This window comes from Melopsittacus undulatus, chromosome 1 (genome assembly GCF_012275295.1).
Source record: "Melopsittacus undulatus isolate bMelUnd1 chromosome 1, bMelUnd1.mat.Z, whole genome shotgun sequence".
In the NCBI taxonomy this organism is placed as follows: Eukaryota; Metazoa; Chordata; class Aves; order Psittaciformes; family Psittaculidae; genus Melopsittacus; species Melopsittacus undulatus.
This window is the reverse complement of record NC_047527.1, coordinates 114,358,605-114,411,356: the sequence shown is the minus strand read 5'-3', so window position 1 is coordinate 114,411,356 and position 52,752 is coordinate 114,358,605. Positions and strand designations below refer to the sequence as shown.

The window sequence follows — 52,752 nt, the reverse complement described above, 5'->3', positions numbered from 1 at the left end:
TTAATGCTATAACTTCAATGGTTTGGGACCAAAAGTTGTCCTTTTCATATTTCCTACACCAAATTAGAGTAGCTGCCCAAGAAGGTATGTAACTCTGTTGGTTTGCTTTCCTGTGCTTCAGATCCATCCCACAAAGCCGTACTTAAGAACCAGAAGAATTAACCATATTGCTCTTTCAATTGTCATCACAGTGTCTGAGTATTGCAGAGATGAATGGGGCTGTTCCCACTTCTCAGAGACAATTTGTCAGGCTATCAGTGCTCTCATGGGCACCTCCGCGTGCCCCTTTGTCCAGTGAATATTTTTAAGGTTTTTCTCACAGCTGTAGCAACTGGAAGTGCTCCCTTCTGCTTTGCCACGGGAGCAGGAATGTTTGGGGTAGGGCTGCATCCCTGAGCCTGACCCAGGGACTCCCTCTCGCCCTCCTGGCAGTTGCTAGGCAGCCGGCGAGCTCTGTGCAGCAGAGCCAGCACACAACAGCCAGGCATTGCTAGGCAGCCTGAGAGCACAGGAATAATAACATTCAAAATTGCAGCTTTGAGAATGCACAAGATACAAGCAGCACAAAGATAAATAGTGTTACTGTACTTTGACATGACCTTTCTCCTGTAATGTATTTTCACTTGCAGGATTTGCCTTCTGTCTTTACCTCATTTTTCATAAACTCCTCTTCATCCCTCCTGCGTGCTTATCTTTGCTCCTCAGGAGTGCTCTAGTGTCAACAGTCCTTCCTTTTCTGTCACCTCCACTACCATTTTCTCGATCTGTCATCTCAGCTGTTCCCCTCCCATGTTATGCTGGATCCCCTCTTCCTTTTGCCTCTTTCATTTTGATCTTCAGTCTTTCATCTTTCTCAGCTCAGACTCTGGCCACCAGATTGCCTCCTGACTTTGCCTTTCCATTTTCACCGCATCAAAGAATTCCTCCCATATCTTCTGTTCCCAGCTCCTGATCTAGATCCCTTCTGCTGCCATCACTTCCAGCTGCCCATCACAAAGTAGGCTTATCTTCTTAATCCCTCAAACTACCACCAAGGCGGAGGAGGAATCCACCACCCTAAGAGCATGGGAAAAGTGGCAGATCCAGACCGCAGTAATGAAGCTATACATATGCAGGACCTCAAGAAAGCGCATTTCTTTCTTCCTAGACCTAAATTAGGTAACACAGGTATTGTGTGACATGACAAGATGGCTTGCTTCTTACACGAGTAGCAAGCAAAGCTAAACTATTTTGCCATTAAAATATTTTGAGGAAAGGCTTACTTTAAAGCAAGCAATTAAAGCAGGAGGTGGATTTCTGACAGTAATCCTTTTTATTTGCAAATGTTCTTTTTATTAGTGGCTTGGGGGGGGAGCCCACCCAATGAAAAAAAAATTCCATATTTTTAAAATATGAAAAAAATCAATCCCATTGCAAGGGGTAAGCACTGAGTGAAAGTCAGTATGTCGGATAAACCCATGTAGGTTTGGCTGACACATTAGAGGGCAGTTTGGAATTTCCTGATGAAACAGCTATTTGTTGTGGAATACCAATCCTTTGAAATGGAAGACTTTCTTTGATATGTATATGTGAAATGAAACTTCCCCAGGAAAGGTTTTTCACCCTGCATAGAGCTTCTGGTCAAAAGCATAGAAATACCTTGCCCTGCATAAAGTAGTATCTCCATAATTAGCTGTGAAAGGGAATATAGCAGATCCGAAGGCAAGTCTTCTGTGTCCTGGGAGGTAATAAGGCTTTCTGGACTGTGGTTACTACATACAGAACTAAAGTGTTTCTGGTGTTCCTTGGAGCATCTCTAATATCCAGGTTTTTCTGTTCTCCATCAGTTCCCAGTCTCCTATGATCCCGGATAATGAAGGGTTGACTGTAATAATTCCATCATCCTGTTTATATGCACCTCAAAATTGATTAGTCCATGCTAATGGCTATACCTAACTGCAATCTCTAGCCTGATTTATTTCCTATCTTCAGTACTAAGTTTCTGTACATTAATTAGAAAGCAGTAAATATCTATGTTCAGTTCTCAGTGTTTCAGAGATAGGACTTGATCTATCTCTATGGATGTTTTACTTTTTTGTCAATTTAAATTATTCATATATGTCCATTTTTATGCTAAATAAAAAGAAATAAAAGACTTATAAAAATATTCTTAGCATAACACAAAGCCTTAAAATAATGTAATATTATGAAGATAATTTAATTGCACAGTTGCAGTTTTTCATTGTGTTTGAAGAAGTGTGAACATGGATGGGAATTACTTTTATACATTTTCTATTCAAAAGATTGTTTTTTTTTCCTAGGCGCCACAGGTTTTTTGATACAGATTAAAATCATTCGTATTCTGTACTGGTTAATTGGTGTGCCTCTTTTGCATTTAAATATATACTTCATTGAATTGCAGCTTTCCCTCAAAAAGGAGAGAAGAAAAAATAATTAAATGATAACATCGTGCCACTACAGAAATAGTGCTATTTTCCCAATAAAAATAAATATTTGACAGCAATTCTGTAGTGATAGTGTTTCTCAGCACAATATTTGGATGCAAAATAAGGCACAGCATAATAGGTTGGGGGGGGTTTCAGCAAGTGAAAACACATTGCAGTTACTGGGTCTGTTCCAGCTCCCAGTGAAACAGTAAAGCTTCAACTGGAAGCTTTCAACTGAGTGGAGTAGTATTTGAAAAGGAGCATCTTCAATAGGCAAAAGGAATGGGACTGGATGCACTCAACCCTCGGATGTAGTTGTCTACTAGAAAGTAATTTTCACACTAAGATTACATTGACTTCCTCCTTGGTATTGTCCCAGTCAGAGCTCAAACACAGACTGTGCAGATAATGAGGGTAAAAGTCATTACATACAGACTGAGGCTATTCTCTGTTGGGAACATTTAAAAATAAATCAGGCTATTTAGTGCCATCCAAAGGAATTTAAAGGGTAAGCAGAGCTCTTCACAAGAAATAGGGGGTTTCTTTCCTGATACTTTTCATTACATAACAGGAACAATCTCTTGTGCCTATGAGATTGATTACATGTCTCGAACTTAGTTTAGATATTAATCACTCAACAACCACTTATTGTTTCCTGTAGCATAATGCAGAGAAAATTGGCCTTTAATTACCATTAATGAAAGTTACCTGCGGTGAAAGTGAATATATGCCACTGGAAAATCACTTGGTTCAGAGGGCAGCAGTTGCAAATATGAACAATCTTTATGATGCACAGGCACAATTAGAAGTGAATATGTAAATTACCAATGGGCAGCTTCCTGCTATGCTCAGCTACTTGGTGTCAACATTAGTTGTGAATGCTTCAATTTATTTGGTCATAACTATAACAATCCCATAGTATATTTCTGGCCAGTGTGTGTTTCCTAAAGGAACTTTTAAACAATGTCTTGTAATAAAGAAGAAGTTAAAAATGTTTCTAACCTTCTTTAAAATAATTCTGAGTTTGAAATGGGTTGATTATGCTTGCTATCACTTCTCTTTAAATGTCTGACCCTTCACTCTGTATCTGACATGTTTGTACTTCTCAAAGTTCCTTCACTGCATAAGGTGGAAGCTGTCTAGGTTTTTACATCAATTGGAAGATGTCTCATGACTTAGTGCTTATGCTCTAAGGGAAAAAAAAGATTTATTTAATACTGTTCTGACTGCAAAAGAGATCAAGATGCTATTTTACATGCAAGATATATTATACACAGTTCACTGTACTGTATGTGAAATTTATAGTTACATTTTCCCTTGTAATGCTTTGTTTTCAGTTGCTTATACCTTTGCCAGTCTTAATTTAGCTCTAGTAGCATGTATTTCTATTTCAGACTTTATTTTTCTCCTTCAGAGAATTTCTGAGATGGAAACAGGAAAAAATGCTTTTTTATCAAATCTGTTACAAATATTTCAGCCAAGAGGTTTAAAACCCCAGCAGCTCTACATTTTGAATGAGGACTTTCAAATTCAGCAGGAGGTTGTTTTAGGGCTGTACCTCCTGCTCTTCCTGAGAAAACCTCATGACATTGGGTTAATTCCTGAGTTTCTGAAAGCAATATATCTGCATACTCTCCATGAGTTTTTAAGAGTTAAGATACATCCACTGAGGAACTGGGCTATGTTGATGATGTTTCACTGTGTACTGCAAGGTCCAACAGATTTTCTCTGGGTTTTTTTTAAGGATATTGCTGTGATGTATAATGCTATGGAGAGATTGCATCCCCTGGCAAGTAGAATGTAACGATATGATGAATTCTGGGACATGAGATAGTTAAGGGGTTTGCAGTGGTCAGAAGACGGTGCATATACAGGTGTGAAAGAAGAGGAGAATAGGTTAAGAAGAATTATGATTGTTTAGGTATGTGGTGTAACACGATGGACTGATCATGGCATAGAACAGATAGGTTGCAGAGAGCACTGAAAACTAGAGACATTTCCCACACAGGACATAAGCTGGGGTTTAAGAATTTATTTTCTCTCAAAAAAACCACAGAAAACTGCAGACTATAGTCTGCAGTCATTGTCAGTTATTCCTGCTATGTAAGTTATTTGCTGTAGACCTGAAAATCAGATCCTGATGTTGGTACTGATGTTGACCATGCACTGGACTATTAGTAGGTTGAAACACTACTCTGTCCGGTTAATTAGCAAGTGCCACCCCCCTGTGATCTCACAGACAATGTGATACTTGGCTGGGTATCATCACACAGGCTAATAAAGGAGGCAGGTGTTTTTTATTCTAGGAATTTGTTGAAACAGGCTCTCTTCTGTAAACTCTTCTGGTTTCCAGCGGAAGAAAAATTGTTTTGTCAAAAAAAAAGCTGAATATCTTTGCTGAAATGGCTAATTTACATAATTTTTAATTATTCTTATTGTCTGGCCTGAAAGGGTCCTTATCTTATTTCAGATAAAAGAATTTAGTATTCAAATGTTTTCTTATTCTGCACAAGGAAAAGAGCAGCAAATCTAACAAATGGTACCTCATTCAAAGATACTATGTTTTCCTCACTGAAAAAGCCTCATTTCAGTTACCTCTTTAAGTGTTGTTTACAATAGCCTCATGCTATAATAGTCTATTAGAAGAATAGAATTGCTATAAAGCAATTTTCCATTACATTTCTGTGATGGGTATAAACTACATCAACCTCTAACACAAGCCTATAGCTGAAGTTATTCTGTTGCTGAAGTTCAGCTGAAAGCCAGGTGGTGTTGGTTAAAAGAGCAGTGAATCAATCACATCCCTGCTACCTTCCAGAATGGTCACCACTGGCAGTGGAACACCAGTAGTAGGCCCGGCTGGTAGCTAATAGTGGCCCATTTCCTGAGCACATGGTAGACACCCACATTTTCTGCATCAGAGTATCACTTCTTTTACTCCTTAAGCAATACTAGTAAGAGTTAGCAAATGACTATGAGAATATTGTGTGTATCAGTAGAAGATATCAATAGGAATGCCTACAAGATCACCCAGTCCATCTCTTGAATATGGCAAAATTGTCCTCTGTAATTTATAGCCCAGCTTCTTATGCTCTCTAATTTTAAATGTCCCTACTAAAAAGGGCCAGGAGCTTCCAGTACGTCAGCTGTCAGACTGTTCCACAGTCTGCTATGATACTGCACAACTTGCACAATGCTAAGGGTGATGCTGCCATGCGACTTTTCACAGATTTGCATACAAACGTACTTTTCAAAGGTTTAGTGAAGCCACAGGGGAATATATTTATTTATAAGTGCTCAGGAATCAGGTCACAGCAACAATCTAACAATTCATGTTTAATCCATTGCTAGGGCTTATTCACAAAATAGATTGTATAAATTAGGCTGTTCAATGCATAACCATTTCTGTGTGAAAGTTTTTAACCAAATAAAAGGAAGTATTTTGACTCAAGAACTAGATGATCTCTAAGGTCTATTCCAACCCAAACCATTCTATGATTCTATGGTTCCATGAAAAGAAAATAAGTAAAAAGGCTTACTCGTTGTGAAATAACGTTTTGCTATGCAGGGTAATACCAAAACAAATTCATGCCTTAATGTATATCAGAAATCTCACAATAGCAGGCTGAGTTTGTGTGTTTGCCCCTCTCTCCCCACCCCCCCAAAGCAGATCTCTCTTATCATTTGTCTTCTGAATTTGTATAGGAAAAACTCAAAATAGTGAAATAACATCTTTTGTGATCAGTTGGCATGTATTTATTTATTACAGCAATACACCAGTTGTTTTACACGATAGTGGTTAAAACTGCAAACTATTCAATATAACTCATATTTCTTAACCTTCTCTGTTGGTTAAAAGGAAGAGATTTATAAATTCAGGACACAAAGGCAATATATAAGTCTCTAATTCTATCTGGAGGATTGGTATGATTAGTATTTCTTCCTTCTCACTATTCCTGACATTTAAAAATCTGTTTTGATATTTGATTATATTACTCAATAATTAATCCTGGATAATTAAGCACATCTTCTCCTACCAATTAAAGTTATTTGGTTTTGCTCAACCATTTCTCAATATCACCCTTGTAGAAAGGAAAGGATAGAAATTTGTTTACCATAAAACATACTGCCATGTCTAGTATTGAGGGAGGGCCACATTACATGAATGGAACTATGTCACAGAGGGGTGAAAGAATTGATCCTATCTACCTACCTAATTTAGATGTTTAGGACACACCTGACTTCTGTGTGGGTGTGAATGGATGAACATATCTACCTCACAAATACTAAAGCACCAATAAAACAAAAAGTGTGTTCCAGCTGGAGAGAAATACCTGTTAATGTATTGCCAAAGTGCTTCAGCTCAGCTGTGGGAGCCTCGTTCTTGGCTACAGGACGGTGTTAATCAACCCCAGTGACAATACCAACTGTGCCATGATCATGGAGCATTGCTAAGTCATCTGCATCCATGCTAGAGGCTTGTGCTGGGATGGTTTTGTACCCATGGCTTGGCCAATCCCAAACAGCCCCACCAAGAAAAATTCATAGCAAGGACTTGGTCAACACGTTTAAACTGTTCAACTGAACCTGGTTTACTCTGTCTGAAGTGAGTAGAGGAGCATTTATGAGAGCGGTTCCAGAGGCAGATCAGAGGAGCAGCAGTTAGCAGTTGTGGATGTACAAGAGACGGTCACCCCTTCAGCTGTCTTGGAAGTAGGTGTTTGGGAATGTGTTCATGGAAGGAGTTTTAAAATTACTTAAATTAATAATTATTGGAGTAAAACTTGAAAATTAGTAATTTGTGTCTGTTTGTGTCAGCCTTTGATTGAAAGGGGAATTCAGTTTCAGTACAGGATAAGATGACATCCTTGTTCTAGTACCATTCTGCTTTTTGAATGGTGTCTGATCTGTGAGCTGATCTGATAAATGAAGACCTTATGTGCACACGTGGTATGCATTTTAAAAAGCTTCAGTGTGTTAACAAACTGTTCTGAATGTGGTGGGCCCCACGAAGAAGCACATAATTTGAGGCACATGAGAAGGAGATGCAGACTAGAGGAAGTAAAGCTGGTCTATTTGGAATAACTGAACAGGCACCACAGAGCTGCTTCCTAGGTGGGCATGAGTCTTTATTTACTTTTAATGCAATTGTTTTAAATGTGTTTTCTTAAGTAATTTCTAACTCGTTTTCAATAATATAAACCATCCAAATCCATTGATCTGGGGACTTATCCTGCTTCTTTGTACCACCAAATTTCCCATTTCGAGACATGTGAGACCACTTCATATTTTTAATATCTGAGGTCAAAAATATAATAGTTTTATCATTTTTTTGTGCATCTTTATTCTGTTACCATTGATTCCCTATATCATGTATGCCAGTGATTCTTTAATTAAATACACTACAGTGATACTTTAGTGATGCAGATGACAGCATCCAGCAAACATGAAACTTTCACAATGATGAGAAAATATCTATCTGTGAGTCTTACTGTGAATGTAAATCTGAGTCAGTAAATAAGGGTAATGGCAGGTGGCAGAAATAAGACACAAGGCCAGAATTCCTGACAGCCAAGGGCTCCATCTTGTAAATGCACACAGGAATTAATTTTACTATTGCGAAATCAGTGGGATGTTCAGGATGTTGAGCTTGAACAGACTTAGTGCTACTGCTATTTTGTCTTCAAAATATATGTATTTGGGCTGTGGTTACAATGTTTTTTATTCTCTTTATTGTGAATGTCTCTTGTACTGTCCTCTGAAGTTGCTTATGCAGAAAAAAGGGGCAACTGTGGTGGGAGTGGGGTTGGAAGGCTTCTGCACCCAAGAGAGCACCCCCTGTCATGTGAGCCACAGCACAACTCACCTAATCCAGGGAGAAACAGTCTCTTCCTTTCATCTGTTTACAACTAATATATTGTTTTTACCAACAGCTTATAATTTATTTATCAACATTGTATATCACATCACTACTTTATATGTTATGTATGTACAAATATATTTGTATATAGATGGTCATTGCATCGTTTCCTCTATTATAAAACAGAAATATGTTTGTGTACTTTCTCCAAAGATTTCAATATTTTTAGAAGTCTTGGAAAAAGGAAGTCAGTAAATAGTGCCATGTTACATTTATCATGACATAGAAGTTGAGACATTGTGATAGACAACCCTACTAATCAAAAGCTTTAGCTTTTAACACTTTTTTCTCCCAGAACTACCATGCAAAAGAGTGAGAATGCACACCCAAGTTAAGTGAAAACCAAACAACAACTCCTTCCTGCAAAGGTTAGAAACAGGATTGATCTGCTTATAATGCATGATTTGCTGGGGGAGCTGACATTTATCCCAAGGGTTCATACAAGTCAAAGGTAATCTGCAAAGAAATGTGTAGCTCCCTTTTTAAAAAACAAATCTTTAGAAACTTGGAGGCCTGAATTCCACCTGCAGGATCTCAAACAGACACTGAAACAGCAAAACACCAGGAGACTGAACAGATCGACTAAAAGACATCTCTAATCACAGTCTTTAAAGCCCAATTTTTTATTTACATTAAAATGAAAATCAAGGGAGATCTCGTTATCTGCAGGTTCTAAATTTAGATCTCCTTAAATCAGCATGTACAGATTAATCACACCCAAGAGTTTTAAATGAGCCAGCAAAGAGCATTATGGATGGTGAATATTCATTTCAGTCAGTTTTCGAATATTAGAGAAGTTCCAGGGCACTGAAAGAAACCAAAGGTCGCCCCAATCTTGAAAAAAAGATATATTGGTATTGTAGTCTTATCAACTTACTAGTGATCCCAAGTATATGACAGAATGACTGATAGGAGATGCCATTAAGAAAGAATTAAAGAAGGATAATTTAATTAATGCAAATCAATAGTAATGTATGGAGAAGTGTACATATATTGAAGATAACGTTATCCTGAATATATGAATATAACAATATCCTTTTCCATGAGAATATAGGTTTGATAGATAAACGTAACTGTTTTAGAAATGTTTTTATACTTCCATAAAATATCCATCTACATAGAATTTTCATTGAGAAACTACAATAAAATATTAAAAAGAAATTATTATTGTAATGGAAAATCATTATGGTGCAAATTAAATGAAAAAATGTCTCTCAGCCTTCAAATGTCATCATAAAGGCTGTACCAATCTTGACTCCTTGCTAACTTATTTTGAATAACCTACAAGAAAGCAATAAAATCACTGCTGATAAAATCCACAGAGTAGTGATTAGGAGAGTGACAAAAGAACAGACTGACATGATAGAATCATCTGATAAGCTATTTGCAAAAACAGCCTGAGTACAACCAACTACAATTTCATCACTCCGAACAAAAGCTTTGAGTACCCACTTAGAACATGGGTGTTCAGCTACAAGTAGGATATGAGAAGCCTGTGCTTTGAGGTCCTCACCTACCTCTACATCCAAGAATCAATTAATTCTGATCTTCCAGTAAGAATACTGCATCTGAAGAAGGTAGTACTTCAGTCCTCTATTGCCCCCGACATTAATACAAGTATTCCCATAGCATTGTACCTAGCAGTAGTATCTGTGATTCAAAAGAGATGTCAAAATATTGGAAAGATATGAGAATGAAAGAATTAATTCAGTGGAGTGAAAGCATCACTGAAACCAATTCTATATCAAGGAAATCAAGCGGTTGCTTGATTTCTATTTATAATGGTTTGTAGGATTGTTAGAGAACCCTTCACGAGGATAATAGTGAGCTCTGTAATCCAGCAGTTACAGAAAGATTAAAAACTGCTAATAAAAGCTAGGCAAACAAATAGAAGAAATAGGGCATATTTTGTATTAGTAGGGCAAAATGTAGTACTAAGTTGTTTTAAGCCATCTTTTTGACACTGCAGACCTGGGCTCTTTAATGGGTACATCTTTGGTTGAAGACTTACAATGTGTCCCAAAAGTGCCCTCTGCCCTCTGTTAGATTACTCAGTGTGACAAACAGACTCCAGGGTAACTGTTGTCACAGTGAGGTGGCTGCTTAGTTTACGGCTGCATTTGTCTGCAGCAAAGTGACTTGACCTTTAAACACCTCTGTTTAGGTGCATTCAAAGGCTTCTGTGGATTCAGTGGTCATTTTTATTTCATACAGCTTCAGTTGTGTTTCTTGGGTTGTTTGGGTTTTTTTTAGAAAAAAAAACAAGAGTCATTTACTTAGAAAACTACTCAGCAGGTTGATTTTTTTCCCCTATTTTTTGGAGAACAAGAACTGACAGATGTCTTTCCTCATTAACCTTTCCAGCAGCTTTGATATTAAGCTTCTTATGCTTAACACTGTTATATTAACCAGAACATTTTAGTGCAAATGTAAGTAAAAAACACACTTAAGACACTTAATTTCCTAATTTTTCATCCACACCATTTATTCATCCAATAATTTTCTGGTTAAGAAAGCCTAAGAATTACTTTTTCTGTTTTAACTGGCAAAACCCAGGAGGTTTTAGATCTTGGTACCCAGGAGGTATAGATCTTGAGGTGTGGTATGCTGCTGCAGTTCACCCCTGTCCCTCTGCTGAGTGAAACAAACAGGTCTTATTACCCAAAAACTCTGAAGCAAAGATGACTTCTTTATTTCAGTGGAGCAAAAATTACCTACTAGTATAAACTGAAACAGCTCCTTAATGTCAAATTTCTTCCTCAATAAAACTTCCCAGATAAACTTCCCTGGATAATGTCCAGTATCAGGCCTGACCTGAATATAAGAGCGAAAAAGCTGTGGTTTATAGCTGGAAAAAGTATCTGGCTGGCACTGGCTTCTAAGGAAGTCTGCTTTTTTTTACTAAGACTCATATATGAACAGAGCTGGGTGCTTCTGAGGAATGCAACAAAGTGGTGGTTGAGTGCTGAGACACCTAGTTAAACACAGTCTTAAATCCTTCTGAGAGCCTCTTTGTTGGAGGACGCACTCCCGCAAATCATCCCTAATTTGTTAGATTAGGTTGTTGAAACCCATTCACAGAGTTGTATTTTCTGCCTAAGTACCCAAAATGATAACCACAGGCCTGAAAATGCTCAAGTTCAGTTCTCTGTACCAGTTATATTCCAGGCTTTGCACAGTGGTAAACGTATGTCATGAAAACATTTCCACAAAGTCGTTTTTCAGATTTGCTAGAAAGAATAATATCCTTCCTTGCTAGAATTTTCGAAGAACACACATAAACTAAAGGTGGTTTGTATTTTTCCCTTACAGATATTGAAAAAAAAAATATCACAAGAGCTGTTTGGCTATAAATATGCCATTGCATAAGCACATTAATATGATACAGTCACACTATTTTGTTTGCTGTTCCCAAGAGGCGTATTACACAAGGAGAGGCTTCTCAAACTTTAGCAGCAGTAGCTGTAAAGAAGCACAAATATTGAAACAGAAATAATGTATCAGACATAGCTAGGCTTTGCAGAGTCAAATTCTACTCATTTGCATTATGAAAATGCATAACATCATAAATATCCCCAAATCAACCAAATAACTAAATTTGCATCACTGTAAAGGACAGCACACTTTGTCCTACAGGTACTGTATTTTTTACTGAAGGTAAAATAATAAGTATTTGTTATGGGCTATCTGCTGCTGTTGCTGTTTATAATAAGACAGTTGCTGCAAGACGAATACTTTGATACTTTTCAAAGCACAGTTCATGGCTGTGTAAGGGAACAACATTCTTTAAATGTTATTACAGAATATGTAAAATCTGAGCAATTCTCTTATAACTATCTGCTGGCTCTATCAGAATAATACCTTCAGGCAGGGAGGAAAATGAACTTCATTAAAAATTTCATAAAAGAAATGAATAGTAAGCTGGGCAGAAAACAGGGGCTCAAGACAATATGGAACTGCATTATGCTTTAGACCTACACAGATATAGACCTGTAAAAGGTTTTGACTTTATAAGTACTGTATAGTTCAATGCAATGTCAAGTGCTGCTAAGTGTCTTTGGAAGTAGGATCATATTCTGTTCTTCAAAGGGCATTTTATGAAACAGATCTACGCATAAACTTTTGTTACTGCACCTTCTTTTTTGAAATATGGGAGAAGTGGGGAGGCATGGGGGGAAACAAAAAATGAGGCTCAAAATATTGATTTCTGAAAGACCTGAGATTTCTGAATTGAATAGTTCAAAAGAGGTTTGAAACGGGATATATTACCTTTAACGCCTTTGACAACATGGAGCCTAACCCTTAGGCAAAGCAGCTGCCATTAATAATGGTTAAAAATAATTCCATTACTTAATCCCCAACTGTGAAATGAGTCGGTACTTCTAGACAAGTTATTAAGGGGTGCATCTGAACCTCAGAAGGAAACTTCCATCCCCCAAAGCATTCTTGTTCGTGTCAAACTAGTCCTTAGCCCAGAGGGCTTTCCCTGAAGAACAGGGATTCACCTACATAGGTGGGCAAACTTCAGCTGCTGGTTTTTGCCATATTCATGGTAGGTAAATAGTTCTCTTTCTCCAGAACTGTTGATTTTGATACAAATATCCTTCATGATTTCATCAAAAAGTTCTGAAAGTAAATGTAATTTGATACATTAGAGTTTCTACTGTAAACAATGTAGAAAACTACTTATGAAAAACTCTACCCTTCTTAGACAACATCTTTGTGTTCTTCATCAGCATGGAGATTTGACTTAGAAATTGTAATGCTAATTCAGTTCTTCATAATTATGACTATTAGGTTTTAAATAATTCATTCTCCCTCCCCACTGGATTACATACTTCAAAAAGTAAGCTCTGCTAAAATTACATGCTCTTGGATCTGGTAGCTTACAGAGCTTGCTCATAATGCATATGAGACTATGGTCTACTTTCTTAAGAACCATTTAAAATATTTCTGTAAAATACACTGCTATGATTCAGACCCTTGAGGGAGCAATAGGCATAATTGGTTCCAGTTTCTGCTTTTCACTTGCATAATTTAACTGACTTCTTTGTCCCTCAAGTGAAATGAAGGTGCTTTTCAAGCTAGACTGGGGTGTAGCTTAGCACTGGAAATAGCTACTAGAAAAATAAGTCAGACCTGTGATACAAATGAGAACATGAAGGGACAGTGGCAGCTTACACATCACACATAATGTAAGGTAGCTCAACCCATCAGACTTTGATAGACTATCCTGTGCCATAACACCACTAAACTCAATAACCATCCCTAATCCATCTCTGAAGGATAGGTCCAAGGTTACACTCAGGATCAAGCTTGTCTGTCCTTTCTCCAGACATCCTCTGACTGTGCTCCTTCAGTGACTACTCCAGCATGCTTCCATACAAGATTTTATGTGTCTCAGCATTGCCAGGAATGCCTCATATTAGCAGTTCATAGGCTCTCTGTAAGTAGTTTGTGAAACACCATGTGAAGAAAAGTGTGAGGACAGCAAAGCACTCAGACATGTTAAGTGCCACATGCTGCACTCACTGCAAATCATGCTGGTAGCAGAGTACCATGGTCTCTCCTCTCTTGCATCTCAACTGATGAGCATTGCTGGTCAATCTATCAAAGTTCCCGATGTTCAGCTTCTCATACATTGGATCAAAAGCAATATATTGGAAGTAAAAGCTAGTCATACTTATGGCTGATTGCTTTGGACACTGCTCTTGTAGAGCAATAGAAACATAGCCCAGTTCAACACATAGAATATAATTAGATTTTACAAGCATGTGGTCATTCCCAATAGGTACTCAGCAGAAAACAGAAACGTCATATGATTTTGTTCCTTAACAAATGGAGTCTAGATGCTCAGCTTGAGATAAAGCTGTAGATCCATTCCTGAAACAGATGGGAGGGTCTCCTTTATTACTTGTACTCCACATTTGATTACTGTTAACCCTATATGGAAGTCACTGCAGTGAGAATGCAAAATGTATACATTGCAATGCTAATTAGTATTATACGTGAGCATTTAAATTAACTAATCATTCATTATATGTTCTCACAGGCTCACCAGTGCGCAAAATTTGCCTCTCGTTTACTATTTCATCTTTGTCTCAGGGCATGATGGTACTGATTATTTTGGGTTACTTGAAGTGCCTCATTCTGGATCTGCAGTTCTCACACTCTCACACATCTTCAGTGCAAAGAGGGCAGCTTCTGTTTCTGTGTACGGCCATTAAATAGGTTGTCATTTGCATCTCTTCTAAAGCCTACTCCCAGTGTCTGGGAACATTCATTATAAAAATGCAGGCTGCATTTCTCTTAAAACAGTTAAAATGGCAAATGTCATTATAGATTTTTCCAGGTAAATAGAATTTACACATCAGCTGGCGCCACAAGAGGCTCTTAATTTTTTATCACTTTTTTGCAATTAACTGCTTGCATGCTCAAAGAATTCATATTTATACAGAGACCGACATATCTTCAAAACGCCACTTCCCTTTGATCTGAGCTTCTGTCATTCCTGCCTTCGTGGATAAAAGAGATGATAGGTCTTAGTACAGATCTCACAAGAGCTTTAGAAATCCAGCACTCAAAAATTCAGATACGTTCATCTGTAACGTTCATGGTGTTCATAACATGGGTTCATCGTTTGCCCAGTGCGGGGAATCCTGTTTGAACACCTCTGGAAATGTCAGCTTCTCTCCAGCAAATCTCTGCCCTGGCCAGCTGGCTGCTGACCTTGTTGAATGTACTAGCTCAGCAGAGCAGGGGCTGAGCTGCTCTAATTCCCTCTCTCTGGAGCTTTTCTTTCCCACCAGAGGGCAGCTACTGTGAGCACACAACTGCCTTCAGAGGAGTTGAAAATATATTTTTTGTACTAGATAAATGAACTGACTCAAATGCCAAGATTTTGTACTCGATTCTGTTCAAAGGGGCTATTAATTCATCCTGGTGCTCACTGGGTAAATTATTCCACTTGCTACAAAAGCAGTTGGTTTAGCATACTTTTTTTTTTGACTTTGCAGAGTGCTGGATGCGCAGTGCTTTTGAATAAGGCCATTCATTTATTTAGCTACTGAGCTAGCTGGTGGTACTGTGCTGGTATTCACCCTCATCTCCCAATACCATGGAAATAATTACTCCCCAGGTTCTCAGCTTTTCAGATCTTACACCTAACATTTTAATTTAAATAGGAGTCCTTAAAGCTATTGCAGAAATACGTGGCTGCAGTGGTAATTTAAGTGAATTGCATGGAAGTAGGTGTGGGTAATAGGCTGTGAGGAGAAGAGGAAGCAGCAAAGCAGACTGCCAGTGTGGTGAGGGATCTCCTGAGGATAACTGAGATTCAAAAAACGGGTGAAATATGGCACGATTTGAAATGTAATTATAGATTATAAGCAGGGAGGGGATAGTGTAGCAAGAAGATGGAAGCAGAAAGAAAAAGAAAAAAGAAACAAGGGAAAAAATTAAAAAAATAATCAGAGAACTGCTCCCTCGACGCACACGGGAGGCATTCCCTGGGATCAGAACTCCAACGGCTTCTCGGTCCGCAGGACTGAACCCGCCACTGCCCAGAGCAGCTCTGAGAGGCCCACGGGCACAGGCTGCCCAGGGGCCTCTCCTCGGCCTCGGCCTCGCCGCCCTTGCCCGCCGCGGCTAGCAGCTGCCGGAGGGCACGGCCTGAGATGGCGGAGGCAGGAACAGAAAGCGCGGGTGGGGGGGACACCTGCATGGGCCTGCCGGGCGGCCGAGGGGCGCGGCGGGCGGACTACGTTTCCCGGCGTGCCCATGGAGACCTCAGGGTGGTGCGAGCGGAGGGGAAGGGCGCCGCGGCCGGAGGCATAACATGGGCGCCTGAAGCCGGAGCGGAGGTAGGGAGTGTTGTCCGTTGGGCTGCGGGGGTTGCGGGTCGCGCTCCGTGGGGCGAGGCCGGTCCGAGGGGCGGGCTGGGCTGAGGCAGCCGGAGGGGGAGGGCTGGGGGATCGGGGCGGAGGCCGGGCGTTCCTCCCCGCTGCCGCCGGGGGTTGGTTGCGTACGGCCCGGCGCGGCTCAGCCACTCTCCTGTGCAGTCGACTGCAGTTACCGCGACGAGGAAGGCAGAGCTAAGCCCGGCCCGCCGGACGCGGCCCGGCGGCCGTGCAGCAGGAGGCGGCGGGCGGTGAACGGACGGGACGGGGATATGGCGGAGACCGGCTCCGTGCACGCCACCAGGTTCGAGGCGGCCGTGAAGGTGATCCAGAGCCTGCCCAAAAATGGTATGTGCGGCGGGGGCAGCCGGGACACCGGCTCGGGGCCTGGCCGCCCGGCAGGCACCTGCGCGGCGGGCGGGGCCCGGCAGCGGCGAGCCCCTTCTGCTTTCTCCGAGGTAGCGGCGGTGGCGCTCCCCTCCCCGCCGGGGGCTCAGGCCAGGGCAGCAGGGCCGCCGGGAGCCTGTCAGCAGGTGGCGGCTTGGAAACCTCGGTCTGAGAGCTGCGTCCGCCTCTCCTGGAGAAACCCCGGCTCGGGGGCTGCGGGGCCCTCGCGGGTGCCTGGAGGAAAGGGCTGTCAGCTGCCCGGGGTGCGGCACGGGGAGCTGGGGAGGGGTCTCAGCCTCCCTGAAAGCCTCAAGTTGGTTTGACGGGTTCAGAGCTGTTACCATGAGTGTCCTCTGCTGAAGGAGTTAACGGAAAAGCGAAACAATCAGAATGTCTTTTTTTATAAGAGTAATAATAATAATAAAAAAATTGGTTGTTGGGTACGTCATTATTCTGGTGTAAGTAAAGCTGGGTTTGTTGAGGTATGAAGGTAAAGGTCACTGTATATTTTTCCCAGTTAGTACAACCGAACCTCAAAGTATTTGATTTAATAGACTGGTTATGAATCTTCCCTGCCAGCTGTTACAGTTTTGTATCTATGTCTTCTACCTCTACAAAAGTGTGTTCCACAAAGGAAGAAGAGAAAAAAGTGAGAAGATATAATGGAACTGTTACTGAAAGTGCTGTCAAACACCCCAAATAATAAAAGCACGGTAGAAGGCTGTGGTTTGGATTTGTTTTGTTGTTAGTTTGTTTAAAGTTTTGCAGTCTTTTCCTGAGTTTCTGTTTGTAACAGTAAAGTGACTTGCAATATACTTTGTTTACGTGTCCCTTTAAACTAAGTGAAAGGACACTTGCTTCATGTTACTTATTACTCTCTTTTTATTTTAATTGTGGAGTCTGACCTTAGGGATGATAAAGGTTATAGTCCCTTAAACTCAATCTGCAGCTTGCTGTTTGTGAAGTAAATAGTGGTGCTGATTCATGGTAGATTCATCTTTGACTTAAATTGTACTGCTGTGACTCAGGCTGTAACAAACTGCAGGCTGTTTTCTCGCAGAAAAGCTAAACTTGTAAAATGCTTGTTAGTATTCTTGATTGCAATTTAATTGTATTTCAAAATGCCTTCACTAGGTTCATTCCAGCCAACGAATGAAATGATGCTCAAGTTCTATAGCTTTTATAAGCAAGCAACCCAAGGACCCTGTAACATTCCACGACCTGGATTTTGGGATCCGATTGGTAGATATAAATGGTAACTTTTCATGAGTTAGTGTTTTGTGGTGGTGTTTGGGAGGTTTTGGGGGGGAGCCCGAGGCGGGGGGGGGGGGGGGGGAGTTTGGTGTTGTGGGTTGTTTGTTTTTATTTTTGAGGGAGTTGTTTTGGGTTTCTATTAATGCTTAGAGTGGAGATATTTAGCAGAGTGGCACTTGGAGAAAGTGTGTAGTGAGTTTATTTCTCTCTTAAAGAATTACCACAACCTTTGATGCTTGAATTAATATTCTGTCTTGTGTTACAACTTTCTTGCCCAGATAACTCATAATTTCTCAGAGCTGCTGGTGAGAACAGTCCTTTGGTTTCTGCAGGTGGGCAGGTTTTGCTTGGGCAAGCAGCATGACAGTATTTCTGCAATGTTTATCCCATGTTGTAGAATGAAACTGTAGGTGTTCTGCAGAATGGGTAATGTGGATGAGTCTGGAATTCTTCCTTCTCAAGTTTTCATGTATCATGTGAGCCTGAAATAAGTGTGTGCTCATTGACAGTTTCAGGCTCTTGGGGAGAGGTCTGGTTTGTGTGTCTTTCTGTGGAAGCTCAGTGGTAGGGCTTCCCACTGTATTTTCCTTGTGCTGAGGAGACTTTTGATGCACCAGATTGCTGAGATCTGTTTAAAAGCCACCTGAATGCTTTGCTTATTATATTTTAGTAAAGACTTTTCCTGAAGTACAAGTATTATTACTGTTTTTATGGTCATGGTTGTCTTGTCTTGAATCTGTAAAATGATTCCTTTGACTTCCCTCACCCACCTATCCTTCCCACCCCTTTTTCTTGCTTTCCTTTCTCCCCAAGACAGGTTAGAGGGTCTGTCTTTGCAGAGGACTAGGGCAATAAGCTTCCTGGAACCTGGTTGGTTGTAGCTGAAACATGAGCCACCAACCTTGGAGTTTTGCTCTAAGTGGGACAAATACTCTGGCAAGAGGGAGGGAGAGTGACAAATCAAGAATCAAGTGCAAGACTGAGTATCGAAATGTTTTATTGCAGTCTCTGTTCTGATATATTCCTTGTGCAATACAGATAAATCGGATTTGAGCTTTCTGTGTTGCAGAGTTGGAGAGCAGGAGATTTTTTTAGGTCATAAGTAGCTACTGTGGTAACTGGGGATGATGGTTAAACTGTTCTAACTTGCTGACAACTGTTTGCAAGTGCTGGCTGAAGTGTCTGTACCTGCTCTTTTTTTGCAGCAGAGAGTCTTAAAAAAATCCAGTTGATCAAAAGGGAAATGTGTGTGTCCTGTATCTGGGCTTGTTAACAGTTTACTGGGTACAAGATGATAGTTGGTTAGAGAGGGGCTCTTCAGTGCCCCAGGCTGTTCAGTTTGTTGCATCTCTGTTGATGTACCACTATGTGATTATCCTTGCAAATTATATATTTGGACTTAAAAAAGTGAATTGTTGTTGCATTTTACTTGTATCAGAGGAACTTTGGGCATTACATAACTGACCTACTTAAGGGCAGGCCTAAAAAAAATCCGGTAGGCCCTGGAGATAGTGAAGATGTATGCGGCTTTCTTTCCTAGGGATGCTTGGAGTGCCTTGGGAGATATGTCCAAAGAAGAAGCCATGATAGCCTATGTCGAAGAAATGAAAAAGGTAAGTTTATTAATGAGTGGGAGGGGTCTTCCAGAACAAATATTCCAGAAATAAATTAGGGAACATGAGGGGGTTCTTGCTGACCGCTACTGTCAAAGCTCCAAATGAGTTATTCCCTATGTGAACCATAATGTTTCAGTACTATGTTGTCTGGCCCACAGGGAGAAGAAAATCAGGTAGTTCCTTCCAAAGCTGTAGAGTTTGGTTGCTTTCAGAGAAACAGGAGAGCTCTAGCTGATAGGAAGCTTAAATGAAAGAGCTAAAGAAAGGTAAATCATGATAAAGGGAGCAGTGGGGAAAACAGTGGAACTTAAAGTACAACAGAAGAAAAGCTGATTTCCTGCAAACTGCCTCAGCTCTCAGAGTTGAGAGAGAGGTAACTGATCTGTACCTTAGAAAGGAAAAAACAACCTTCCAGAAGGACTTCAGGAGCAAGAGTCTCACTGTCATGACTGGAGGCATGAGTATAATCAAATAAGTAATCTTTGGTTTGTTTTTTTTTTTTAATTATTTTTTTCCAAGAAGAACTCAGCAACCTGAATTTTCTGTACTTGTCATGAAACTATTCCTTGTACGTAATAGTTCTAATTATTATATACATGCAAATATATGATTGCAACTGGGTAGTTTGGTCTATTTTTTGGAATAGATGTGTAATGCAAACAGTCATAGTTATTAAGCAGGAATTGCAGCATTAGCTGAAGTAAACATTCAGAATTAAAGTAATTGTCTTTTATTAACTAACTCTTCACTGCAGTCTTTTCACTGAAGCTCTTCTAGGTGCCCTTTCTAGTTTAAACATTGTTTACTGTCAATCCAGATAAAAGTATCATTGTAATGTATTATTGTAATGAGATTAGCATTAGGGAGAAAATGTAACTTCTACTGCGAAGACACTTGCTTTTTTCCTGGGCCACTATCTTGACATTGATCTCTTAACATGTCTAATGACTGATACAACAAAAACTTCTACTAGGCATGGAAATGGAGCCTGACTACTATTCTTCTTCCTGTCTGCAATTTTGATAATTTAGTTCCTGATGGTGTTAATGTAGTTGCTTTAAAATGAGAAATAAACAACTCCAGAAAACACAGCCAAATATTCATCTGGTCAAAAATCCCACTAAATTTTAATAGTTCTGTTTGAATGTGTACTACAAGATTTAGTACTTTATTTTAAATCTCAGGCTCAAATGCATTAATACTTAAGTAGAGAATCTTATTTTTTTGGTGCAAGTTATTGCATTGCATTGATTTGGTCAGGACACTAAAACTTAAGTGAAACTGCGGTGTTTGTTGTAAAAAAAACCTTGGAAGCCTCCTGTGAGGAAGTGTACTCAGTTGACCCTAATAAAGTACAAATATTCTGCCTCTGAACAGTTTACATGTAGGGGTTGGAGAGTAAATGGCTTCTTGCCTCACTCTGCTTTGAAACTGGGGAATCTGTTTACCCTGCTGTGGTGCTGTTTCAGCTTTCACTCTGGAAATACTAGCTTCAGCTTTTCCAACCCAATTGATTCTACTTGAAATGTCCATGGAGGTGCATTTCAAATGGATCCACTGGGTTGTTTCATCAGCACATACTGCTTCTAATCCTTGTGGTGTTACTGTGGGTGTTCTGCTGTTGCTGCATAGGTATCAATGTCTAAGGGGGCAAAACCCCACTTGTATACTGATACTACAGGACTGTGTTTAAGGGTGTATAAGATTGTTATATTTCCCCCCTGCCTCTAGGGCATGTCCCTACCATTTGCACATCATGGTTGGGATACGCATGCTTCAGATGACCCTGTCACAAAATACTTTTTGTTGTAAACTTGCTTGTGGGTTTTTTTTTGGTTAGTTTTTTTCCCTTCATGTGGTAGCCTTGAAAATGGCAGCTGTTGAGGAATGTGGCTAGGTGATTTTTTGAGGTGGTGGTGGGAGATGACCAAACATGTCTTGGTCTTAGCCAAGAGTTCAGGTGCATTTTAAGGTTAATCTAACTTCCAAGTAGCATTTCTGAAATTTTATATTGAAATCCTGTTTAATTGATTTACATTTCATGTATCTTGGTTTGTTTTACATTAAAAATGAGTGATAGCTTGGCATAAAGAAGAGTTAAAACTATATGGTATTTTTAATTTAAAACAAGGGTCTTAATATATGAATTTTCTGACATCCAAAGAGAACAGTAATAAGGACTATCAAGTTTTAAGATTGCATATTTCGATAAGTGGCTATATAAGTAAGCAACTGGTTTTGTTTGTGGAAACATTTGCTGTTTTTCTTGCTCACCTAAAAGCTAGCAATTATAAAACTCTAGCAGAAACTGTGTGGTAAGGCTCTAAGAATTGCTCCAAGATTATATTGCAGTGTGCTTAGGCGAAGAGCAGTTATTTGCAGGCATCATGGAAATAACATGTATGAAACAACTTACAGTACAGACTGTATAAGTAAATATATAGCAAATACAAGTGCTATTCTAGAGCAGGCTTCTTGTTTCTCTCAGTGTTCTTTAGGTTAAAAAAAAAATTAAAATCAGAGAACTGCCCTGACTCTGGCTTGTATCCAGCTCAGTGTCTCAGCACAGAACATTTCTCTCTGAAAAATAGGGAATGAATTATATACACTGAATAGATCAGAGAAGTGACAATGAAACTGCAGGTTGATAAGATTGTCTCTCGGTGTCCTGGATTGGTTTGCAAGTGTTGACTTGTTACCTGCTGTTGACTTGTTACCTATTGACTGTTAGCCTGCCTGGCACTCCTGCTTTGTGAAGTAATGCTTTTGCTTCTTCTGCTTAGTGATACGCTTGGTGCTTTTGAGCAGCATGTTCTGTCGCAACTTGTATCTCCATCTGTTGCTTTCTTGGTGCTCTTCTGGAGGTGGGGGTGTACTGTAGCTGTTAATTTGCTTCTGCAGTCTCTTCCTATAGCTATTACCTCTTCAAAAATAATAATAAAAAATAGAAAATAAAGGAGGAACAAAGCTATTGGCAAAAAGCTTGGTTGAAAGAACCGTAAAATAGAATTGGAACATAATAACATAGAATTCCATAGAATGGTTTGTGTTGGAAGGTATGCTTTTAAAATAATACTTATTAAATCTCTTCTGTTTAGTCTACTTTAGATGTAAGATTTTGTATTCCTGTCAGATGGTTGAAGGTATTGGGTTTTTAACTTAAAATAAAGGAATTTTTATCAAAGTAAGAGGTCCAAGTGACTTCAAGAGCAGAACTTGTTTCTAGTTTGCTGCTCTTGGTTCTGGTTTGCTCTTCTTTCTTTATATCATCCCAGTTTTGCTGTATTCTGTTGGCAAATGCATTAGCTCTGCCATCTTCTCTTCACCTAAGAAAAGCTAATATAGCTAGTTCAGATTCATGTATGGTAGATTAATTTTATGTTGTTTTCCTTTATTAATAAAAAAGTGAAGAAAATCAGAATAATGTGGCGATTCGGTGAAATGTTGTACAATGACCAGCAGTTTCTAACATCAGTTGAAATGAATGAATAATGAAATGCTGTTTCATAAGATGCTTCATATTTTGGACTTGTGCAGATTCTTGAGAGTATGCCAATGACGGACAAAGTTGAAGAATTACTACAAGTAATAGGCCCGTTCTATGAAATAGTAGAAGATAAAAAGAACAGAGGATCTGACCTAACCTCAGGTTCGGACAAATAACTTCCTTTATACTACTAATAATCACAACTACAGATTTTTGGGGGCTTGTTTTCTGGAAATGATTTTAAAGCTAAACGTTGCATCTTTCTGTTCATTCTCTTTACCATATGGCAGTTCGAATGGAGAAAGTCTCTAAGTATTTGGAAGGTAGGAATAATAAATTATGTGTAAGTCCATCTCTTCCATCATTTTGGTGCTGTCATAACTTCCTGCCAACACCTGTAACTTCTGGGCTTGCCACCTTGTTAGGCTGGATTTTTGTTCTTTGGATTTTGTTCTATTTAATTTCACTTTTGTGGTACAAAACCCAGGTAGACCCAGGAAACTGCGTTTTTAGCCCTTGTCTACAGACTCTTTAAGCTACTGAAGGGAAGCCTCTTCCCCACCAAAAAGGAGAGTATTTAAAACAGCTCCCTCAGTCAAATCTAGTTTCTGCTTTTCCATTAGTAAAGGAACAGTTAATGTGTACTGCTACATCCTGATGTAGCTGTGGAGTATTAGATCGCATGCAGAGTTGGTAATCCACATCTGCCATCTGATCTAAAATTTAAAGAAATCCACGATTGAAACCCATGGTTTTATATGTATTTGAGAAACCATGATTAAAGAATACAAGATGGGTTTGTGAAGTTAAGTATTCTGAGGCTCAAGTTCATGAAGTAGATATCTATTTAAACATTTTAAATCTCTGACAAGTGGCAAACCCAGTGGTGTCACAGCTGCATAAAAATCAGTGTGGTGATTTTTATGTACCAATACCATTGTGAGAACTTTTTGATAGTAGTTATTATGTGACAGGTAATATGTTCATAAGGTTGTAATATAAGGCTTACAGTTGTTTAAATCTGGCTTAAAATTACAGTTAAAAGTTGAAATGCAACAGGGTAAAACTTGAAACGGTCTTTAGAAAATGAATCATTGCACAAATTAATTGGTTTGAGGTGCAAGTAGTAGGAGTCAACTGGTTAAATTGCCTTTTGGATGTGGCATGGACCCTACCTTAAAGGAGTGAAGCTTTGATTTTGCTTTTTGTATTAAGTGTCAGGGAAACAGAAATAGTTTTTCATTGTTTTTGAGGAAAGATAATGGTAGAAGTTTTTAAATGGCCATTTTGAAAGCTTTTTTCCTCAACTAGAATTCTGTATGCTTCGTATCTGGGATTTAATGAGCTTGCCTGACAGCTGGATTGACGGGCAAGATTATAAGAGTATCAGTAGATTCAGGTCGGTGATCTGTGTAATACAGATCTACTTGGACTTGGTGTTTATGGCACTGTGCCAAAAGCTACTTTTTAAAGTGACTTACGAATCACAGAAATATACAATACCTGTATCAATAACATACCGTTTTTTAAAGAGGCAGCTTAGCCATAAGTCAGTGTAAGTAAAACAGAATAGCAAATCTCAGCTATTTCTTGTCCTGTCATTGTTGCAATAAATCTGGTTATATGTCATCATTCATACAGTTTAAAACTGCAACATCTAATTAGGCCACAATGAATTAAGACAGAATTTTCACAAAGTCTATTGTATGTTGTAACTTTACCATTGCAGTTAAGACTTTGAAACCCTTTCTTCAGGGGTCTGGCCACTTCTCCAAGTGAAAGTGAAGCTGGAAATAGTTACTGCTGTTTACAGTACAAGTCTCAAACTAGTTCACAGAAGTAAGGAAGCATGAGTACCTTCAATCTTCCAAATTCATGCTAAAGAGTGGAACTGGTGTGCCTAAGTCTGTGTTGAGATGGTGTATTCATTGGTGATAATGCTGTTAAAAATTTGAGACATTGTTATGTTTGGGTTGCATTAGTTTCGCCAGTCTTGTTTATTCCATTGTCTCTAAGCCCCTATTTTCTGTAGCTTCTGTTGTGGAAGGTGTTTTTTTTTCATGGGCAGACAATTGGTATGTTCTGAAAACTGGGACCCTTCTCTTTTGTCTCTAACTTCATACTGTACTGCCCCACCTTCTGGCCCATTCTAGTTTGAGTTCACCTTTTGTTCTTCCATCAGATTTTAATCTGTATGAAGATCATTAATTAAGAATTGCATACTATTTCCTCAAAATCAACAGTGTTCTTGAATTAGTTGAAAGGATTGTATGGAAGCTTAGTGTGCATCAGCTGTGACTGGTGTATTGTCTCTAGCAGGTTGGCCTCGACAGAAAAGTGTAGCCTTTCAAAATTGAATTTCTACTCCTTGTGGTTTAATTGAAAATGTCTAATACAAACCATTGAACTACTGTCTTCCTGGATCAATAGAGCTTGTGGCTTTCCTTAATATAAGAACACTTAAGACTGACATGCCGCATTAAAATGACTTGTAACATCTACTAGATAACTAGGACAAACTTGCCAGATCCATGGGTTACAAATATCCAGACTTGGGTGTGTTGGTAAAGAAAGGAAACTAGATAAATCCCTCCAATAGGCCCAGCAAATCTGTGGGGTATTTCAAAACTGTATATCCTTGGTAGTGTTTTGAAGGCTCATCCTGCAGCTGTGTGAGAAGCTTAGGTTCTATGGAAAATTCAATCAGTAGTTTCTTGCTGACAGGTATGAGGTACTGCTTTACAGAGAAAATTACTGAGAAATTATTTTCAGGTACATAAAATTCTAGACATCAAAGAAGAAAGTGGGCTTTTAACTGTCATAGTGCTGCAGAAGAGAATAGGCAGTACTTGCAGTTTTGCAGAAGGACCCTTTTGTCTGCAGCTGCTGGAAGAGTAAGTTAGAGGGATGCTTTAAAAGTGTGACCTTTTAACTTTTTGCATTTGTTAATAAATTCATAAAAATTCTCCTGTTGAAGCCAATGCTGAAAAGAAAAGAAGCTTCAAAATGACATTGCTCAGGGAATATGAAATGTTCAGAATGGGCATTCAAGCTTTTTTGTTGTTATGCATGAAGGAGCCAAAGGTGGGCTAGAATTGGCACCTTACTGATCTGATACTGGGTGAAAAACATCAAGAGTTTCAGAGCCAGCTTGTCCTTCTGAGTGTTTTGTGGATGTTTTCTTCTTGCTGAATGTGAGTAAATCCAAAGCAGAACAAGAAAATCCCTCCCTGACAGGTCCACACTGAGTTACCTCAACAACTAAGCAAAGTATCTGGAAACTGTTCGCAAGTTCTTCAGTAGAATTCTCATGTGTACTCCTGCTTTGTGACAAGGCGTTTAATCTGTTTTAAAATCCTGCTAAATAAAGATGACCCGCTGCCTTTATGTTGAGTAGTAGTATTCTTTGTAAGTCTTTGTGAGGATTATGTTGCTCCCAGTAATGAGAAGTTATGCACTGCAGAGGCTGCGGAAAGTTTTGGCATTGTAATAGTCTTAAACTTTGTCATCTTAATGAGTGCTTTTTCTCCTGAAAACTTTGCTCCCAGCTGTCTTGCAGTTGCACACGATGAAGCCCTGTTGGAGCAAGGTGACTCATTGCTGCATAGGCAGACTTTGGGCAGCACTGATGGCCGTGTAGCGTGTTGCTGCTAGGAGCCCATGGAAGACACTGCTTAAGTAGCAGCTTGTGTAAATGGCAGAAGTTGGCCTGACTCACAGGCAGATACAGCTTTTTAACAACTTGCTCAGTGCCTTCCTGCATTGGATATGGGAGCTAGGTTTAAAAGAGGATACTCACCGAGGCTTATGTGCTTTTAAGGTCCTTTCCAACCCTAACTATTCTATGATTCTATGAAACACTTGTATTTCAAAGGCAATAGTTAGTACAGGACATAGGTCAGCTTGGAGGAGAGAATTGCACTTGAAAAAAAGGGACTCTGTTGTTTTTACTTTCCAGGCAGAAACACTTCCATTACGCTTAAAATACAATATATTTTCTAACTGTACTTCTGTAGATTATGTATGATTAGTTTATCTTTTCAAATAGTTTTATTTTCTCAAAGGTCTTTTCCAGTTACCTTCAACATCTTTGCTTTGTAAAGGAGCAGTTGGTGGCAAGCTTTTCCTGCTTATTTGTGGGCCTCTTCTATGAAACATCCTCTGTTTTGTAAACTCACTTTTACACTTCTCTCTGACTTCAAAGATATTTGCTAAGCTGATTTCCTTCATTTTCCTCCTTTCCTCACTAGGATTTTTAAGAAACTCAATGGCCGTGAATCTTCTTAATGCTTTGTAATAAGGGGGAAAAGAGCTAAAATCCTTGCTAGTCTGAAATAGCTGTGCTTCAGCAGGATATGTTAAATGGGTGGCAGCACCACAGCGAGAAGGTGCACCAGGGCAGGGCAAGCATGGGGCAGAAGAAGCCAATGGGTGGGAGAGGTTTTTAAAAGCCTGTCCTTTAAACTACTTCTCTTCTAGTTTCCAATGATTATCTGTAATCTTGACCTGTAGCTGTTTGCTTGTGTTCAGGGAGGCTACTGTGAAGCTTACTATACAAAATCTTTTTGTTAATATCTCAGTCGTTTAATATCTTACCTTCAGAAGCATCTGGAACATTATCTGCAGCATTGGCTGCAGGATGGGATTATTATAGGATTAAGGGCTAGGCCAGCAAGTGCCCAAGTCAGTGGAAAGTCTCAAGGAGATATGGATCAGTGTCTCAACAAGCTGTGGCTTGTCCTGTTGCAGTATGTATCTGCTTCAGGCTTTCCAGCTCAGATCTGAGCTTATTTTGTGACTTGACTTCAAACTGATGGTTTTATGTCAGTGCTGTCTAACAATGTTGGAAAATTAGGGCAGAGCATCAGCGCAGCTCAAGCCTGAGGATATCAACAGCTCTTCTGTCATACAGAGTAGTAGAGAATATATCACCACAGGGTGAGCAGCAGAGTATCCCAATGTGAAAATGTAAGATTAAAAATTGTGGGTTTTTTTTTTTAAGTGGTGGGAGCTAAGAGAAGCTTTCTGCCATGAAAAGCAGAGTGAAGACAGTCTTTATTCTTTTTCATGCTGGATTGAGTCAACAGTAACAGTTTTTGTGTGTAATTGGTCTTTGGACCCGGATTTCTTTTTTTCCTCCAGCCAGACAACAGTTCCCTGCAAAAAGGGAGAATAAATTGTCAAAAGCTCTTCAGGTTTTGAGAATCTAGCAATGTACCCACTTGCTATTAAATGTTGGTGTCTTGTCTTTTAGAGGTCTCACTTGTGTCAGATCTTGTGATGAGAGAACTGAAATTCAGATTTCTTGCACCTCTGTTCTACAAAGGCAAGCTGCAAAGAAGCAGGAGACAGAGGTATGGGAGGCTGGGGAAAAACAGATGTAGGCAGTCATATCTTGATTGCTCTCAAAAAAGTGCCCAGTGGTCATGGGCTTTCATGCATAACTTTGTTACAGCAAAACTAATTACTTTAATCATAGCCTCTAAGTTGTATGGAAAAACCATCTGTGTTATGCATACACACTGTTCAGCCATCTATGTTATCGATGAGACTGGGCATTGTAAATGGCTGTTCAGCTGGTAGGCTTGGAGCAGGTGGCAAGAGAATATGATCTTTGTTCTATTTTCTGTTTGGTTTGTGTGTTTTATTTCTTGTGCAGGGCAAAAAAAGTTTTGATTCAGGCTACGATATTATAGACCAGAGTTTCTGGATGATGAGTGACTCAGCAATATGGGGGTTTGTTGCTTTCAAGCATAATTCAGTTTTCTTCATAGGGTTCTGAGCTCACTGTATTCATGTTTGGTATTTTCTGGGACAGAACTCAAGAGCGTAGTGCTCCTCTGCTTGTCACTCAAAGTGTAAGTTCCAGCTGCTGACTGTATCTCTTCCACACACAAGAGAGCTTAGCAAGTCCTGCTCATTCTTCCAGAGCGAAGTAGAACCAGGCATGGGGACATCCTGAATCCTGGAATGATCTTGCTATTCTTGCATGTTACTATAAATACCAAAGCAGCAGCTATTCTTACTGTTTGTTCTCACTTGGGATTGTTGGCGAAGGTGCTGACAGGAAGCTGGCAGAGCCTGGATCCATTGGTCTTGCTGCGCATGCACCATGTAACTAAGCTGCCTGTGCTTGGTGGCCCTGCACTCTGGATGTCCAGTGGCCATCGTGGAGCTACCTGCCAGGTCTGGGAATGCCTGCAGGGCAGCTGCTGTTCTCCTGGACTGCTTTGTGAATTCCCAGGCAGAAGGCTCAGAAATATCAGGGAGGAGGAAAATGCATCTAAGTCAGCCCAAAAACTTGGGACCTTTACTTGAATGGGACATGTTCTGAAAATTCAAGGGAATGGGTACTGTTGGTATGGATGGAGATTTGAAACTCCGTACCTACTGAGAAGTGTAAAGGTCCAGGATGACCACTAAACCTAAATACCATACTTGCAATTTAATATAAATGTCTGAGGAGCTGCTATTATCTCTGTATGTTTTTATCCACAAACTATTGTTTTGATGTTTATAAATGGTCAATAAAGACATTAATATTGTTGATTAAATTGTTTTATGAAGCAGTGGCATGTCTTAGACTGTAACAGCTTGAGAAGCACATAACCAAAGAGAGGAATGATGGCAAAACAAGGCTGCAGTCTTTTGGAGTATAATAAAAAAAAAAAAAACAAAAAGGAGAAGAGACTTCTTTTTCTGTTGTAGTAAAGTTTAGGAAGGCTAAACAACAAGAAAGGAAAACTGTATAGAGGAAGATCTAGCTGCTATAATCTATGTGCTTAGGGAATAAATTTTTGAGGGAACTTAATGCTTTATGCACTTAAAAGTGATAAAACAGTGGTAGTTAAAGTAAGGAATTCTGTATTTTTCTGTCTTTTATTTTTAACAGAGCCTTCTAAAAGCTCTTTTTATTTGTGATGGCAGCTTGTTTCAGTAGTGTAGAACAGATGTTACAGAGCAGGCTGGGCTCCTGGAAATCTTTGTAGTGTGCTATATTAAAAAGAAGGAAATGAGGGTGTAGAAACTCCGTTCTAGCTGAAGAGCTCATTGCTCCCAGATGCTTGCATGTACCCCTCCTTTCTCACTGTAGTCACTCCATGCAGTGGACTTCTTGCAGTATTTTGGTACATCAGTTTTGAAAGAGAGGTGGAAATTTGTAACCAAGTGTATTGGAAATGGCAGAACATGGTTGCATAAACTTGGAATTGAAGGAGGGAGCCTACTTGGATCAATAACAAGCATGAAACATTGTGTTGTGATGGCAGGAAAAGAATCCCAGTCACCTGATTATCAAACCAGTTCTGTACAGCATATGGGCCTCTGAGACTCAGCATAAAAATTTTGACAAAGCTTGAGTCTACTTATGGTATATTACAAAAGCACATAATTTTTAAGTGATGAAGGCATGCACAGCTAGTTAAAATGTTTTATGATCTGTTTTGCCTGCTTTTGTAGACTGTCTTGGCATCACTGGTACTCAAAAAGAGTGTAAGGCACTGTAGGACTCATGTGAGGGTACTGTGTTGTGCTGAGCCAACCGTCAGTACAGCTCTAGCAGTGCATGTTAATTTTGTATTAGAATTATATACCTCAGAAAACCGAAAATACAAGGCATTTGAGAAAAGCTTGCCAGGCCAGGTTTAGTTTGTAAAATGCCCCTCAAGCTAGGGCAGAGCCACAGAGGTATTGAAGCTCCCAACTCCCATCTGAGTAGCAAAACTTCCCTTGAAATATGTGAGGAGTTAAAAATCAGATACGTTTTTGAGAAACTTGGCCCATTATAAAGGTCACTGAGAAGAATGGTAGTGCTGCCTTTAAGGAAGTATATTTAGAATTACTCTAAGGAAATCTCTTAATAGAGCTGACACAAGAAACGCAACACCTAGTAAAAGCTTGTAAAGAGGCTGTGTGTCTGTTCTTCACATCCTTCTCACCATATTCTTTTGTTAAATCCTTCTTCCTTCTGTTTGCATGTTGTTACTATTACACAGCTCTTACTGTATAGTATTAAAAAGCCCCCCAGCAATTTGGGCTTTTATGGAATTTAACTCCTGGGATGACTATAGTGCAGTACAGCTTTGATGTAGAAACATGTCACAGATCTCCCAGTTGAGTGTTGTAGGCAGTGAGATGAAAATAAACTAAGATGAATTCTGTAGTATCTAAGACAGGGCAACAGAAAAAGCTAACATTTTGCCTGCATTGGATGTGGGAAAACAAAAAGAATAAAGGGGGGGGGGGGGAGGATTAGCACAAAGTAAGTTTTAAAAGCTTGGTTGACTTACATCATGTATGTTACAAGAGACATTCCACAGGGAGTAGCATTAACCTACAACAGGGACTGTAGACCACTACTAGTTGTCTTTGTTTAGTCTTTAACCCTGTCACACACCCAGTATTGGCCATCACTGCTGGTTTGTTAGCAGATGCTGCTGTCTGTTCGAGGATGGAAGCAAGCTGTGTGTTTACCATGTAGTAAAAGCCCTGATGAGGACAGCAGTGTACAAGTTCTGAGGAAAAGTATGCAATTAAGTGTGGTATTTCAAGCGGCCAAGAGTCTACGATGCTGTGTGCTTCAGTCTCTGCATCAAAGAGAGGCCTCTTTACGGTCATTAGGAGCACTGTTGCTGAGAATAACTTTGTGGAAGAAATACGGTCCTGATGGATTTCAGTTCTTTGGGTGTCCCATGGCATGATAGTGTATATCTGTCACTCTTGATACTTTCTTTCATTTCTCCCTCTTTGTTTAAATATATGTGATGTATCACTTGGAAGTTTCCCCAAATGAATAAACCTCCTTACTGAAATTAAGTGGGGAGAGAACATGCTAAGATATTCAAAGACCTTTCCTACAGAAAGAAAAAGTGTGAATCTTAAGAAAAAAGCTTATGTTATAGTTGGGACTTTTTACCGTATAGTTGGTAAGGTGAGGAGGTTTACAGTTTAAATTCACCTTCTGTCACAGCTAAGTGTTCCTCCTAGTCTGGTCTTTCCTGTTTACTCCCACGACTGGGTAGGACACAAAGGGTGATGGCTGCCTTAATGTGCCAAGGGAGCTATGTCTGCACTGAGAAGCTCTCCCTGTGAGGACTTAACTGCTACCTTATCCTCCTTACATTGCTGCTTCTCAGAAAAACATCTTGAGAACTGGGTTTCACAATAAATGAGACATTCTCATAAGAAATAAACTGGGAATCTGTTGGTATTTTTCTTTTGTGAAACAATTTCCTTGCAAAATAGAAGTGTTCTTCAGAGGAAAAAATGCGTGGTTGCTTATATTCCTGCCTGTGAGACAGACCATCGGTTTTGCAGTTCTCTTTTTACACTGAAGAATCATATTTTAAATCTTCAGATAAAAGGTGGATTAAATCAGTATAAAACAGTGATGCAGGGTGCCCACAGAACCCTTACCTTGCAGTAAAACTAAGGTGAACAGGATATTCAACATATTATTCCTGTACAAGAAACTAAGGGTTTTTTTTTTGCTTGTGGGTTTTTCTTTAAAAAACACTACGGACAAGATTTGAAACTAGGGGAATGTCGGAATCTTCCTTGGAAGATTAAGGCAGAAACCCCTTAGCTCTAAATTATCATGCAGCAAAGAAAGTGGCAGAGCTGGTTTGGCAACTGCAGTATAATTATTATTTTGCTGTTTAATGTTAAGCCTAAATATAAGAATCTTTCAAGTTTCTGACAAGGAACATAGAAATTATGCAACTAGAATGCTGTGGTGACAGTTAAAACAGTCAGAATTCAGCCTTGGAGTCAACATGTAAACTGTGTGTCTTGCAGAAACTGTCCCCTCTTTGTTACTTTAATCACTCTGTCCTAACCTAGGAGGCCTAAATGATCATCAGGATGTACTTAAGCATCTTTTTTACAGGAGGTGGTAGGATTGTCCTTTAAATTGTTACGTTTTTTAAGAATCCTTATCTTGCAGTTCTTTGCACAGTCAGAGTGAATTGTTTGTGATTCTCAGAGCAATCAAAGAAGTGAAAACCAAGGATTTAGCAATTTGTCCGTTTCAAAATTTGGGGTTTGTTTTAAATTTTCATGTAATTTGACATGCAAACAAATGCTCAGTGTATTTATTTCATCATCTTTTTCACTGAAAGCAGAGAATTTATTTCCATATGCCCTTTGCTACATAAAGATCTGTATAAATGTGAGACTTCCTCCCACCTTTTGTGTCTGCTTGTATTGCTGCAGGAGAAGATGCATGGGATATTTTATTTACCTCTCCAGAGTTCTGTGTGCTCACATAATTGAATATAATGTTTCAAAATTTTCCTTTGAATGGAGAGCATTTTTGAAGCATTTCAGCCCGAAAGAGAACTTCTATAAAACCACTGACTTCTGGGTTTAAAAGAACATGGCCACATGGGTCCTAGATAAAACGTTGCTGCAGCCATGCTATAAGTTTGGGTAATAATCTTGGTCTGAGACTCAGTAGTTAGAGTGTCTGTCTCCCTCCAGCAGGCTTCCTCAGTATCATTGAGAATCTGTTCACCAGTGGTCAGGCACTCTGTGTTGGGCCACAAAAGCAAAACATTAAATCAGTTAAGGGAGAGCTTACAGAAATGAAGCGGGCATTATTTGGTACATCTTTTAATATGAAAATACTTGTGTAGAACTGACTAATAGTCTGAGGGTAGGGAGGGTTGTATGTTTGTTTCTTTTAAAATACATCTTTTTTTCCCCTCTTTGATTTTTTTCTTAGACCTTAGTAATGTCATGAATTCCACTCCAAATATAAAGGCTGTGAATGGAAAAGCTGAAAGTAGTGATAGTGGAGCAGAATCAGAAGAAGGGCTTCATGAAGAGGAAGAAAAGGAAATGGAGCTAAATGGAAAAGGTATGTTTTCTGCAGTTAGACCATTGTTTCTTCTGAAGTTATGCTTTGCCACCTAAGTGGCAGAAAATCCCAAAGGATCATGAATGCTTTACTTATTCAGGAGAATTAGATGCAAATGCATGCAGATGCATGTGTGAAAAAATGGCAGTGTCTCAGCCTGGATTATAAGATTCAGAACTAGTACAGATCTATGAGCAATTTTTGACTCAGCTAAAAAGTCTTGTCAATAGGTTAGCTAAAAGTCTATACTCTGTACTTTTTGATGCCAGTGCTGTTTGTGAGAGCTGTGAATCGATACATGGACTGGAACAGTAGAATTGAAAATCACTTTTTTTCTTCAGAAGAAATAAACCAGAACTTTCAGAGATTCATTTAGGGGGCCCATAAAGAGTTTTGAGGAAAACCAACATCAAGTGAAAACCAAATGAAATTACATGTTTAGAATTCTATACAGGTTTTTACCTCCAAGGACATGAGGATTATTATTTAATTTATCAGAGAGACCTACTTGGGATTTGCTTTCATTTGTTTTAAATATCATCTGCTCTTTGTGCAAGTTAAACTTGATATTTACACTTTTTACAAGAACAGAACAATCCCTGCAAATGCAAATCTGTTTTGTTCTGCAGATATGTTGTACTTAGTCCATCCGAGTTAGCTACTTGAAGAAATATTTTGAGTATTGCGGGCATAGCGTTCTATTTGCAAGGTTTTCTTGTTCTTTTACAGACTATAAGAGTGTGAAACCAGAATCAGCAGATGCTAAGGATTTCGAAGGTGTTGTTACTAATGGCAGTTACAAGGACAGCCTTATCGCAGATATGCAGAATGGCATCCAGACCAAATCTGCCCTGAATGGCTTGAACCCAGAAGAAGAAATAAAGAAAACTGAACCAATCCCAGAAACAGTAAACAGCAGCCACCAAGGTATTGTCCCTGGAAGACCATGTTTTCATTTGCACATTTTTTTTTCATGGAAATAATTCTTTTCTTGAAAACTTAATCCTGGGATTCAGAGACCAGCAATGGTGCCTTTCAGTTGTAGAAACATGAAGAAAGAATACTTGAGAGAAAAAAAAAACAAGACCATGAGGCTTTCTTTTAGGATCTCCTGCAGAAAGAGAGATGAATTCGGAGACAGGGGCTCAAACCCACAGAAATACAGTTGCTTTCTTTTGAAATCATTATATTATCAATGTAAGTCCCTGCCTTTGAAAGCTAGTATGTAGTAAAATGAGAAGCACTAATGTCTTACTTGTCATTCCCAAAGGTTGAACATATTATACATGTCAGTTTGTTGAAACTGATGTCTTAAATATAACATTTTAAAACTAACTGATAATTTCAGACAAAACTGCTTTATACTGACCTTAGGAAGGAGAGTAAATCAGCAAGGTAAAATTAAAATTACCAGCCTATAAGGCACAAGTGCCAATGTGAGGTGTAGTTTTCCAATTACTAAAACTTTTACATAATTCCTATGTCAATATAACCACTTTATTCAGAATCTAACTTTAACATGACAGTTGTAGATAAACGGGGCATGAGTTGAAGCTCACCTAGACATTTTAACTTACTGCTTTCCTCTTTGCCAGGCTCGACTCACGTTTACAAAGCATGTGTTAGTATGCCCTTTCTGTACAGGTGCAAATGAAGAGAGTAATGAAGAGATCTCATCAACTCAGCACTTAACCAGTGATTCAGACAGTGAAGTTTATTGTGACTCTATGGAGCAACTTGGACTAGAAGAGGTAGGGGCTTAGTATTCCTAGGTGTAGTTTTGAGAGTGGTGTAATTATGTTTAAATAGGTTCCTATCTATTAGGTGAACATGAGCATGCAGAGGTGAATGAGATAACTCATATATACCTTTCTCCTGTTTGGCCTATTCATTTTTGGGTTTTTTGCCATCAGTCTTTTACAAGTTGGTTACTACTGATCTAAAAGCCGTGCTCTTTTCCGTCAGAGAATTTATGTGAGAAGAAAATACAACAAACCAACAGTACAAAGAAACTAAAGGCTGTGTGCACAAATGAATTTAGGGTCTCATGATATATGCAGGGACCAGAATCCAGCTATCTCTGAGAAGCAGTGTCTTTGTAACAATGAGCTTTTTACATGCCCTTTTTCTGGCCTGATGAATCCTGTATCTGTTTCTAAGAATAAATAAAGAGTAAGACTCAGCAAATGGCCTGTAGGCCAGTGCCTGAAAGTGGCCTAGGTCTAGAGGAATGGGAGATGACAATTTCTGGGTTCTCTTGTGCTCTCTTCAGCCATACTGTACATCTCCAACTTTCATATGAGAGGTGGGTACCAACTGTGCTGGCTTACTTTTGACTAAATTTGTGCTCCTGCTCATCTTATTAACTGCAGTCTTAGTTGACTTTACTTGCCTGGACCTTCTTCACAGGTCCAGTTTAAGCGTGGACTTTGTAGTCAAACCCCTAGTTTCCTGATTCTGGGGATGAATATATGAGTGAGGCATGGGTTTGGAAAGACCATTAAGCACACTGATACTGCATCATTCTGTTGTCCAGCTGTTCCCTGAGGATCTAGAGAATTCCTTTTAGCAAATCAAAATTTTACCCAGTAGTGAATCATGTTGAGAAAGCTGATTTGGTAGAAGTGGTGCAAGCTCTCTTATCTGGGTCATTTCCCAATCACCATGTGTATCGTTCAAGCTTGTTTGAGATTCTTTAATTGAAGTGGGTGGATAATCTGTCAGAATTTCCCAACCTGCATGAGAAAATGTCTGGTTTTGAACAAAATTACAAATGATCAGGTATATGTAAATAAATATACAAGTAGAATATAGATGGATTAATTCAAACTACAAGAGGTTCATTTAAAGAATTAACTAGAGCTTTTTTTCTGGAAAAGCTGTAGTAAGCACTCTGACCTTCAGTTCTGATGATCCAGTTTTTATGAACTGCTGTCTGACAAAAAGGACTTTGGCAGTAGTTTCCATGTATTTGCCCCTTCTTTTGGTTATTCTGGCTTTTTTCATGGTGTTATTCTTCAGTTATCTGAGGTTCCCATTCTGCTTAAGCATATACTTGTGCAAGTGCTTGTGCTTGTGCTCAGCAAAGGGTTGCTTGAGCCACCTTAAGGCAGTCCTGTTGCAGAATGTAATCATGACTTGGTCAGTGCATATTTCATCCATTTTTAATATCTTCCTACAGTAGCACTGATTTCAAGTGAGACATTGATGAATTCTGTGCCTTCCTTTTGTTTGGTGAGAGGCACAGGGTGCAGCCAAGCTGTTTTGAACATGTTGATCATAAGCAATGTGATCTGTCTGGGTACTCAGGGTTCTTAATAGCACGTGACATTTGACCATGTGGCTCAGGAATCCAAGCTGGGATATCACTTCCCTGTCTAAGAAGCAAAACCAATTTTAAAAGGGGAAATTGAATGTTCTTAGATCTTAATGTTCAATTTCACTGATTAATGAGTATTACTGTATGTTGGAAAGGTCTAAGCTAATTCCAGGTGGTGTCACTGTTTTGAGCATACTTGCCTCAAATACCTTTTCAGTCTGAAGAGGACATTTAGACAATAGTAAGCACATTCTACTGCCTCTGTTAAAAAAAAATAATATGAATTTTGGGCGGACTATTTTCTTAAAGTAGAGATGATGCTTCTTCCTTTTTATTGTTTACCTGTCACATTTTACAGAATTTAATGACTTGCTAATGTTAATTTGTAGCCCTTGGAGATCATCACATCAGCTAAAGAATCTTTAAAGCATTCATCCCATTTCTTGGATGTAGATCACAGTCTTCTGTTAGAAAATACGGATTTTACAAAGCACACTTGCATGACTTATGAGAATCATCAGCCTGGAAATACTGTAGAGGGAGCAGCTCAAGAGCAAGGTGAAGTCAAGTGTGGAGGAGAAGATGGCAAAGCCAGTAATGGGGGCCCTCACAAGGAGAAGAAGGGTGGAGATAAAGCAGATTTCTACAGTGTCAGAAGAGGGAGAGGTACTGTGCACGCTGCTTTTGTGTACCCCAATCTCCTGACTGCCATAAGTTACTGGTGTCTGAGAAGTACTTGTCAACATTGTCCATTCCTATGTAGTGCTTCTGTCCTTCACAGTAAAAATAGATAACAAAATCCTAATTACAATGGGTAGCAATCAGTTTTATCTTCAGAGTATTTATTTCATTCATAGTAAGTATTACAAAAGGATTTTCTTCTGCTATGGAGATCTTGTGTCTAAGCATATTGAGCTCTTCTGTTTTGCCTTCCCTTAAATTCCAGCTGCTGTTTATGGCACCTGTCTTTGTAGAAACATAATCTTCAAAACCTGTCTGTGCATGAGAAGAGTTTCTTTACAAGTTGCATGTTTGTTTTTAAATGCATGTGCATTTATACCTCTCGATTTGAAAATGTAGACAGGTATTTGTTTCTTACTTGAAACCATGGAACATCTTGGATAGGTATCAGTGACACATTGTTTTCCATATGATTGGGGTGTTAGCCACACCTTTGAGTGATTCTGATACCATCTATTATGGTACTTAAAACTTAATCATTCTTAGTGACATAATAGTCCAGATGTTCAATTTACGTTGGACTTTTGCTCTTTTTAATGCCATAATACTTCTAATATTGTTACTTAGGAGCAGCACCATATTCCAGTGGTATGATCTGTAAAGCCAAAAATAAAGTCATACCAAAAAAAAAGGGCCAGAAAGCATTTTATTATATTTAGCATGCCTTTTTGTATGGCATCTATGTGTAATCAGATGCAAAAGATGAAAATGAAAAACCAAATATAACATTTATGTTGAAAACTATGAAGAACATATTATAGTTTAGCCATCTCTCTTTCTCTTTTTTTGTTGTTTTGCTTACGTTTGATGTGTGCATACTAGACCTATGTAGTTTAAAGGAGTATTGTAGGATTTAAACAATCATATTTTCTCATCACTCTAATTCTGGTGTTCTTTGTTTTCCAGCTGAAGACTGTACAAAGCTTAAAACACACCTCTCCTTGATAATGAGACAGATCTTACTTCCTTTTCGCTAGGGCAGAATTTATTGCTGAACTTGACTGGATGTGACTTAGTAATTTTTTGCTAAACGTTTATGCAGTTCCAGGACCAGAATGATACTGTCACACTGAGGCTGTAGGGAAGCATCTCAGATGATGGTGCAGTGACCTCCCAGTGCTTTTGAACTGTCTGAACACTGCCTATAATTAAGAGCACTACACTCAGCTCAGGAGGGAGAAAACTGAACTGTTAACATCAAACATTTTCAGTGGAATTGGTAGCCCATTCTGTAGTTTATGTATCTGTTTTTTTTTATCCCTCAAAACAGCACATAGACTTCAGCCTTTAGGAGATGGTTTGCAAGGTGGACAGATGGGTAGCGGAGGGGACGGAGAGCGCTGGGGATCAGAGAGGGGACCCAGAGGAGGCCTCAATGAACAGATTGCAGTAGTGCTGATGCGGTTGCAAGAAGACATGCAAAATGTCCTCCAGAGGTTGCATATGTTGGAGGCGGTTACAGCATCACAGGTATTATTCATTGACGTTACTCAATTACTTTCTATTAAATTTCCTTTGATATTTTTATGCTTTTTCAGATTAAATTTTCAAACAATATTTTCACAAACTGTGAAGACATTTCAGTTGTATTTTGTAGTTGATTACAACTTAAAATTCCTTATGGGTATCTATTCTCAGGAACACAATTCAGGACGCTCATACATGTGTGCAAACCCATGTATTTTGGCCTAGAGATTAACCACACCTTATTTTACTGATTTCTGATCAGAGTAATCTTAGCCATAGTTATTTATACACATTACACAGTCGCTATATAGAGATTCATAGTTAATGTAATACATGGTAATTTCTTCATCAGTAATCTCAAAGCATTTTCAAAGGAGGCAAGAAATTACATTAATTTTCCAGACTGATAAGTGTTTTCAGGTAGAACTTCTGATTCCATTTTCAGTTAGCAAAAGACTGATTCGTCATAGCATTCTTTCTGTGTGAAGTAATGCAGCTTTCTTGGAATTTCACATCAAGTATACAAAATAGGAAAAAGAAGTCTTAAGCAAGTGTAGATATTTAGTGATGTAGTGTTTCTTTTTCCTTCTGCTTCAATAGAAGCACTGTATATTCAGAAGAATATGGTTGAACCAGGAACATAAAAATGTTTAGTTTTGTTTGACTTCCTAATATTTTGATCTGCTTGAGAATAAAGTATCCTATGGGATATATATACTCCAAATCTTACGCCACTAGGGAAAAGGATTTAGTAAAACCATGTTTTTGTTCTGTCACTACTATTCAAGCAACTGATGTTTGGATCTAGAATCATACAATCAGCTAGATTAGAAAAGACCTTTAAGATCATCAAGTTTGATCATTTTCTCAGGACTGCCAAGTCCAACACTAAACCATGGCACTAAGGGCCTCGTCTACTTGGGTTAGGGCAGCCTGTTGCAATGCCTGACTACCCTTTTGGGGAAGAATAGACTGGTTTTATTTTTCTGCCTAAGCAATATATGATGAAATAGTAAAAGACCCTTCATCAGCAGTTCATGCTCTGCTTGCTATTCTTACCTAAAGAGAAACAGAAGCTTCTGCTTCACTTACATAAATTAAGAAAGACCTAGAAAACTGATGGCTTTGTTTTTGTGGAAACACCACAAGAGTGTATGGGAATAGTCTTGAAAAGTTTCTGGTACTTCTCACTTTCTTGATTGCCTGGAAGATTCTCTTTCCTTTATCCTGTTAGACATGCCTGTAGCTATAGCTCAGGGCAGACTAGACCAGTGCTTTTGCCTTTGTACAGACCGGTGTTGAAACATGTAATTGTGCAAATTAAGCTACTGGGATTTCTACTCTGGGTTGCAGCTGCTGGGCCTGGACAAAAGTTGAGAAGGTTGCAATGACAAGTTGGGCAGGGGGGCCTTGAAAAACTGTATAGAGGCCCAGTGAGTGACATGCAGTTTTTTAACACAGAGAGATGTGATAAAAATGCTAGAAAGAATAATGGAAACTTAAGTGATGAAAGGGGGGTTGTATGGGGGTGGTTCTGTGATACATACAGATTGCAAAGCCTTCATGAGATGAAAAACTTCATATTCTCTTTTTTTTTCTGAAGCAGAAAAAAATTGGTTGCAGTTTCTTTTTTCATACTTACCAGCCTTTGTTTGTATTTAAAGGCAAAATCTGCAACACTACAGTCAAATTGTGAGTCCGCCTCCTCTGTCAAGGTAATAAAATATTGCTTTTTCTGTTCGTAAAAAGCAGTGTGAATGGTGAAAAAGATAATATTTTATATCTAGCTCTTGATACATGCTTTTTGTACTTTGACTATGAGATAATAATGCGTGTCTGAAGAAGGTATTTAACAGATTAATCTTTCTTTTCTGGTCTTACTAGTATTTTCTACTTTGATCCTGCAGCATTTGCAGTAACTGAGAAGTACACGTGTGTATTAGGTATGTGCACACAGATTGCTGACCGTAATTTTTTCTGTTTCCCTCAGAAACCATCATGGTGGCCCTTTGAAATCTCGCCTGGTGTTTTAGCTTTTGCTATCGTATGGCCATTTATTGCCCAGTGGTTGGTACACGTGTATCTTCAAAGAAAGCGAAGGTAAAGACGCACATTCAGTAGGGCATAGATACTGTATTTCAGCTGTGGAAACCAATATGTAGTATATTGTGTTGCTGAGACAGCACATAAAATACTGCCTTAATGGGAAGAAGAATGCAAGGGAATGTTTTCAATAAGGCTTTGGCAGTGTATCTGAAACATCAGGTCGGTATTGAAATGAGGAGCTTGATAATAACTGGTTTGATAAATCCTATTTCCATGAGTTTCAGGACACACCTCGCCTAATGTTCCATTGTATGTACTGGGGACTCATAGCTCTGAAGATACCAGGCTGAAGCAGATTGTAGAGTCCTTGGTATGGTTATGATAGGAAGGTGTGTGTTTCAGTGCCAAGAACTCAAGCCAAATGTGCAAAAAGAAATTGTGGAAGCTAGTAGGAGTACCTTCCACTAGCTGGGAATTCTAGGAAGAGACATGTATCATTTTCTTTGCCTATTGTTTTCTCAGCTTAAGAAGGTACTGGTTAATTGGTCTTTTTATATGTGGTATACTGTTTATGTGGCAATTTAGGTTAAATCCATGAAACATGATGCAGGAGCATGCACAGGTGGGTGAGGCTTGATAGCTTCAAGTGTCTCCATTACATTCTTTGGCCCTGTCACTCCCAATATCCTCTTGAGCCATTTTCACTGTTCCTAGACTCCTCAGTCCCCTTATGCCATTAGAAAATTTGTTCCTATCAAATCCTTTGCAGAGTCACATCTGTCAACTTTTTCTTATTTAACATTTACCAGCACCATTGACCTGCTTTGCCCCAAGGGCATGTTGCTGGCTCATGTTCAGTTTTGTGTTCATCAGGACCACCAGGTCCTTTTCTGCCAAGCTCTTCCCAGGTGCTGGGCTTGGCACTTCCCCTTGCACTTCATGAGGTTCCTGTCAGCACGTTTCTCCGTCCTATTGCAGTCCCTCTGTATGGCAGCACAGCCCCCTGGCATATCAGCCACTCCTCCCAGTTTTGTGTCATCAGCAAACTTGCTGAGGGTGCACTCTGCTCCACCATCCAGACTATAAACAAAGATGTTAAACAGGACTGGACCCAGTACCAGCCCCTGGCACACACCACTAATTACTGACCTCCAACTAGACTTTTGTCACTCACCAGTCACCACCCTCTGGGCCCAGCCCATGGTGCTGTGAACAATGTCCACAAGGGCTGCTGGGAGTTACCCTGTCTCAGAGCTGTCATCAGCAGCATTGGTGTAACTTGTACTGTCTGATGAAACCAGAGATTTCACTTGGGCTTTCAGGCACTTACACATCTTCCTTATTTTCTGCACCAGTAAGTGAAGATTTCAATTTCATCAGCAAGGACAAAGGTTTTTAAAATCAATACAGTTTTGGTTTTAGTATCTTACATGAAGCTCCTATAAACTTTCGTATTGTTTAGTTAATAGCTTTCAAATGGCCATGTTCAATCTCTCTCAATAGTATGCTGTTCTTGTGCAACTTTTTTGATCATCCGTTCTGACCTCTGTAGCTCTCGCAATCATTTCACAGATTCAGTCAGAAAAAAGTTTTTGGAAAAACACATTTTCCAGCAATTTTTCTAATATATTGTTCTAATGGTTCAGAGCTTAAATGACTAAACAAATGGTTCATTCTTTTTATTTGGCTTTCTCTGTCTTCACCTCTCATCCATTGGGTTTTCCTAGAACTGTATCTACTTTCCAAAGAGCCCATGATGTATTTTCTGTGGGTACTTTATTGCTATCACCAGGTCATCTCTCAGGCTCTTGCTCAAACAAAACAGTTGGAACAACTGGCATCTCAGTTTAAAGCCATGTTCCAGTCTTGGGATGATTCTGGTGGCTCTCTCCTGAATGCTCCACAGTTTATCGGCATTCTTTGTGAGTTCTGGACAACAGGATTTGTACCACAGTCCACTAACAGTAATACCAGTATCTCCATGAGACACAGAGCTGGTGTAGCTCCAGTCCTTGTTTTGTTTACTCATTCATGGATTGTATTAACATGAGATGGGCTTCAGGAATAGAAACAACTAAGGAAGTTTCTGTGTTCTTCAGCTTTCCTCTTGTTTTCTGAATAAATCTACCCCTAGCCAGAATTTAGGGACTGTCATCTGCTTCTGCACCACCTTCTCATCTCTTAGCAGCGGGTAGGAAGTTGCTCAAGTACACTTACAGAGAAAATAGTATTGCAAAACAAGAGCCTTTCTGTGTTGCCCAGTGCCAGTTTCACCTTATGCTCTGTTGAGGTGTGTCAGCTTTTAGGCAACCCATGTACACAGTGCATATGTTCAGCACATCCATGTACTTTTGGTTTAAAATATGTGAACTGTCCTTAGCTAGTCTCTACTACCAGATGAGGTTTTCTCATCATGAAGCTGTGGAGCAATGACTCCTACATAAATGGAGCAAATTCCATGGAACTGGTGGAGGGAAGTGTTCTGTAGCCAGCAGCTTTGTATTTAGCTTGTGTCCTTGGGAATTGGCAGCTCAGCTCACTCTCAGCACCCTTCTGCACAGTTTAGGTCTTCTGAGCCTCTTAACCTGTCTCATTCCTGTACAGGAAACTTAATGCTGAAAATCTGGGTACTTGTATTGGAGCCTTCACTGAGAAAAGCTTGAAAACCTAAGGGCTTTAAACCTGACCACAGATAGAAATGTATTCTTAATAATAATAATAGAGTTGTTTAGATTTGGCTCACAATTTTAGAACATTCTGATTGCACGTTGCCTGGAGTCACTGGAAGCTCATAAGCATTGCTCTGCTGTGAGCTAGCAAACCACTGACTGGTGTGGTCAGGGACTGACCTGAGGAATTTTGTCTGCAGTTCAGGATTCCTAGTGATACTTTGTGCTCCTCAGTGTAAGCTCAGTAACCTTGCAGATAGTTTTGTAACCTGAGAGGGCAGATTTTCAGGTACCTTTAAGCAGTGTTTTTAAGTTGTGTTTTAATAGATGGGAAGTCATTCACATGTGGCCATAGTAAGTTCAGGTTTTTTAGATGAATGAAAAATCATCTTCTTTGTGAAGGTACATTAAACTAGTGTATTTGATTCCTTTTCTAGAAAACTGAACTGAGAACTCGACTTTGCTTAAAGACTTTTAGAAGATGGCCCTGGGAAGTGCAGGAATTCTGAATTCTCATAGAATCTCGGAATCTGGGATGAAGTTCCTTCTGTTACAATAATATTTTGTACTGCCTTTGAGCTAAACATTTAAGGACTAACGTTATGCAAACTTGAATGATTCACAGCTCCTAGGTTACAAATAAATCTAATAATCATTTCATCTTCAAAACCATATGAACAGTAATTATTTTGGAATATGCTTGTGGATGGGCCTTCAGAAACTACTGGTCTTGCGGATGTCAGATGATGAAGAGAATATAATCTTTGTAAAAGAGCAAGTGAAAAACATGTACACTGTCACTTTAATATAGAAATAATTTTACTACAACAACATCCCTGCCTGTTTTTTCACCGGGTTACCTTTTACCAGATGAAAGCACTAACGAAGTATGAATTCAATACATTGTAAGCTGTTGGGGAAATGCAACATAGCTCTGAGGAATTCAACTGGTTATTTTTGCTGCTAAATCAGCGTGGGGCAAATTTCCATGCAAAGTGGTCAGAACTGAAGCTGGATCCTTTGTTTCTCCTTAAAAATTGCAAAGGAGATTTGGGAATTGGTACATGTCTCACAAATTAGAGCCATTAATAGAGAGGGACAGCCAAATACAAGTTTGGAAACCAAGTGTGGTACCACATGCAAAGGGACCCATGTAAAGGGGCTGCGCCTTACGTTTGTAACTTTGAGAATTGTGTTCTTGTTGATGACAGCTTGTTTTAACTGAAATATAGTTTAGGCACAAGGTGCTTTAAAATGAGATGAAAGCTAATGCTGTAAGTATAGCTCTAAGGTTTTAAAAAGCTCAGTGCACTCTAAGTTTTCTGTTGTCGGTTCATGTCAAACTAAAGTAAGATTTAATAGATTACTGAATCTATTAATTAATTGCCCAAATCTATTGTGGACTTTCCCCAAGCCACGTTATGAAAAATATCAGTTCTGGTATTTCCCTCACTTTTATCCTACTTTCTTTCAAAACAAAACTTTTCAGCTCATTTTGGTGCTGATTTTTTTTTCCATGGAGTATTTATTACCCAATATACCGAGTTACAACCTTGTGAAGTTTACTTGATCAAAGCATGCTTTACACTTAGTTTTAAAATAAATCAATATATAAGCAAGTTGTCTAAATCTCTGGAAAAGGGAAATGCACTAAAATTCAATTTGATAGAAAACAAAGATGTTGATTTGCTGTGAAGAATTACATCATAACATAAGCTATGTTTAAGATCTGAGTCTTAAGAAATGTCTCCATATTACAGATATGCTTTAATTCTCCACCTGGACTAGATATTACAAATAATTTTTGAGGAAAATTATTTTTTGTCCTTCCTGAAAACCTTTTCTAGTTTGGAAAACATTTTTCATACAAACTATGCTGTATAAAAATGTAATCATAGAATTTACTGTTTGTTTTACCAGAACAATTTTAATCTTGTTCTTAGTTAAGTGCAGTTTTCTTTTTTAGTTACTTTTTCCCTTGTCTGATTTTCTTACTGTAAAACTAAATTAAAGAATAAAATGGTCAGAACCTCTCTGAAGGCTGCTGTATACCAATCCAATAGTTCTGTGGGCCGGGCATGGGCTGTGGCATGAACTGTACCAAAAACTCAGGTTTGAGCAAAGCTTGTGCTGGGAGGGAAGTTCTGCTGGGACCTGAAGCCATTGCGTCTGTAGCATAAAGTTCTGAGAGTGAGTGATTTCTTATCATCAACTGACAGACAGACATGATTACACAGGAAGGGTGCTCTAGGTTGAAGGTCACTTTAAGAAAACACTCCTGATGCACCTCATTCACAAGGTTACATGTAGATATCCAGCTTTTAGAGATGGTACAGAGGATCTCAAAGGTACTGAACTGTTAACTTCCCCTTAAGATGTAGGTGTGTGCCATCCTTGTTAGTTATCAGCTCAATAAATCACTCAACATTTTGTATTTTATCTGGAACTTCCTTAATGTTCAGTGCATGCTGAACAGCAGATGCTTTGGCTGTACAGAAGAGCCTGCTATCCATGTTATAAAGAAGTGATCTCACTCTTAAAGTTGTAATACAAACCAACAGCAGTTTGATAATCATTTTCTTGTACACCATAACTAGGCCTCAGGTGCTAGGGGTACCTATAGCACATTGTCACTTCAACAGATTCTACTTCACTGGTATTTAATCTTAAAGGTAAGGAAAAGTTACCTATTTTTTTTACAAAGACACAGCTTTAAATTAGAGAAAGTGGCATAATCAGGTCATCAGCACTCAAAACTAGGACATGCTTGAGCTGGGGCTCTCCTTAGGAGGGTTGGCAGTCAGAACAGCACTGCACAGCAGCACCACAGTTTCAGAAGTGCTGGTTTGAGCTGGCTCCAGTTCACTGCAGCAACTCAAACTTCATCTAAGCATCATAGGCTTGCTCTGAATGAAAGCAGAGGAAGGCATTCCACCTACACATGGGTGTTCAGGTGAAGGAACCTGAGCAGAGCTGAGGAGGGACATGTGGAGGGGCAGCTCTGGCTCCTGCTCTGGTTCTGCAGCACCACAGCAAATGCTGATGGAAGCACTGTGTATCGGGTAGTTCTATACTTCAATTCCCTGTCTTCGCTGGGGGGGGCAGGGGGGGGGTGGGGTAAAGCAGGCAGGGTTGCATTGTGTATGAGTCCAGCTTCTGGCCCCAGCAAGGTCAAAAGTAGCAGTTTAAAGGAAGAAAAAAACCACAACAATAATGCAGAAGCCAGCAACAGCAGGGCTGCAGTGCTTTATTTCATATATTTATACAATTGTGCAAAGTAAGTTTTTTTTTGAGAATAGGTAGTAGAGGAAAAGAGGAAAGATTTTGAGTAGAGAGGAACAGAATGCATTTTAACTGTAAGAGTAACCATGGGTAAACCTGATCATGCTGAACCGGGAACCTACTAGCTCAAGAAGACACAAGAGCATTTCCATACCTCAGCCTCCAGCCACTGTGCTGTGTGTAATAGCAAGTTACTGGTGGCCGCAGCTGTCCAAGACTGCTATCTCCAGGTAAGAAAGTGTGACTGTTACTGATGTCTACAGTTGTTCACACACTTCTGTCCAACTAATAGCTAGTAAACTGTACCCCAACATAACCTGGAAACCAGAGTATTGAGGTGTAGATTATGCACATGAAGTTTAGGCCTTCAAGAAATGCAATGCAACAGCTAGAATACATGCCAGGTGGTATCCATAGCTTCAAAGGGTCAAGCTTGCACCAGCTTACACAAATAGCTGTAGTTAATTACTAATCAGAAGAAACTTTACATCTTTCAGCTATATTACAGCTTGTACTTTTGCCTGGAAGTCAGTCAATTGACATTTTAAGTCAATAAGTGGGGCAAAACCAGCATGATTGAAAGTTAACACTGAACTCCATATTGAAGAATAAAGTTATGATTCACCTTTTTAACAAAAATATAACACAACCCCCCCCCCCCACAGAAACACAACAGGCAAAACCACACCACAACCCCCAACATTCAACATGTGAAATTCAATTCCACATTTGCTGATACGGATAAATGCACAACATCAAGGACAACAGGGTACTGCAAGTCTTAAGTGCTGCTTGTGCAGAATTTAACAGCTCCTGGCAGTAGTGTGGTGGTAACTGGTCACATGAAACATTCTCATTTGTCAGGCAGCCTATTTATTGTTGTACAGAACTCATGGGTTTGTATTGTATACAACTAGGGTAGAACAACCATAATTTTCTTTTAAAATAAAGGGGTTTATACAAAGACTTGAGGTTTTCATAAAAAAAAAAAAAAAAAGATATTTTTTTATGCCCAGTGTTTTAGTGGAGCACCAACTCTGGCTGTACACACTAGCACTAGATTACCTAAAGTCTTTAATCAGTTCTGTAACTCACTGTGATTGGTAAAGAAAAACCTTTTGATAGAAGCTTGCTTTGACCCTTGTAACTGATTGAGAATTATTTTAAGGGGTTATCTTTAACATGTCATACCCCTGCAGTGAGTGTTTTGTGCTGTGAGAGGAATGTATGATACACAAAATGGGAACAGGCTGTGAGCATTTAGGTAAAGTACTGAAGACACAGAGCTGCTGTGGGGTTGTTTCCATTATTTCCTTACACATTTTTGGAGTATTTTCCTCAGCATGAAACAGGTACATCTTTGTAGGCCTAAGCTTTCTTAAACCAGATTACTAGAAATGGAAGAATAAATTATGTAAAATACCAGTGATTACTTCAGGTGTTCCCTCAGGTTATATATTCTGACTACACAGGAAAAAATGGTGAAGAACTTCTCCCCATGCTCAGAGAGCGTTGCCTATGGCCACTGCTACAGTAATGCGTCACCATTTGATTGTTCGCACCTTTTTCATGCAACACTGATTTCAGAAAGCTAAGTTGTTGCTATTGAAGTCCTTAGAACAAAGGGAGTGAGAGTCACTGTGTGTTTTGGAACTTGCCAAGATTCTGCTTCACCTAGAGTGGGTTTGTCATTCTGAGCTGTTAAGAATTAGCTTTTTTGCCCTTGTAGGAAACATCTTGTTTGTTCCCATCCCTATTACTTTGCAGCTCCCTGAGCAGCAGTAGGAACCTAGCAGACACTGCTTGCTCAGGATTCCATTAGTAAGTCTTGTCTCCCAAGAAGCAAGGCAATGGAGGGACAACTCTTCTCCTTTTGCAAAACAGGTGACTTCATGAAACTCAAAAGCCACTTGGCCAAACTCACTAGCAGAATACTTGGCTTCCAACAGGCAGCCACTGGCTGGCACCATCAGCCCAAGTGATCTTTAACAAGTACAAATCTCAAACACAAACCTCTTCAGTAAGTCAGCTGACAAAGATACCTATTCAAGAAAAATATTAAAAGTGATTAAAACAGAATGATGTACAAATAAACCTCTAAAACCTAGCAGATGCAAGTTGTATGTTGCATTTAAAAATAGATTTAAATATATCCCCCCTAATTAGGATTTATAATACTTAATATACATTTGTAACATAAGTTCTAGTAAAATCTAAGATCTGGTTGTTGAGTTTACAGAACAGACTGTTTACAGTATGTTACAGTCTTTAATATACAGCAGCTTCAGTATAAATACAACACTTAGTGGCAAATACTCAGGTGATTTTGTTTTCTACCATCCAACATGATTGAGCACACACACACTCAGAATTTTCTATTTAAAATGAGGAATGGCTAAAACATATACTGTTCAGTCCATCTAGGTATGGTGCAAGTGGTTACAGTGCAACAATTTAAACAGCATTTGGACTTCCCCAAGTATCCTTCCCCAGGAGAGCTGCTGTCAATATCACCACCACATCTCATTGATGTTAGCTCTTCCCACTGCTTTTTCCCACCCCTTCTTGGGATAAGATAAACAGAACAAACATTTCAACACTCTATTAACATTTCAATTTCCCACCTCAAATAGAAAGGGTTTTGTACAGTGGCTGTATATCCAAACTGGCCAGAATGGTTTACTCCCAGACAAGGCTGCCATTACATCAACCCACTGATAGGTAGCTTATAATTAGCTACAATTTACATGCAGTCATGTCCTTTCCCTACTATGTTTAAGGGGGAAATAACTTCACCTTGCTGGAATTACTCATTGCTATTAAAAAAAAAAAGCCCCATTATTGCCAAGTGTTATCAGCTCCAAGAAATACAATGCTCTGGCCTCTTAAGAAGGTGCATTAAGAAAGAAAAAGTAGCATGAAGGCACTTGATACCAGCTAAGTTTCATACAGCAGTTTCACTTTAGAATAAAGGATACAATAATAAAACCAGACTGTTACCTTAAAACACACTCTAAATTTGGCAAAGAAACTTGCTTAAGACCAAGCTAGTGTAGTAGGACAACCGGTAAATGTGCAAAAACATGGAGAAGGCTCACTTATCATGAGGCTATAAGCTAAATCCAGACACAGTCAGGTGCTGAGCATTATTCCTAGCTTCAAAGTAAGAAGTATCAGTTTCATCATCCGGCTGAGGTATAAACGGCATAGTCTGATTCTGTAGATTGTCCCAGTCCACACCATGAAAGAAAGGGTGATTTTTTAGTTCTGAAACAGAAGTCACACAAGCATTATAAACATCCTCTTGCCCAAGCCCCATAATCACTTTGTTCCCTTGATGGATAATTGTAACCTGAGTGGGATCAAATGACTGTCATGCCAACCAGCCATCTTCCCCCAGCTGGAGAACCTGTTCTACACAGCAGATCAGAGATGCTCTTGGGGCATGTCTCATTGCTAGGACACCACAGAAATTTTAAGCATCACTTCAATGACTGTTTCTCATTTTGCCAAGGGTCTGTGCTGAGTGAACATGTGAGAGTCCCTTCCACCTTTCTGCACTCCTCCAGGCCACCTGCCTTTTCCTAGCTCATGGTTTCTCTGCTCTGTGAAGTCCTCTCTGGCCTCCTACTGGACACAGGAATCTAAACATTGATATGGTGAAAGATACCACAGACCACCAGATTAATCTTTCCCAGCCTAAAGGTTAACCAAGCTGCAAAACTTGCTAACTCAAGAACTCCCTTGTCCTGTCCATTCTGACCAGCACATGACTTCCTGCCACACAAGGTCTGGTGTTTCTTCTGTATAGCCTGAAAACACCACTCCCTGATGAAAGTGACTTTGCTACTTAGATTCAATCCAAGAAACCACCTTTTCAACACAGCAGGTGACAAACCCATGTTTTAATCACCTACCCCACAAAAATCAAAAGCAAATAGGACAGGTAAAAATAGCATTTAGAAGACGGAAATTTGACCAAGACAAACACTCATTGCAAATTTTAATCCTAAGGACATAGCTCATGGTTTTACCTGATAGATAGTAAGAAATTAATGTTTATTATTTCTACATTTCCTGATCAAATAATGTAACACTATTTGCTTATTTTAGTCAAAAGGCAATAAATCAGTCTTCTAACTCCTAATCACTTCAGCTCCCATATATGCAGCAGAGCACTGCACAGATCCACTACCTCAGAACTGCCCATAGTTCTGCTCCTAAGAGTTCCCATATACTGAAAGCTGTCTTCAGCTGAAAAGGTGAGCAGACTTCAGTGTTTTTTCCCCAAGAAAAGCTGGCAGTCAGCTCCTGTCTATGTCTCTGAAGAGGGGCAGTAAAAGCCAAACCCAGACACTAGAACCAGAATTCTCTACCAAATGCTTCTTTAAAGGTTCTCCTATCTGTTCAGACTAAACTTGCAGAAGCACTGTACTAGGATATGATATAATCAGGATTTCTCTCACTAAGCTAGCTTTCTACCCTGGAGAAAGAGAGAGCATGTGTTTTGGGGAAAAACAACAGGCAGTGATGGAAACTCAGTCACAATGAGGAAAGCTTAATGGTTGTCCTGAAAGCTACTCACAGAACTTCACTGCAGCAGCCTATAAATTGGCTAGAGAGATCAGATAGAGTTACAAAGGTCCTGACAAAGACTGTATTTCCAAGAACTTCAGACTGGAAGAAACCATTATGTTATCTAGTTAAAATTTCTATGCATGGCAGATTTCACCCTAATGTGCAAGGATAAAGACAGTAACTTGTATTTAAATGAAACATCTTCAAATCAAGACATAAGATGCTTTTTGTAAGACATGAAGAGCCACAGAATTCCCCTTTGACATCATGATCTTCATTTATACCTATGCCTTTTCCGAGTTGATCTGGCCTGGTTTCAGTTTCTAGCCTTTAGTCTCTTTTTGAGTAAGCATTTCCATAATCATTTCCTTCTCTAGTGATTTCTAGGGCAGCTTTCTCAAGATTCCTTCTACCTTTTTGAAAACTTATCACTGTAACTTTCCTTCATATTATTTTTTTAAAATAAAATATATTCACCATTAGAACCGCAAACATTTAAGACCTACAAGGGAAAATTATTATATAGACTTTGTATAGTACATAGCATCTAACTGTTCTGTACATTCCATAAAGACAGCCTGACTCCTAAGAAAAAGCTCCTTTGAATTAACTTTTGCAGGAGGCATTTAATCAAGGTCCCCCAGAATCAATCAGGTCAAAAAACACAAATACCTGTTACTGAGTTAGGCAACAGTGAACTTTGGTATGTCAGATATCAAACACTAAACATCCACAGCAGAAGAGCATTTAGAGCAAATAAAAAATTCAATAAAAACAAACCAGAAAACACTCCACCTTCAAAAT

General features: G+C 39.2%; 2 protein-coding genes across 3 annotated transcripts in view; one reads left to right on the top strand and one right to left on the bottom strand.

Annotated features, from left to right (window-relative positions):
* The first annotated feature begins 16,127 nt into the window (after nucleotides 1-16,127).
* On the top strand, nucleotides 16,128-46,124 carry ACBD5 (acyl-CoA binding domain containing 5). Of its 2 annotated transcripts, XM_031052533.2 has the most exons (14): nucleotides 16,128-16,208; nucleotides 16,407-16,592; nucleotides 17,766-17,886; nucleotides 19,426-19,498; nucleotides 23,039-23,150; nucleotides 23,279-23,311; nucleotides 33,712-33,846; nucleotides 34,576-34,773; nucleotides 35,491-35,597; nucleotides 37,555-37,831; nucleotides 39,177-39,376; nucleotides 41,038-41,088; nucleotides 41,364-41,473; nucleotides 44,526-46,124. In XM_031052533.2, the coding sequence occupies exons 2-14, from the start codon at nucleotides 16,517-16,519 to the stop codon at nucleotides 44,536-44,538; spliced, it is 1,506 nt and encodes a 501-aa protein (XP_030908393.2). In that variant the 5' UTR covers nucleotides 16,128-16,208; nucleotides 16,407-16,516; the 3' UTR covers nucleotides 44,539-46,124. The 2 variants fall into 2 exon arrangements, with proteins under 2 accessions (XP_030908393.2, XP_030908395.2); XM_031052535.2 differs by lacking the exon at nucleotides 23,279-23,311.
* Nucleotides 46,125-48,223: 2,099 nt separating this feature from the next.
* The window catches only part of MASTL (microtubule associated serine/threonine kinase like), a 19,082-nt gene continuing 14,553 nt past the window's right edge, over nucleotides 48,224-52,752 (bottom strand). The window contains exon 12 of the mRNA XM_005153085.3: nucleotides 48,224-50,637. Coding sequence (XP_005153142.3) covers nucleotides 50,480-50,637 — 158 coding nt within the window. The 3' untranslated portion in view covers nucleotides 48,224-50,479. The remainder of the gene's footprint in view (nucleotides 50,638-52,752) is intronic.

Bases quoted from the DNA above. Each gene is read 5' to 3' on its own strand.
- ACBD5 (XM_031052533.2), top strand. From the start codon at position 16,517: ATGGCGGAGACCGGCTCCGTGCACGCCACCAGGTTCGAGGCGGCCGTG. The intron at 16,593-17,765 runs GTATGTGCGGCG...TGCCTTCACTAG, and splicing joins CCAGAGCCTGCCCAAAAATG to GTTCATTCCAGCCAACGAAT. The intron at 39,377-41,037 runs GTATTATTCATT...TTGTATTTAAAG, and splicing joins AGGCGGTTACAGCATCACAG to GCAAAATCTGCAACACTACA.